This window comes from Cyclopterus lumpus, chromosome 9, assembly GCF_009769545.1.
Source record: "Cyclopterus lumpus isolate fCycLum1 chromosome 9, fCycLum1.pri, whole genome shotgun sequence".
In the NCBI taxonomy this organism is placed as follows: Eukaryota; Metazoa; Chordata; class Actinopteri; order Perciformes; family Cyclopteridae; genus Cyclopterus; species Cyclopterus lumpus.
The window spans coordinates 21,142,305-21,205,096 of record NC_046974.1 but is presented as its reverse complement, the minus strand read 5'-3'; the positions used below and the strand labels follow the sequence as shown (position 1 = coordinate 21,205,096).

At 42.7% G+C, this 62,792-nt stretch overlaps 3 protein-coding genes across 3 annotated transcripts; all 3 read left to right on the top strand.

The window, feature by feature from the left end:
* Positions 1 to 13,340: 13,340 nt before the first annotated feature.
* Positions 13,341 to 18,385, top strand: LOC117736442 (coiled-coil domain-containing protein 112). Its single transcript, XM_034541791.1, has 14 exons — positions 13,341 to 13,509; positions 13,908 to 14,002; positions 14,416 to 14,531; positions 14,681 to 14,770; positions 15,045 to 15,120; positions 15,417 to 15,543; positions 15,747 to 15,863; positions 16,021 to 16,158; positions 16,751 to 16,869; positions 17,051 to 17,177; positions 17,355 to 17,522; positions 17,761 to 17,859; positions 17,959 to 18,077; positions 18,164 to 18,385. Exons 1-14 carry the CDS (start codon positions 13,465 to 13,467, stop codon positions 18,192 to 18,194), a joined length of 1,467 nt encoding a protein of 488 aa, XP_034397682.1. The 5' UTR covers positions 13,341 to 13,464; the 3' UTR covers positions 18,195 to 18,385.
* A 213-nt stretch (positions 18,386 to 18,598) lies between these two features.
* pggt1b (protein geranylgeranyltransferase type I, beta subunit) lies at positions 18,599 to 31,551 on the top strand. The gene is given in 10 exon segments (XM_034541265.1): positions 18,599 to 18,750; positions 19,245 to 19,363; positions 20,532 to 20,596; positions 21,598 to 21,749; positions 22,101 to 22,233; positions 23,542 to 23,587; positions 25,073 to 25,257; positions 25,958 to 26,066; positions 28,930 to 28,973; positions 28,975 to 31,551. Coding segments are annotated over 10 exon segments (1,104 nt in total). The 5' UTR covers positions 18,599 to 18,622; the 3' UTR covers positions 29,098 to 31,551.
* A 6,777-nt stretch (positions 31,552 to 38,328) lies between these two features.
* On the top strand, positions 38,329 to 61,459 carry trim36 (tripartite motif containing 36). The gene is given in 15 exon segments (XM_034541433.1): positions 38,329 to 38,529; positions 39,476 to 39,722; positions 46,330 to 46,676; positions 47,336 to 47,482; positions 48,546 to 48,641; positions 49,446 to 49,583; positions 49,854 to 49,969; positions 50,776 to 50,897; positions 55,456 to 55,466; positions 55,468 to 55,532; positions 55,534 to 55,572; positions 55,694 to 55,899; positions 57,914 to 58,097; positions 58,537 to 58,650; positions 59,268 to 61,459. Coding segments are annotated over 15 exon segments (2,238 nt in total). The 5' UTR covers positions 38,329 to 38,493; the 3' UTR covers positions 59,638 to 61,459.
* The last annotated feature ends 1,333 nt before the right edge of the window (positions 61,460 to 62,792 follow it).

The following is a 62,792-nucleotide window of genomic DNA, read 5'->3' as shown; positions in this document are numbered from 1 at the left end:
GACGGACGGGATACGGTGGCTATGATAGAGGCAGGATGTATAAACCCCAAGTGGAGCCAACGCAAAGATAAATGCTTTAATAACCCCTATTGCTTGGTTTATAATCCTCTAACGACTCCAAAAACTGCACTCGTAAGTTAGATTTAGTTTACAACGACCAATAACATGTTCATAACGGCATGTATCGTTTTAAGAAAAACTCCCCTGATTTTCACGAGAATTGCTCACAAACAGGATTTTGAAGTCATGTTCCAGAAGTCCGCTACAGAGAATAATGCAGTATTTTTTTCAGACTCATGGCTGCAACACGTTTGTCACATTTCCGTGTGTGTGTTTTGTCACCTTCATCTTCACTCGCACACACACTCGGCTCAAAGGGAAGGCTCTCCACTTTCTTGGTTTGAACACTTTTAATAAAGAGCAATTTAAGTTAACGACATACCTGAATCATAGACGTGCACAGCGCAGAGGCCTCCCTCGCCGTGCGCGGGGTTTCACATTATGGCTTATTATTTTGGTGGCCTTTTGGCAGCGCTCTCGGCTCAGCCTACTTCTGTCCCGTCTATATTTAGGGCCCAAGAATGCCCTGTTGGAAAGCTGTCCTACATCGAGCGTGCTCCTCCATCTCTGAATCCCTGCAGGTGAACTCGCCTCAGTCACCAGACGCAGTACAAATGTTCAACTTTTGAGTTTGTTTAATTTATTTCCTCTATAATGTTTCAACCTTTGAGACCAAGTTTGATATTTCGTAAGAGATATGCTATATTTATAATCATTTTCACATGACCCACAAAAGGGAATAGCAGAACTGTAACTGTTATTCAATGCATACTGGGAGGTATCTGCTCTAAGTAGCATGGTTTTATAAGTTAAGCAAATTATCAATTGGACATTTTGTTACAAGCCTGAACAACATGTTCATATGTTCTAAAAGTGATGAACTTGAGACTGACAAACATGTTTAATTATGCTGAGTTGAGAATAGAAGAAGAGTTTGTTACTGATCTATTTTACAGTGCAGATTAGTCTCTTTCCCTTTTGTTGAAACAACAGACAAGCTTAATTTGAAAGTAGGCCTATGGTCTCTTTTAATGTTTTATTTCTCCATCCTCCAGCTTTAACTTCTTTGTCTCTCTCTCTCTATCCTTTCTCCTTTTCTCTGTCTCCGTGTCCTTGGTCGCCACGGCAGCAGGAGAGACTGCTGTCTGCCCTGACATTTTTGCTTATTTTTATGGATGAATTCATTGGCTTATGACTTAAGAACTCCCACAAAAAAATGTAATTTGTCAATGGGATCTTTTTAACAAGGACATGATAAAGTGGAGAGACAATTTTCTATATTTAAGTTTATATACGTCCAAATACCTGTACAAGGTGCATTCTATGTAAACCTAGTGTGTATCTAGTTCATCAGAATACTTTTCTGTCTTTGATTCAGTTATCTGTTTCACCATAACTGTGGTTGTAAAAGTACAAGATAAGATATTACTTTATTCATCCCCAGGGGGAAATAGAAAACATGTTTACATATATACAATAAAATAAAATAGCAGGGCAGGACATTTACGAATTTAAATAATAAAGGAAATGAAAATGTAAAAATGAAAGTGTATACAGAGTATCTAAAGTATAAAGCGACAGGGGTTTAGTTGTATTGATGTTCAATTTGAGGAGCATCTGGCCAGAGGTGATTTATTATAAAGTCTAATAGCAGTGGACAGGAATGTTCTCCCGAATCTGGAATGTTCTCCTGTATCTGGAATGTTCTCCTGCATCTGGAATGTTCTACTGTATCAGGAATGTTCTACTGTATCAGGAATGTTCTCCTGCATCAGGAATGTTCTACTGTATCAGGAATGTTCTCCTGCATCTGGAATGTTCTACTGTATCAAGAATGTTCTACTGTATCAGGAATGTTCTCCTGCATCTGGAATGTTCTCCTGTATCAGGAATGTTCTCATGTATCTGTCCTTGTGAAGCGGAGCTGAAGCAGTCTGTTGGAGAACGTGCTCCGCTGTCCCTGCAGTAGGTGGAGAGGGTGGTCCAGGTTCTCCAATATGGACAATCATTTCTTCAGTGTCCTCCTCTCCACCACCTGTTCCTGATAGTCCTGTTTGAAGCCAATGATGGAGCCGGCCTTCCTCACCAGCTTAGTGAGTTGGTTGGTGTCTCCGCCTCCAATGCTGCTCCCCCAGCAGACTACAGAGAAGTACAGAGCACTGGTCCAACAGACTGGGAGAACATCTCCAACATCTCAGAGCACTGGTCCAACAGACTGGGAGAACATCTCCAACATCTCAGAGCACTGGTCCAACAGACTAGGAGAACATCTCCAACATCTCAGAGCACTGGTCAAACAGACTGGGAGAACATCTCCAACATCTTGCTGCAAGTTTCCTCAAGAAAAAGAGTAGACTCCTCCCCTTTTTGTACACAGTGTTGATGTTCCAGTTCAGTCTGTTGTCGATGGAGACACCAGGAACCTTTACTCCTCCACCATGTCCACATCCTCCTCCAGCATGTCCACATCCTCCTCCACCATGTCCACATCCTCCTCCACCATGTCCACATCCTCCTCCACCATGTCTCCTCCACCATGTCCACATCCTCCTCCACCATGTCTCCTTCTCCATGTCCACATCCTCCTCCAGCATGTCCACATCCTCTCCCAGAACTCTCAGTGGTTGTGGAGCCGTCATCTTCCTCCTGAAGTCCACCACCATCTCTCTGGTCTTGGCCATGTTCAGAAGCAGGTGATTTCTACCGGCTGATCCACAAAGTCATCCACTACTGCCCTGTACTCCTCCTCCTGTCCATCCTTAATACACCCGACCACTGCAGAGTCATCAGAGAACTTCTGCAGATGGCATGACCCCGAGTTGTACTGGAAGTCACTGGTGTACAGGGTGAACAGGAAGGGAGACAGAACAGTTCCCTGTGGGGCTCCAACATCACTGAGTACACGGCCCAGTCGGACATACTGTGGTCTGCCTGTGAGGTAGTCAGGGATCCAGGAGACGGTGGACGCGTTGACCCCCACCACCCGCAGCTTCTCACTCAGCACCAGTGGTTGGATGGTGTTGAATGCACTGCAGAAGTCAAATAAAGTGATTCTCACAGAGCCACCGGTTCCATCCAGGTGCGACTGAGCTCACTGCAGCAGGTAGATGATGGCGTCGTCCACTCCCACAGGTGAATAGCAACACAAAAAACACTGTTAAATGGTTTAAAAACGAGGCATTTGATATTACCAGGGGCTCACATAAGTTGTGACGGGCATGTGTGTGTCAATATTTGACCTTGACTTTCCAAGAATTAGCAGCAGCTGTCCGTCAGATGTCAACATCTGCCTCCTTCCCCCCTTAAAACCAGATGTTTCTGTGCCGTGTACTATTCTGTTTACTTCCCATTGCCTTCCTATTCCTGAACCACATGGCCTCTTCCCTTTTGGCTCGAGAGAGGACCCACTCCCAAATGTTGAGGCACCTCAGTGCAGCTTTTCAGCACCAAACCAATTGGTGTCCGCCGGCCCACGGCAAAGTTCAAATGCATCTCCACGAGTTCCTTGGTGTGAACGCATGCTGAACTCCTCGTAGCTCGTGCTTTGTGCTTCTCAAACCGAGATGGAGATGGACTGATTCACCAGAGCACCACTTTGCTTTCTGCTTTACTTTGATGCAGCACCTGCTGAATGTTAAAAAAAAAGGAAGGTGGCGACTGAGAAAGTGATTACATAAGAGCCCCTGCAGCTAAAATAGATACAGCAAGGTATTAACATGGGGATCAGCGTGGTCCGAATCTGATACTGGACTGGATACCTCGGTCTCTGCCTAGCTCCTTCTCTTTCTGTCTCACTAACACACCCATATCCTCGCTGATTGGACCGGGCTAAGTGTGTTCGTCAGAGAGAGAGTGTGTGAGTGTCTGTGTGTGTGTGAGTGTCTGTGTGTGTGTGTGAGTGAGAGAGAGAGAGAGAGAGAGAAAGAGGGATTGTTGCTCTTCAAGCACTCTGGCACTGAGACTTTCCACTTTGAGTCAGCTGTCAAAACAAGGCTCGGATAAATAGAGGGAGAATTAGCTGGCATGGTAATGATTATAACAACAAGTAAACAAATGATTCTCCTCTGACTTCGGGTGAGACACTAAGTCACTGAAGCTAGTAAATGTACAACGTTGAAAAAGACACCTGAGGAATAATTTGAAGAAAGGATACACGTACACACACACACACACACACACACACACACACATACACACACACACACACACACACACACACACCTGCACTCGAATGCAGGGCGACCTATTTTCATATATGTTGTCGTATATTAAAGGCCCTGAAAACTTGACTTAACATCCATTTGAAATGAAATAGCTTTTTTGAAATGTTTTTTATCTGCAATCACAAACATTCCAAAAACTGAAATGGACAAATGTGTATGTATTACACAGACGCCGACACGCACCCCCGCCAGCATGCTGTGACAAAAAGAAGCATTTCACATATTTCCCTGACTTCCTTTCCGTCATCAATAACAAACTATTAACAATACATGGATACACGCCTGTCAGCGCTTCTCTGCTCCAGTCAGGACCCGGGCTCCATGCCCTGCAGCTTTCAGTCAGGACCCGGGCTCCATGTCCTGCAGCTCCAGTCAGGACCCGGGCTCCATGCTCTGCAGCTCCAGTCAGGACCCGGGCTCCATGCCCTGCAGCTCCAGTCAGGACCCGGGCTCCATGTCCTGCAGCTCCAGTCAGGACCCGGGCTCCATGCCCTGCAGCTCCAGTCCGTGGGCCGTTTGGGGGTGACCTGGCCAGCTGCTGTTGGAGCCGCTCCAGACACCAACACACACGGGGAAACTCAAGTCTGTGACAGTTGGCAGCACTGACAATCCCGGTGGCCGTTTTACTCCGTTTACCTACGTGTGAAGCTCAGGACTTTCACTTTGATATCGAGAGCCAGCGTTCATGGGAGCGCCCGATGTACTTCATGGTGTCTCTGGCTTTGTAACATCCTTTTTACATTCACACAAACGGAATGCTCATCGCTATCATGGCTGTGGAAGACGGGGCTTTATGTGATCCATAAAACAGATACGATTAGACCACTGATCTTTAGAGGAATACCACCACGTTGTTTTTGTAATCAATCATGCCAACAATCATCTGAATTGGCCCACAGGCCTTTTCTTTTTATGAATATTGGTCCGCTTGTGTTGGGCCTGTGCGTGTTATTTCACACAGATTGCTGCCAGGGCAATAATTAAGCTTCCTCAGTAACTGAACTCCACCCCTAACTGCAGACATACAGTAATGGAACACTTAATATGAAGTTGCAATACTTTAAATATAAGAGGCATGTTTTATTTCCATCTACTGTACACATGTACTGTACATGACTGGCAAGGTAAGAAGCATGTAGCATGAAAAGATAAACATCCACATTCTGTCACCATACAAGTTCATATTTGGATTCATCTCCAAACAATATGCAGGTTGGGCTAAAAAAGAAAAAAAAAAGGAATCCTTTCATGTTGAGTATTTGTTTGTCTCTGTTAATTCCTTCTTTTTATACGAGACCAAGATACAAAACAGCGCTTTCATTTCCCTCATTTAGCACTCACCCGGTCCAACAATTCTTCTTGACCAGCCTCAATGTTTGTCTGTGCTCACATTGGTTGCCAAAGCCCAAACCATCTGTCACACTGACTCATCAGGCCGGCCCACGCTCTTTTCACAATCTACCATTTCCACGAGGTGCCTCCTTCCTGTCGACTCACCATGCGCATACCTTCCCCGGCAGTTCACTGGGGCTCTGCAATCAAACACATACCTGAGGATGTGGGTTCTATTCTATTCCTTTTCCATTCCATTCTATTCTATTCCTTTCCATTCCATTCCATTCTATTCTATTCCTTTCCATTCCTTTCCATTCCATTCTATTCTGTTCTATTATATTCCTTTCTATTTCATTCCATTCCATTCTGTTTGGTTCTGTTCTATTTTATTTTATTAATTTCCATTCTACTCCTATTCCATTCCACAATGATGTCATTCCTCCAGTGCCCAGGCATATAATGACTTGCATGTGAGAAAGTGCACACACCTCTCTCTCTCTCTCTCTCTCTCTCTCTCTCTCTCTCTCTCTCTCTCTCTCTGGTCCTGAGCGTCAAGGGGCAGACGTGGACATATCCATTGTCCAGATGATGAACTAGATGCTCCAACCTGCTGGTGTCCATTACTCATGATCACACTGATACACTCCCTTCGTTCTCTCTCGTCTCTAAATGTATCTCTCTCTCCCTCTCTCCCTCTCTCTCTCTCCCTTACCTCCATATCTTTACCCGCATGCAGACACAGATAGACACATGTTGTGCTTTAAGGGGATACCCTTACTCCACTCATTTTATTCATCACAGATTGTTGACATGTTTTGGGAGGTGTTACTATGTGAAGAAAAGGCCTCTCTGGGGATTTAGAGTGATAAAGAAGCTACATTATTGGCACAGCAGGCGTAACACACCTGGTTCTCCGACTGAGCTGTCGCATTATGGTCTGCATGGGCGTCGGATTTTGACAAGGAAGAGCAATGTGTGGAATAAAAAGGATGATATCTCTGGTTTTGCTGCATTGTCTTGCATGTCTTTTGTGTATCCGACAGTGTTATAGGAGTGCAATGCGAAATCAATGGGGTCTTTGTTTTGTTTGTTTTTAATGACAAAGGGACTTTTAAAGAATTGTGGGCCACAGAAAGTCATGGGTGTGACAAAGGGAGGGAATAAACAAGCATAAAATAAATTCCCCTTTTGCCCATCAAAGCACAGTCAGTCAGAGCACTTTTCTCTCTGTGGCTGATGTGTCGGTACCTCAGAAGCCCTGGAGGCATGACACTCCTTTAGGCATGAAAAGGCTTCTCAAAACCAGTAGTCGGGTCCAAACTCCTGCCAGAGTTCTATAACAAGTACCTAAAACTGAGGATGATTTCATTCTCAAAACCCTCCTTCTTTCCTGCTGTGTATTGTCATCTTTTAAGAGGCTAACCTTTCTCTGGCAGAGGCATTTGCTGTGACTGGAGCTTCACCCCTCCTATTAAAACATGGGTAGGGTGACACTAGCAGCCATGGGCCGCCTTCATTACACCCTGTGAACCCCCGAGTGGCACGTTAGTAATCAACTCCTCTCTTAGGCCCCACAGGTCATCTCTGTAACTGTAGCAATTATATCTCTCTCTCTCTGACACACACACACACACAGGGTCAGTGACAGAGCTGCGTGGTAACACCCCCCTGGTAACAACCCGCCAGGCTCCACGTGAGCTCGTCGTTCCTTTTATTCTAACGCTTAATCAACTTGAAGAGAACGGGGACCCGGCCACAGCTGCTGCTCGTTATTCAACACACGCTGTGGCGATTTGCAGTTATGTGATTTTTTTAATTTTTTTTACGAACTCCGAGTCAATGAAGTCGAGGCACTGAGCAGATGGATGTTGCTTCATCGTGGGAACGCGTTCATGGATAACTACGGTTGAGATCCTGGGAGGAGAGGAGCGTGATCAACTGTTTTTACATTACATGTCATTTAACTGACGCTTTTATCCAAAGCAACAATCATATTACATTCATATACTGTAGACACAGCTACAGGGAAGAATGCAGGGTTAAGTGTCTTGCTCAAGGAGACATCGACTAGGGCGGGGATTGAACCACCAACCCCCTGATTGAAAGACAGACCTGCTAACCACTGACCCACAGTCGCCCCCATTTCATTTATCCAGGTTCACAATCCCGCAACTTTTCCCCCTGAGATGTTGAACTATTCCTTTTAAAGTCGTAACATATTCAAAAGGTTGCATCATGCGTCTTGAAACTGATTTTGCTGTTGTCTGCTCGCAACCTCCGTAAACTCGGCTTCGTTAGCGGAGGCCTCGTATTTGAAAAGGATTCAATGCTCCAACAGTGTGTGACGCATGATTTGTGAGTCTAAACTCTGACTGTGTGTATCCCATGACAGTAATAATGATTATCTCTGACACGAGGGCTGACCCACTTTCAAAGACTTTATTATTGTCTTCTTAAATTAGATGTAGGCCATAAAAGGAGTATTGTCACAGTGTTGCCAACATTCAAACCACGTGAGTTCCGATGTAATGCATAAAGTTAACGTGTCTCATGAGGCAAAATATAGACGTTTATCTCAATGTTATTATAGCTTCTTTTTTTTTTTATGTAGATGAAGAAAGAAAGAAGAAACACTTCACTTTTACATAAACAATCTCACCACAAGGTCCATTTGATATACATTTAATAAATGGGCATCTTCGTGCATCTAACCAGCTGTTTCCAAGGTAACAAAATGTTCCAGTTGTATACATATATTTGTATTATGTGAGCGAGGCACCTCTTGCCACATTTAAAGCGGTAGATTAAGAACATATCTCTCTCTCAGCGGGTGGTATGCGGACAGCAGTGAAAGGTTCATAAGGTTTCTCACATAGACACAATGCATTTTTGTAGACTTCCGGATCAAATCAACCAAATCAATGTCATGACTTTATATCGGGCTGCAACTTAATAACACGTAAATGATACAAAATTGTCATTTTCGGAAAAAAAGATTTCATATATACGTCATTAATACAACAACTGGTGGACGCGTTGAGAAGCTGCGGGTGGTGGTTGTCAACGCGTCCATAAAAGTAATATCTTATCCTATCTTATCTTGTAAAGATATCCCGAGCTAAAGTGCTGAACAAGTGGCAACTTTGAGCTGCCGGTGGTGTTAGATGAAAGGTCAGAGGATCACTGAGGTAATACGGATTCCAACTCTGGGCACCATGAGGGTCTCACTTTGTCACACAGTATATATCAGAGTTTTGATATTCATACATATATATATATGTATATACAAATATGTATATACAAATTACAAATTTGCCTCAGAGGGCTTTACAATCTGTACACATCCCTGTCCCAGGACCTCACATCGAATCAGGAACAACTCCCCAAAAATAACCTTTCACAGGGAAAAAAGGGAAGAAACCTTCAGGAGAGCAACAGAGGAGGATCCCTCTCCCCGGATGGACAGATGCAATAGATGTCATGTGTTCAGAATGAACAGCATTTACAAAGTTACATAAACACATTACATGAATATGACAATGTATGAATGGAACTCCAGTCCATGAAACAGAAGGAGGTAGAGAGGAGGGGGGGCGGGGCGCATCAGCAGGGCCAACGCGGGAGGCCGGCTCACCAGGCATCAGACACCTCCAGGTCCAATGGACCCTATGAGAGGTGAAGTCACAAAGACTCCGGGGAGGAAGCAGAGTTAATAAGGTGCAATGGAGAGATGTAAATGTATCCATAAGGAGAGAGAGAAGAGGAGAGAGGAGCTCAGTGTATCCTAAAACATCCCCCAGCAGCCTATAAGCCTATAGCAGCATATCAAGGGGCTGGACCAGGGCAAACCTGATTCAGCCCTAACTATAAGCACTATCAAACAGGAAAGTCTTAAGTCTATTCTTGAATGAGGTGACTGTGTCTGCCTCCCGGACTGAAAGTGAAAGCTGGTTCTATAAAAGAGGAGCTTGATAACTGAAGGCTCTTGCTCCCATCCAATTTTAAATGCGATGCTTGATTTTACAGGGAGCCAGTGCAGCGCAGCTAATACAGGAGTAATGTGATCTCTTTTCTTAGTTTTTGTGAGTACACGAGCTGCAGCATTCTGGATCAACTGGAGGGACTTAAGAGACTTATTAGAGCAGCCTGATAATAAGGAGTTGCAGTAATCTAGTCTGGAAGTAACAAACGCGTGAAGCCTGATTTTTGAAATGTTACGTAGATGAAGAAATGCAGTCCTTGAGATTTGCTTAACGTGGGAGTTAAAGGACAAGTCCCGGTCAAAGATAACGCCGAGATTCTTTACAGTGGTGTTGGATGCCAGGGCAATGCCATCTACAGAAACCACATCACCAGATAATTGATCTCTGAGGTGTTCAGGGCCCAGTAAAATAACTTCAGTTTTGTCTGAGTTTAACATCAGGAAGTTGCAAGTCATCCATGTTTTTATGTCTTTAAGACATTCTTGAATTTTAGCGAGCTGGTTGGTCTCCTCTGGTTTGATCGATAGATATAATTGAGTATCATCTGCATAGCAATGAAAGTTTATAGAGTGTTTCCTGATAATGTTGCCCAAAGGAAGCATGTATAAGGTAAATAACACACATATGTGTGTGTGTGTGTGTGTATGTATGTATATATATAATTATGTTTGTATATATATATGTGTATATATACACAGCATTAGAGTAAATTTAACGTGTTCTGTGAAGCATAGAATGTAGTCGGGGCCGGCGATGTCAGAGGGAATGCGGGTTGCTGATGGAGGTGGGCCGGTATTGGATATGTACTGTATGTGTAATACATATTTATATACGTATGTATGTATATGTCTATGTACGTATGTGTATGTATATGTCAAAAACCCCTGATGAATAGCCACCAACGGAATGAAGCTACCTCGCCCGGACCAGAGAAACCTGGTGAGACGAGCTCTAGGGACGTGGACGTCACCTCGCTAGCAGGGAAAGAACCAGAGCTGGTGCGGGAGGTGGAGCGGTATAGTTGGGCTTTATTTTAGATCTTTGGGGCGTATATTTGGGGTACTTGTCATACTCCAAAACTCACCAAATGTTGCACAGGCTTGGTGAACATAGCCATCTGATATAGATGTTATATGTGTCAATGTTTCCATAGAAACAGTTATTTGAGTCTTTACTTGATCAGTTGATTCTGCGACAAAAAAAGAAAATGAGCTCCTCCCTCACACCTCAGAACAGGTGACGTCACAAATATACTGTATATATTCATTATTTTATAGACAGAGAAGAGAAAAGAAGAAATATAAAATGATACATATAATTAATTTGTTCTTCTTTTGATTATGTTAATTGTCTTGTGTCCCTTCATATTTCTGATATGGGAAGAAACTAACTACAGGGAATCCATATGTAAGGCACTTAAATATATACACACACACATTAAGTTGGAAGCCATTCTGAGTTCCAGGAGAAATGTTGGTGTGTTGACGTCACCAGAGAGAAACAGAAAGAGAAGCACAGCAGGAAAAACACTTTGACTGATCGCTTTCCCTCTGCCTTCCCAAGCTCCTTAGCACACACATATAGTGATATACACGCACACATGCACGCGCACACACGCACACACACACACACACACACACACACACACACACACACACACACACACACACACACACACACACATACACAAAGGCATATGCAGTTGCCTGCCTGTGTCGAACATGCCCAATGTGTGCAGGACGGAGCAAGATCATGTTTCTTTTTAACACCATATACAATTACAGCACTCAGATGTCAGAACGAATGCACGTTTGTGTGTGTGTGTGTGTGTGTGTGTGTGTGTGTGTGTGTGTGTGTGTGTGTGTGCGTGCATGTGCGTGTGCGTGTGCGTGCAGGATTCTGTGCAGGTATGTATTTTTGTCCGAGCATGTTGTTTATGTGTGTTGTGTTTATCCACATAGTTAACCCTTATTAAAACAGGCATGCTGACTGAACACTCTTCCATTCAGTAACAGGAAACACGCTCACCTGTGTCGATACAAATCAACAGAGTCGCAGATGTCATAAATAAGCCTAATTCAAAGAAGCGACAGAAGGGAAGTTCAGAGTTCCACCGTCTCAGTTTACAGAGATCAGGTCTCATAACATTTCCAAACGGCCTATCAAGCTCCTCAGAAGAGGTCAAAGGTCATGTCTTTCTTTCTGTCTCACTTTCCCTTGTTGTTGTCTTTCGTGAGGGCAAGCACTTTGGCACTTGGGAAAGAAATTGTCAAAAAAATGTATTCATTAATTATGAGTTTGACAATAGAAATAGATGAATCCAAACTCAAGTTCCCATCATACTGCATCTTGTGATCTTCCTCTGGGGTTAGAGTTTGCTCACTGGACATCGTGTGACCTACATGATGTGCAGTGGTTGAACAACAGTTTTGTACTTTACTTTGTATTTATAGATTTATGCCTCTCCATAATTCTTTATTGCTACATTTATTTAAAAGCCTTAGTTATATTGTAGATTCTTATTGCTAATACAAAATACAATCAACAACTAAATGATGATGTATTATTAAGCTACCCAACAGGACATAAAGAAGTAAAACAACATGAACGACATTACATTAAAGCATTATGACTATATGTTACTTTTACTGAAGTCAAAGTTTGGATGAAGGTTTTTACTTTGGTATTTTTATTTGAGTAAAAGAGCCAAGTCCTTCTTCCACCACGACTGTCTTACAGCCACCTGTTAACTCAGGTCATGTGATGACAACTGAACCACCTTTATCCGGTAAGGAAGACACTGAGTGTGCAGTTGAAAGGTCGGAAAAGAAACTATATGTGGACCTTGAGTTGAGATGGCCTATTTTTGTCAAACTTAGTTATCAAGAATAAAAAATAAGGAAGTGTTTCCCTCAGTTTATTTCTAGAGCTGACCTCAACTTTACCCCTCTTTGACATTTAAAATGTTGTGTTCCCAATTGGAAATCCCCTGCTTTAAGGTGTTTGGTTTGATTTGTTTACCAACCCTTTGAAGGTCCATCTGATTGTCTCATTTATCAAATTAAATGAGTCTCTCGGCTCGGGATGAAGACAGTAAAATGTAACACTCTTCATTTAGGAGAGCGGTTGCTATTTATGTTGCGATGACAACTGTGCACCCACGGGAGAGACCGTGCCCAATATCTGCACTCAATAATGGGTTCAGAGTTATTTATACTCCCCCTCTTTTTTTTTCTCTGATTGTCACTCGGTGCCACTTCATGTAATAATTATAGCTGTTGGCCATCATGAAATGGCTGTTATTTTAGACATTGCCAGTTATTTTAGAGTGTGACGTGCAGGTAACTCTCACCATGTTGCAGCAGTTAGATGTTTCTGCGCCTTCGGAAGCGGGACAACGAAAAGAGTATTACATGTGGATTTCAAGAACACACACAAGTCACAATTAAGTGAAAGTGCTTCTTATTTTTAACCTAGCCATAGTAATATATATATATATATATATATATATATATATATATATATATATATATATATATATATATATATATATATATATATACATTGTGGTAGCCTGAATGCCCCCTATCATTTCAACTATTCAAAAGGCAAGTCAGTCAACAATTTCACATCGCGGTTATTTGTATATGCTGCAATATTTTTAGACCCATTCATTCATCCCTCATAGAACGACGAGTCGTCATGGTTACGGTCTCCTGGTTACATTAGCTCTGTCTCCCGTCGCGGAGCTCCGAGCTGAACCGATTAATGAGGAGCAGCGCCATCTGCCGGTAGGAGCCGGAAACTATAGGAGCGGCACTTCTTTTCAACAACGTTTGTTTAGTTTGTCGATTCACTGGAACATGGCCACCCTGGCAACGCCGCGATGCGCCGACACACACTGCTCGGTAGCTATCACAGAAACATGCAACGCATTTGGTATCAAGTGGGAATGTAGTCGGTGTTTTACTGATCCAGATGTGTGACACGTTCACTGACAGCAGGAGATATATTATGTTGCTGTTGGACAACTGACCAAAGCGAGCTGACGTTAAGCTAGCTAGTTAGCTGCTTGCTCTCTAACCTGCCGTGTCTTTATTGCGTTCCGTGTGTGTGGTGTTGTGTGAGAGGACGTGTTGGCGACAACGGAACCCTTGTGTGTGACTTCCTTGTCCGTCTCTCGCGGTGCTTTTGCCCCGCTGATGTCAAACTAGTTGCGAGCGTCCATTATCGGACGATCCCGTCGTGTCGGTGCACTCCGATCAGCTGTTGTGTGTTGTGCTTTCCCGTCGATGCACGCGAGCAGGGAGAGGGGGACTCCTGCAGCCACAGCGTGGATCGGAGGCTCGTCACCCAGAGAGCCGCTCAGTTTCTCCGGGAGGCCGAGAAGAACCGGAGGCAGTGAGTGAAGCAAGCCGCTCGGGTTTTTATTTATTTATTTTTCACATTTAATTATAAATCCTCAAACACCTAACTTTCACTGTACAGATGGACACATTGATAATAACGCCCTCCAAAAAAAAAAAGAAATCTAACATATATGTACTCTATATGTACTAAGCTCCAAAAGGGTATTGTATGGAAAGTAAAATAACACTCAAGCAAAACCCATGTTCTATCAAAGTATAGGCACATTCCTTATTCGTGCTGGAGTTATAGAACCAATCACTAAACCAACTGTAACACGTTGAATCACTGCGGGGACTTTGACATCTGGGACTTTGTGAAGAGGTTAGTTAGGCCTCGATGTCGATGTGTCGTCACGGGTCAACGATGGGATCTACCCGTTTAATGTTTCTGCTCTCGCTTCACAGGATTGAGAAGTTGGAGAAAGAGTTGGGCGTTCAGTGCAGAAAGAATGGCTGGACAGATGTGCATGGAGAACTGGGAGAGTACGAAAAAGGGCTGCAAGGAGAAAGAAATGCAGAGAGTGGGTCTTTAGTTGTATTACAGTATCCAAACATTAGTAATGTGGCATGGCATGGCATTAACGGAAACATCCACCCTCATCACTTGTACCACTCTGATTTAAAAAAACAAACAAAAAACACCCTTTTTTTGCATTTCTTTTTTCTGTAGAGATGAATCTTCAAAGGCAGCTAGTGAAGATTCATAATGGTGTGAGGAAGTTTCAGAGGCAGCTAATAGATGTGAAGCCAACTCCTGAGTGTAAGTTTGATAGTTATAGTGTTTTTGTTTTAATAGTGCCTTTATAAACAATCATTTATTCATCCATCTTGCGAGACATTCAGTACCGGTACTTTTTTTCTCATAATTTATCTCAATATTTGTGCCATTCTGCTATATCGACGTACAAGATACCACTGTAAAGTAGTGCACTGCTCAATAAAAACATGGGGATTGTAGTGTCATAATCATGTGCTATGAAAATCTGATTTTTTAAAATGTATTAATGTTTCTGCATTTCTACTTGGGTTTTCAGTGATTGAAAGACTGAAGGAAATAATGTCAGAGGTGGAAATCTCAATTAACTCCCTAAAAGAGGAACAGCGTTCATGGTAACCGGACGCACTAAACACCTTTAGACTGCAATGCAATCTCCTTTTTTAAGACATACCACTTTTAACTTAATGTTCAATTACATACATATAGCACACAACATATGAAATATTAGAAAACACTATTAAATATAACTTGATCCAATACACATTTAATCCCACAAATAAAATACAGAAATATTAATATAGATGAATAAAACACGCCAGCGTAGGGTTGGGATCCACACTGGGTATGAATATGTGCACACTAATGACAGTAGGAATAATTGTCTTCTGTGTTTCTCTGCTCCGCTCAGCTTTGAGGAACTTTTGAAGGAGGAGAGGACATGCAGACAGGAGATTGCTGCTTACGAGAAGAGGATTGAAACCTTGAGTGTTTCGGTCAAAGCCGACCCCAAAGCACACACAGCTCCCACGATCCAGGTCCGCCTCCCCTTTTCCTTGTCCTCCTTTTTCCTGTATTTCCTCTGTTGTCATCATTTATGCAATGAAAAGAGGAAAGGAGAGCCGGGTTTGTGTGTTGAATGTTGACAATGTGGTGAAATAAACATCACACAACGTTATTGCTTTTAAGCTCTTCAGAATTTCATTCAAATGCATGATTTTATTAATTGTTTCCCTACTAGACCAAACCTCCAGCCAGAGACCTCCCTGCAGAGGTTAGAGCACTGGAGTCTTTCCTGCTGAAGACCGGAGGCGCTTGTGGTGGCTGGGACCAATATGACCACCAAGCCTTCCTAAAAGTACGACGTTATTGTGATTCTGTTGGCGCTGGGATGAAAAGTCTCCGCTCCTACTTGCGGATGATCGCACACGCCGAACACCACGACTTAAACTAACTTGCGAGGTGGATCACCTCAAGATCCCGGTCTGTCCGACTCTAATCTGTTTGATTTACAGGTTTGGACAAAGCACAGTGGGCAACCGGCCTACAGGAAAGAGGCCAAGCTGTACTTGCCCGGTAAAACACTGGAGGAGATGGAGCGGCACGAGGACTGGCATCAAGAGCTGATCTACCTCCAGGGCAAAAAGAGAGAGGTAGACCATGGCTGGAAGTCCACTTTAACTCACCTCAGTGTCCAGTGACTGTCTCCAATTCTTCTTGCAACTGTCCCAGACTTCACTACCAACGTCTCTTTTTTTTCTTTCATAAAGTTCTGTGAGGTGTTCTCAACACATAACATAGCTGACTAAAAACATTTAAATCGCCCAATAGGTGTTTGTCCACAATCAGTTTTCAGTATTCTTTTCGAGTTACTGTCTCTTGTTTGATCAATAAATACATTGCTGCAAAAATGCACTCCTGTTTCTGACACCTGAAACAGCTGTGGAAACTTTAAACCTATCTCATAGTCAAAAACCTTTCCATTTTATTCTAAATTGTGGTGTCATTTGTAAAGTCTGTCTAAATATGGGCGCTGTTAATAAATAATTGATTATCCTTCTGACATTGAATAATGAAGAATGAGATGGGGGAGACTAAACTTGTATGAACTCAAAAGGAAAGCAAACCTCGACTGGATAAAAACATGGTAAACACGTATATGTATACAGCCGCAGCTCAGACAGAGCGGTTTGGTAGCTGTGGTACTGTCTTTTAAATATGTTGTACTTGTACTTCATAACCAAGGCTATACAGCGGTGGAAAGCCAGCAAGCATCGGGAACGGCAGACCAGAATACTGAGTCAGGAGGAGGGGGCGGAGGAGGCAGGAAGGAGGGCGAAGGAGGCTAAGAGCCACCAACACAGGTGAGTAAGGAGTAGAATAGAATTTAAAAAAAAAACATAAAGGGGAGGTGGAGCAGACTTCGATTACCTGGCTAAAGCTATGAAATGCACCCCCAGGTCAAACCCAAGGGGTCACCTTACTGTAAATAATGGTCTTTTCTTTTGTGTCTGTTCTATTATGTTTTATCCTCTTCTTTTCAAGGACTGAGGAGGAGAGGAGGGAGGCAGTGCAACAACTGGAAGAATGGAAGGAAGAGAAGAGGAGGAATAAGGAGCAGGAGGAGGAGCAGAAGCTGGCTGAGGAGATACAACAAAGGAGACGGGCAATGGTGCTTTTTTTGTGTGTGTGTGAAAATGTATTTTACTGTGGATGTGCTTCATCAAAGATAGTGATTCCGTATTTATAGGTACTCATCTGTGTGTCTCTGAATGTATTTAGCGTTGAAAAACGATTCAAACACATTGATGTAAATATGGTCTGTGCCCTTTTTTTGGGGGGTTTTCAGGAAGAGCGTCGCCGGCAGCTGGAAGTGAAGCTGACAATTGAGGAGCAGCTACGTCTGAGGAGAGCGGAGGAGGAAGAACAGCAGAGGGGGGAGAAAGAGGAGGAGCAGCGGGAGCTGGACGAGAGGAGAAGGGAGGGAGCAAAGGTCATCAAACGCTTTAATGAAAGAGTGAGTCTGAGAATCACAGAGACACCAAGACAAGTTGCTTGTCTGTTTTGCCTGTCGTTACCACTTTGAAGGGGCAGGCCTCCTCATTGGTTGAGGTTGTAAAGTATTTAAGGGATGAGAGCTATTTTTTTCTCTCCAGTTTTTTTTTTTCAAATGTGGGAATAAATACCAGGACTAGTGTTAGAAGAGAAGTCACGTCACTGTGTAAAATACAACGCTTGTGTCGGCCTTTCTGTAGGATCTTCACAAGGTGGAGGCAAAGCTTCAGGAGAAACAGCTGAGGGTGAAAGAGGAACAGGAAAGACGGAGGAGGATCACTGCTAAGTTGAAAGAGAAGGTAAGGGTTATGCAGTGAACAAGTTACGGACATTTTAAAATGTTAAATAAACAGTGGGTTGTGAATTTAGGTCAAGGTTAATGATTGTTTCTCATTCAGGTGGATGCTCACGTCAGCAGAGATCCCTCCAGGCTTACCCGTCCCACGAAGGGATGGGAGGAGCGAATGAAACACATTGGATCTTCAGGAGGAGGGCCTGTGCTGCAGATGTTTCACAGGTCGGATTGCCCCAGCTGTTGTGTGATGCTTTGGGTAATAATAGGCGGCCGTTAAATCACTGAAATGTTCTGTCATTTTGTTGCAGAGCTGTTCCAACTTGGAGACAAGGCCTGTGATGAGCAACAATGGGAGTCAACCAAAAACATTCCTGAAATGCAGAAATCAGTTTCCTGTTGTTGTTTTTTAAGAACATTTACACAACGAGACTACAAACCCAGATTGTGCCTTTCTTTGAATCTACTGTGCGCTGCTTTGATTTATATTAACTTACATTTTACTGTTGTTTTAAATAAAACATTTGACATCACTTATCTCTGGTGGTCTATTCTTCCTCTGTGATTAATAGTTACTGATGCTTATAGTTGACTGGTATTAGTGTTTATTCATGAGCAAAAACAATCAATGTACTTGTGTCTTCAATATAGATAACACATTTTTAAAAAAACCTGTGAACTTCCCTTTCTGTACATTGCTTTGTAGTATTCCCTTTTATTTTGAAAGACAAACGTACCGGAAAAGATTCCTCATAGGTGCGGATGCAAAGATGGCGGAAGAGGAGAGCCAGTTTGAAGAATTTGAGCAAATAGACTTTTTAGGAGATAGACATGTCCGGTTCTTCCAGAGAACACTCCAGGTGTTACCTGAGAGATACGCCTCGCTGGAAACAACCAGGTACAGTCACCGGGAATGAAACGCGTTGCTTTAGTTGATGTGTGTTGCTCAAGAACTTCACTAGCATGCAAGCTAGCTGTGGCTCAGCCGTTTTGAATGGAGGCTAGTGCTGTTTAGCTCAGCGGGCTTGCTAACGTCAGCAATGGCATGGAAGTTATGACAGATCGGCTGTAACGTTCGTGAAAGAGGGAACTAACGGTGCGGCGGGCCTCGGCGCCCTGTACACCTGCTTAGGACGCGTCACGGGGGGTGTTTTTAGTCGGAATTAGGCTAATTTGAAAGTGAACGTCAGGCTAAATGTAGCTAATGTGTAAGTTGATCAGGTTCTTCCTTTCTGAACTTAACAACTATCTCCAGTGAAAGCGTACGTTGCTTATTGGGCTATTTATCTGTTTTCAAGATACCTGTATATTGTACATGTGGCTCCTTCTGTCCATCGATATTAAATGAGCCAAGTGAATAGCATTGCTGTCTGCTTTCTGCTTTCTGCCCAGGTTAACCATCATATTCTTCGCCCTGTCGGGTCTCGATGTGCTGGACGCTCTGGATGTGATCGACAGGAACACCATGATCGAGTGGATCTACTCTCTACAGGTTCTTCCCACAGAGGACCGTAAGTCTCACCCCTGACTGTTAATACGCTGAGTTTTAAAAGTTAATTATTATTATTGTTTCAGCTTTTGAGAAACGCAACATAAAAGCATTCTAGGAGCAGATTCCTTGAGGAATGGATACCAGGAGTGTAAGGCTATCTTAGAAAAGGTACGGGACTGATGCTCTTTATCGTTGAGGGGACACTCCTGCACACGTGGTTTGTAAATTCCCTTTAGTTGTGGTGGTGTGTGAATGTGCACATCAAGAAAAAACAAGGTTCATGTCATGCTTTCCTAAAATATTTGAAGAAAATTGTTCTATCAATGTCACGTAATGTGTGTATCGCGGGGTCTGTGGTTTCATTCGGGACTAAGGACAACGTCGGAGTAGTCAAACCTCCTAATTCTGTAACATATTTAGTTGTAGTTTGAAACTAATATCGTCCTCTCCAGGTCTTCCTCACCAACCATACCTCTGTTCATCAGGGAAAGTTGGTCTTATAAATATTTAATGAATAGTTTTTTTTGCTTCTCTAACAAGCAACCCTGCCATCTGTTTTATTGCCCAGTTAGTTTATTATTCAAGAAGGCAACAGAAAGCATGCCGTGTTTGATTGGTCTAATCTTTGCTGCTGCCATATGTTTGGTGTCTGGCTGTTTTTCTGTCATTAGGTGAAAATACAACTTTGTGGGTACTTGAGACTTCCTAATGTGTCATTTCTGTCCCTGATGTTGTTGTAGGTACAATTTTCCAAATTTGGTTCACAGTTTTGTTTTCAATAAGAATAAGTGACCGTGGTACTTATCATGTAGTGCAACATGATCCATGCATTGTAAACCGTCTGTCAGAAATAGTAATTATGACATGTGACACATTTTAATATATTATTCTCTTGGGTATGTTGAAACACACTAGAATTTTGTAGTATGATGATATTTTATTATATATTAGGTTCTGCTGTATTCAATATTTCTGCCTCTGGCCTCTAGATGGCAGAAGTACACTTTTATTTTTTATTTTTTTAGCTAGCTGAGCATCATTGCAGCACCTTCTGGAAGGTTTAATATGGATCGATTTGAGATGTGGTTTGTGAGACGGTAAAACAGAGTACGGCTTTGGTGTTTGTTTCTTTCAATGTCCACCAGCATGTAATCATCTCCCCCTTCTCTTCTCCTGTTCTCTTCCAGAAGCTAACCTTAGTCGTTGTGGTTTTCGCGGATCGTCACATATTGGAATTCCTTATAGCACTAAGGTACTGCCTTACCCCACACTGTTTGTTACATTGTATCTTATGTGCTCCCTCCTTCTATAATACTATAAAGATATATTTTGGATGAACATATTCACCATATTCACTTTCTCATTGACTGTTTATATAGACACTAATATTCCACTATTAATCCAAAGATGATAGTATTCTGAATGTGATGCAGGTTATGTAAGTGACAGATTTGGTATTCCTTATTAGGCCGTATTCTAAGTGAAGCTTTAAGACATGTATGATGTTCCAATACATTCCTATTTTAGGAGCATTCCTTGCATACATGTATGCAGTGTTCAGAATATGTGTCTCAATTGGGGGCATTGCCACATATTGTGACCCACGGCCTCTTGCCTGTTTGTGTGTTGTACAAAAACCAACTGTCCATCCATCTACACATTATGAAAGACTTGAACGTAAACAAGGTATTTGCAGATATCACAACACCAACCTTTTTAAAGAAGGTAGTTTAAAAGGAATGTAAGAGGAGGCCTGTGTCCGCATGGTGGTCGAACGAGTCCACCACTGGTGTACAACTTTGGAATAATGTTATTTTGAGAGCTGCATGTAAACGGGGACATTAATGGAGTGTTTAGTCATGTAAACTAAATCAATAAAAGCCTTTTTCTAAATAAGAGCAAACAATATACAATCTTGGGCATTGAAGGCAGTGTCGTCATTGTACCAATCTGCCATTTCCAGTATTATTAGCATCATTTCAGCAGCTGTATTATTACCAGTCGTTGTGTTAAATGTGTTTGTCACATTTGGCATTACTAATCTGTCACCATGCAGACATGGTTATGGATGTTATGGCATCGACAACCAGAGTTATTTCCCTAAAAAGGTCTATTTCAGCTGCCAGTAGATGGACAAAAAAGAACTTCTAGTCTTTTCATTGTTTTTTTTAAACCGCTTCTTTTCCTCTTATTATAATATTTTTATTTTTAGTCAGTTGTATGAATAATATCAAATTGTTATATCTTCTTCAGGGCCCAGGTGTGCTCCATCCATACGACAGTGGCCATGTAGCCATGACCTACACTGGGCTGTGTTCGCTGCTAATACTCGGAGACGACCTGAGCCGTGTTAACAAACAGGCCTGTCTGGCTGGTCTCAGAGCTCTGCAGCTGGAGGACGGCAGGTCAGTGTCGACACACACACACTCGCTTACCGACACAAGTTTGCACATTTAACACTCTGATTGTTGCTGGCACTTTGGCTCTGACTCAAACATACCGCAGGCCATTTGAACATTAGCAGTCCTAATGTGGACTGACATAAACTCCCGTTTGGTCCTACAACAGAAGGACCAAACTGTGTTTTGTTCACACGCATCTAGTATAACTTATCTGTCAGATAGCGCTACTGTATCTTCAGACGTAAGTATATCTGAGTTAACCCTTTAGCTGACAGGCTTATTGTTATGATGTAGCTTTAATGCTGCAAATTCTGAACATAGACATTCAGCTAATTTAAAACTTCTTGCTTCCAGTTTCTACGCAGTGCCAGAAGGAAGTGAAAATGACATACGGTTTATCTACTGCGCAGCCAGTATCTGTTACATCCTGGATGACTGGTCAGGCATGGACATCCAGAAGGCCATTGAGTACATCAGAGGAAGTTTGGTGAGTAGATATAAACACAGAACGAGGCATTAAACTGTGGGAAGAATGTGAGATTTGTTGGTGCAACCTCGGTTCTGCAGCATTCAAAGCAGTGCCTCTCCACTTGAATGGGGATAATTATGGTTTTAAAGCTGTGCCAGAAATCCTTCTTCTTTTTTTTCACCTTACAGGGAGCAACATTTTTAAATTGTATGATGCGTCTCTTGAGTGATAATGTTGTCAGATTGACTGATGTGTAACTGAACCTCTTTTTTAGTCTCGGTGTTAGTTTTTCTATCAGGCGTGGGTTCGATGCAGCGCAGTCTGTATTGTGTTCATGCCCGTCATCACAGAACAGACATGTTCCCATTCGCCTCTGAACTTCAGCCCGTTTTTTAGACATTCAACACAAGAGTGTGTTTTCTTTTGTGGGCAGGGTGTGTATGACTTTTATTTATTTATCACGTAGACTTGAGAGAGAGAGAGTGGGAGGGCATGCTCTGTTAATTAGTTAACAGATAACTGTGATTCATCTCTGAAAAGGTATATTTATCCGCTGCCTACATGCTAGTGGGTAAATTCCAAGATGTCTGTCAATGCAAGTTAGGTGTTGGTGACTAAGTATACAGAAGCCAGCAGATGATAGCTGGTGTTGTGTTGAAAATCCCTTAAACAGTAGATAAGTTAAGCCACTCTGAAGTTTCACTTCCATCTCTATGGCGCCAGCTGTCCGTTTACCGACCTCTGTGTTCAGACAAGGACTCGACCTCGCTGCCATCTGTTGTTGACCTTGTGTATTTTCGTGGGAACTAACGCTTAAAAAAAAGCAAGGGTTCAACTTTTGCAGGAGTATTATTTTTTTTAAGGTAATCACCACGTCCCAAAACAAGTTCATGGAGCATGCTCGTTATTAGCGGCTCTGTTGCATTAAAAAAAGGTTGTTTTGGACTGAAATGCAAGTAAAACCCCATCTGAGACTATAACCCCTTCTTGCGCAGCCTTTTAAACATTTTGAGTCGAATGAAAAACTGAAGAACTACGTGTGAGTAATTCTCTTGTTGAGAAGGACACGTGACATTTGAGCTGCTCTGCAGTCTACAACGCCGGTTCACGCAGCAGGGAAGGCATGTCGGCTTTTGTTCGTGGGGACATCTTTTGAATTCTGTTTTTAAATAAAATAATTGTATCTATATTTTGAAAGAGTCATTATGAATAAACACATGGACTAAATCTAAGCAGTTCAGCGTCTCCTACCAGGCTCTCGTGAGCTTTTCGTGACTAATGAAATATTGCTTGTAATTGAATGGCTCTTCATTTTCCTCTACACAGTCATACGACAGTGGGTTTGGCCAGGGAGCTGGGCGAGAGTCGCATGGTGAGTACGATCATCACGTAACGGCTTCTACTTAATCACAGACATTTCAGTTTGAAAGCACATCCGTGGGTGAACTAGTAGGTCGGACAGGAGGGTTCCCGTGTATTTGGATGCCCAGGTTTAAACGGACCGCATCAAGGTTAATTTCAGAGCAAAAGGTCTGTGGGTGCGTTGGCGGCGTAGCAGTAGAGGGCATGAAAGTGGCTGATGGCAGTAACTGGTTTAAAGGATTAGCCATTAAAATCCATCTCTGTAGAAAACATTGTCCTCATTAATCTCCTCACCCCCACAGACTCAAATTAAACCTTATTATTTTGACACAAAAGCCTTCATTCTGTACACACACACACACTTAAGAGCACTGCTTGGAGCATATCCATCCAGATTTCGTCAATTAAATCTTCATCTAAATTAAACGGGCTGTTCCTGGTGCATCGGGGTCATTTCCCTCCGTGAGATAAATGAAACTTCTATGATTACAGTCTTCATTGAGACTCGCTCTCTTCTGCAAACCAGCCAACTCTGTCGGAGGGCTGATTACACATCAGTTTGGATATACAGTAGAAGCCTATTACCCATCCATCCTTGAAGTGTGTGTTTGTTCAGACCTCCCTAGCCACTGTGTGCTTTAACTTTTCAGACTTTTTTGTAGATGATTGTGTTTCAGGCTACCATGTAGTTCAATATGTGAGACATGGCATTACAGGAGCTATGTGTCAGGGTAATAAATTAACTTTGGTTGGCTTTTACCTCGGCTCTTTTTGTTGTATCCGCTTCCTCTCCATTTCCAGCATTTTCTTCATCGTTAGCTATGGCACTCTTGTCTCGGTGAGAGCGGTTCTTTATTTACGCCGCCGGCTCGAACACTTCAACTCGCCTTTCCTGTGTTTCTCTCCCATCACACATGAGCACACACACAGAAAGTCAGCCTGGGATGGTGGTGACGTTAAAGGCTTGATGATGATAATGAAAGACAGTTGGGTTGTGGAAGGTGATGGATAGCTGCTGCTGCTGCTGCTGCTGCTGCTGCTGCTGCTTGTGGCTGATGTGTGTACTGATACCAGCCTGGCATCAATCTATGAACACACTCGTGTTCGTATGACTCTTAGCTGTAATCGCACTCTTCGGTCACAAGTGTTCCATTATTGTGCAGAAAAGTATAAACGCATTTCTTTATATTCACACGAAAGACAAGTTGGCTCCACATTGTGATGACTTCCACTTCCAGGGAAAGGTGTTAGTGAGAGTAGCTGCATGCTAAGCAATCTTTTGCAGTAAAATAGCCCACACACAGTGTTTTTACTGCGGTGCCCTGTAATCACCCAGTTGTCTGTCATCAAAAACATGCTGGAGGGAACCACGGGAACTGCTTTTCAATTTCAATAGATTGTCAGTCGTCTCAATGAATGGGATTCATGTGCGTAATGAATTGTCCTTGTCCACTGTATGCGTGTCATGCACCTGTCTGTCTGCCTGCGTGTCCAGGTGGCTGGACGTATTGCGCCATAGCCTCCCTGTGTCTCATGGGTCGACTGGAGGAGGCGCTGAGTCAGCGGGAGCTGGACAGGATCCGGCGCTGGTGTATCATGAGGCAGCAGAGCGGCTTCCACGGTCGCCCCAACAAACCTGTAGACACATGCTACTCCTTTTGGGTGGGAGCCACGCTAGAGGTACACAGACTGATGGAACAGACACCTATTTTCATACACACTCCAGCCTGCATTAACATGTTTAGTGTATTTAAGTGTTTTACCTCAGATCTTTTGCACCATTTCCTCATGAGAGAGAAGTCGTATAAAGTGTTCTGACATGCAGTGAATAACGCAAGACCTTTTTAAAAAGCACTGTGTATAGTCACACTGTCGAAACAACTGGGTTAATTACACACACACAACCCAAAAAGAAATTGTGAGCAAACCGGTCAGCGTTTGAGTCATAACTATGCCAGAGGTGCATGGTCAAGAAAACTGAGCCTAACTGCAACTAGCTATGAGTAAGCCAGAGACGCACACACACACACACACACACACACACACACACACACAAGCACATAGGCAAACACGTTGCAGGAAAAATGTGAATTTCTGGGTCAAAACTGTGCCAGAGGGAACAAATCCGCCAACCAAATATTAGTATGTGGCAAAAATGCTGTATGATCAACATTGAGGCTCGATTTTGTCTTCACTAGTATCTGTGTAGAATAGATGGAGATTGCAGTGAAGACGAGCATTATCTCGCTCTCTAAACACAACATGCTCTGCATCTTTGGAATTGAAAATGTATTTTAAATATATTTTTTTATCCCCAATTTCATGGTAAAACTTCTCTCTTTTTCTCTCACGGTTTCCCCGTCCCTCCCTCCTTCCCCAGCTCTTAGATGTGTTCCAGTATACAAACTTTGACAAGAACAGGCGCTTCATTCTGTCCACGCAAGATCGGTTGGTGGGAGGATTTGCCAAGTGGCCCGACAGCCATCCAGGTACATGCTCCGACTCGCTCCGGCTGCTTGTACAGTGACACCTTGCAGTCAGCAGATGGAGAGTAGAGGAACGCTGACGACAGAATACTGCCATGAATGTTTAGGTCCTTTTGTCACTGTTGCCGTTTTTATTTTATTTTTTTGCATCTGAGGATCTCGGTCAAAGTCAGTGACACAAATCCAACGTACCTTTTTTTTATACTTCTGTAAAGGCAAAAGGAGTCGACATTTAATGTCCATGTAGTGGAAACACAAATGGACTATAAAGAGGTTGCTGTCCAACATATTGTTGCTGTTCTCAGTCGCTTCAAGGATCTTTCGTCAAGAACAATATGATAATGGCACTAAGCGGTTCCAATTTATTTTCTCTTTTTCCTATGTGGGCTGAACAGTTTATACCCTCCACAGGTGCATATAGGTCAGGGTGGAGTTGTGGTTAGCAGTTTTACTGCTCTCGTAATCCTAAACTTCAATGGTGCACATGCTTGTGTGTGTGTGTGTGTGTGTCCGTATGTTCTTTTGTTCCTCCTCGGCCTTGTGATGTGTAATTGATGAGGCGATTGTTCATAGGTAGCCCGAGGACATAGGAGATCGAGCTCCTCGCGTTACAGGAACAAGGCAGGAAAGAAACAATGAGGCAAAACACGCTGTATTGACAACGCCTCGTAAATATTACTGAACAAAAGATCATTTTAGGGAACAGCATGGGTACAGATAGGATTGGAACAGTGCGGTTATCACTCACAGCTACTGATCCGCTGTGGAAGGTAACGACAACGGAGAACCAACGAGGGTTCTGTGTGTTCGCCAAGCCGGTCCAGGACCGGATGAAGCAAACTGTGCTTTGAACATTTGAGGCGACGTGGTTCAGGGCACAGTTGCTCTTCAAGAAGACGTCAGGTCGTCGTCGTCGTTGGTTTCCCGTGAGGAACAGTTGGTATCATGTAGTGACACAGATCCACAGATATTTCCATTTCCCAAGAGGCATCAAAATACAATACAAATTTGCTGCTGCCATTGCGCTTAAAAAAAGAGTCATGAATTGATTGCTTTGACAGGCTGCCGTGTGGGAAATCCATTATCTGATTGGGCAATGGGATTAACAGTATTAGATGCAGCAGCACAACCTGCTCCTGTTTAGTTGAAGCAACCCCTTGCCCTCTGAAAAGCACAGTATTGTTAGACAGAACTGCAAAGAAACGTCATGTAGGAAAGCCATGCTGCGTCCTATATGTCTGCCTTCATCACCTCAACAGCAGACCGTTTGTCTTGATCAAAATGCAGTGGATTTTGGGAAAATATGCTCTATAAACCCACCTTGTCACCAAACCGCAGACCAGGAGTGACAAGTTGATGAACCATAGTGGCGCAATTAAACAAACCCAACTCCAAATGAGTGAATTCTGTAATTGCTCGATGTGAAAATAAGCTAACAAGTTGACCATACCACCTTTTTTAAAGCTGACGATATGTCAACATTGTGTTCCCTGCTGCCTCCCGAGTGGCTAAAAAGGGGTAATTATAAGTTTGAGGAAGAAATGGCATGTTGCATACAGTATGTCTGAAAGTGTGGAAAGATCCAGGTAACCGTTATCTCAAGTCCAGCGGTCACTACCCCATTGATCATCACACGCCCTCCTCCTTTGTAATGGTTGACTTTGTTAGATTAGATTAGAAAACCGTTATTAATCCCCAGTGGGGAAACATCATTTGCCACCAAACATTCATACAGACAACAATAGACACAGTCCACAGAGCACAACAGACAAGTAACACACTACAAACAAACAAAACCAGAAGATACCCCATAAAACATGACCATCAGAAAGATGCTAAGTCTAAATTTAAAAACACCTAAAGGTGCCGGAACAAAGGACCTTCTGAGTGGTTCAGTAGAACACTGAGGCATCCTGAGTCGCTCACTGAATGAACTTCTGAGAAATGATTGTGAAAACACAGACGTGACGGAGTCGCCAGCGAAGGGGCGGCGCCTCAATTAGGGACATCAGAGTGTCCGATTAATGCAGCGATGAAGTTCTGCTTGAGGTTTGTGTACTCTGAAGTTCTGCTGGCAATAATTCAATTATTACCCACTTCAGTGGAAATGATATGGTGGTTTTACTTTGTTATTATTCGGCAATTTTCTGTTATCTAAATTACTTATTTTGCACCGTGTGTAATGAAAACATGAATCTGATTATTTCACATGTCATTTTCTTTTCTTTATAATGTTGCCCGATATCACAATTTGGTGTTTACATCAATCTAAATTGAAAAAAAACCCTCTTATTTCAACCTTTTAAAATGATTTAAACCGTATAGGAATCCAGACGTTCTTCTTCCGTACCACCTTGAGTTTGGAGGCCATGTGAATCCTGGTTGATGCTGCTAATGTTGCTTTGATTGATTCTGATGTCTGTGTCCAATCATCTGTCACTTAATTATAATTCAATTACCGGTCCATTATCTGGCTGTGCAGCTTTTACTTCTGGTCCCAGAGGAGGTAAAGGGCCATGGGGCCAACCTTTATGCATGATTTTATGTCTTCTTAAAGGAGCAGTACAAACGACAAACAAAGCTTCTGCAGAATGTCATTTTTCATGGGATATCTGTTTTTTTTTAAATTATTGATTCAGTATCGGTAATGAGGAGCGACGTGACCGACGCATGCGACCGTCTTCTCGGCGCCGATCACGTCGTCGGCCCTGTCCACATGCAGGTGCTTCTGCCGTGGTGCATGTAAACCATCTCTGACCTAGTTTCCCTCTGTTCCCCTCCTTTCTCTCAATCTCTCATCCCTCGCTATGCTCCCTGTTTCTTTCCTTCCCCCCCCCCCCCCTTTCTCTGTTCTCCTTTCCACCAGACCCCCTCCATGCCTACTTAGGGCTGTGTGGTTTGTCTCTGATCGGAGGAGCCCGGTTTGAGGAAGGTCCACCCAGCTCTTAACATCACCCAGAGGGCCTTTCAGCACGTCCAGCAGCTGCAGCAGACATGGAGGGGCAGCACTGGCAGCTGTAGCAGACAGCACTGACAGCAGGAAGGTCCACAGCTCTGCTTCTGAACAGGTTGAGTAATCGGGAGTCGGTCAAAGGCAACTGGACTTTTGCTGTGCGTCTTGAAGCCGTTCGGCCACCCATCTAAGAGGCCTCCTAATTACAGACATTGGGAAGGTTTCTCAGTCCCCAGTTACACGGTAACTTTTGGGGAGCTCATTTTAAGTCCATCTACAGTGACTTTTGTGTTAAGCAATACACGCCACACTTTTCTTTTGCTGCCTTTTTTATTATTAGACTGTAGTTGATAACATTGTGCATTGTGTTTTGTGGCTGATGAAAATATGTGCCAGAAAAGTCAAATTTGAGTCACTGGAGATGCCTCAGGTGCCTCAATTTTGCATACTTATTAGATGCAGTTTCAGAGGCTTCCTGCTCCTCATCGTAGTAAACGAAACAATCTGCTGTCAATCTTCCAAGCCAAGGAGGAGCTGACTGCTTCACACGGACACAAGAAAGCGTCCACAAATTAAACATTGTTCACTGAGAGCCCGAGGAAGGCTGAAGGGGCGTCCAGATTGTGTCTTTAAATGGTTCTGCAGTAACTGGTGGCTTCAGTAGCTAGACGTTTTGAGTGGGCTGGTGCAATTTTTACGTGAATCAAGTCTATGTACATTTGCCATCTCTAAATAGTGTCTGTGTGTATTGCGAAGATATGGTGTTTGAGTTCTTAATTTTTGTTTACAAACCACTATGAGCCCAATGGTAATTTTGGGGGTGAAATTTGAGTCTTTCTTTTCGATTCAACATCCCTACATCTTCAGACGGAAAAAAACACCCCAAAGCCCGACTCGCCCAATGCTGTATGTATTTGCCTCTCTGCCCCTCGACATCTCCATCCTCACGTTGCTCTTGAACCTCTGGGAAGCCTCGAGCTCTCTAGTCCCGAAGGTGATAGCAGCCTGGCAGGGAAACACTTCAGGTCCCTGCAGTTTCACCACTACAGGCTCTGTTTAGTGATCCCAAGAGATGTACATGATAATGGATCTGCTTCATAGAAAAGGCAGCCAACAACCAGCCCAACAGGCAAATGATGAAAGAGAAACAGAATTAGATTGGGCATAAAGAAAGGGCGTAATCCCGTCTTTCCCACAAGGTAGGAGCTTTCAATTTTAGCATCCCCTGACTCCTGAACCCTGAATCTGAGCTGCCCTCCTTCACCAGCTTCCATACTCCCTGTAAGGCGCTAGCCAGCCTGAAATCAATGGGAGAAAGATGAGACGGTGGCATCGTAACTTGGGGGAAATCTATTCTTTTGAACAGCGCTCGGAATCGACATCTTATTTTCAGAAGCAGAAAGGACGCGGGGCAAAAAAACAAAGAACGATGCACATGAGCAGAATGTGCCTCAGAGAGCCGGGTTACAGAAACAACCGTTCTCCATTCCTTTTGAGTCCTAAAACGCCACCTGCATCTCGCAATGGACCGTCCAGCCTTCTTGCTCTTGAGCTCTGCTACATATTGGAGATTTATTGTTTGTTTTTTTAAATCCCTCAGATCAGATTCCCAGTAGGGGACATTCCCAGTTCCACAGGTTCCTCCAGCCACCCTGCTGAAGCCACGCCCATCCATTATAGGACGCAGCCAGCACCTGCTACCTGAGATGACGTCGGAGGGGAGGGGGCGGTGTCGTCCGGCTCGTCTGCAACGCGTTACCTGCTGAGGTCGGCTGCGTTTCGCACCAGTTCTGACTGGATGTGAAAATATATCGCCTCTTTTGGTTTTCCTTCTGGTATCTAAAAGGAAGTTGTACTTGGCCTCGTCTCCTTTCCTGCCAAGTTGCCTTTTTTTTAAAATTTATTCAGACTTAGAAACCGAGCAGACAGACGGAGGAAAGGAGATAGCAGGAGAGGTGAATGAATAAATAATTTGACCCATCTATTATTAAAAGTGAACTGTCGGAGTCTGCCCCCCCCCCCCCCCCCCCGGTGTTGTAAAGCCTTATTTTGGTGCAAAGTCTTTTGCTTTATAGCCAACTGCATATTTTATTGCTGTATTGTTTGATGTTACTGTTTTTGCCTAAGTCAATGAGCTTTGCCGCAGTCACACTCGCCGACTTTTCTCCTGCCATTTTTTGTTTTACAAACATTTTGGTAGTTACCATAACATATATATATATATTTAATAAATTCTTTTTGGAGAAAAGGCAAGCTATGACTTCCATTGCACCTGCTAAATTGAGCCTCGGATACACACATAATGTTATAATACAAGCTCAATAAATATAGCGTCTGAATTGTTCACCATATAATGTTCTGGCATCCATCTTTTTTGTGTAACTTTAGCTATGATGTGTCATGAATCCGTTTGGTCCTTCTCGCGTACAGCTTGCTTAGCTCGGCTGTTATTATAGAAGACAAGTCTCTACTGGAGGGGGCGGAGGAACGCTGCGTCTCCAATCCTAGTCACGACTAATGTTCCTCCTCCCATCTTTGTAGAGTCCACTTATTCCATCGGACACAAGCTGCGCTGCAGAGGTCGTCCCACCACAATCTGCCGTTGTCCCTGCGTGTCTGATCGATACATGTATTTCCAGAAGGAGACAGAACCCATACATGCTTACCCGACTCAAAAACAACAACAAATGGACTGATGATTTGAAACTTGCTGCATCTGAGCAAGTTGTTCTATTGCGTCTGTTTTCTTGCTGCGTCACAGTGCACTCGATGCCCTCGGGCCCACCGCCTGTAAAGAGTTGCTCTTTCGAAAACGTCTGCAGTCCAAGCTGCATGTGGAGGATCGTGAAAAGGCTTTTGGGATGCAGCCAAAAGTGGCCACACACACACGCACACACACACACACACACAAGTCAACCGTGAATACTTGCTCCGTCAACTAATATACATAATGTAATAATGAATAATGTAACAATAAATGGAATGGGATTTATTTTTTCTATGCTTTGTAGACCGATTTTGGTGTAGATAAATATGTAAATGTCTATAAATATGTGGACTTCTTTTTTGCAAGTGCTCGGGATGAAACGATGTTTACAGCTACAGCAGTGAGGCGAGTCGAGGGGTCGGATCCGCACATGTTTATGTATTCTACTACTTCGGCTTTGAATTTGAGGACAATAATTTGGATCTGGCTTGGCGTTGCATACTGTATTTATGATGAATAAAACACGTACTAACTTTTACAACTGTCCTGGTTTCAGTGTGAGATCTCAGGCTTGCTTTCGGGATCGACTAGTCTGTGATGTCATGTGCAAAATTGGCATTTTGTCCTGAAGGGGGTGTGAATATGCCCATTATTCAGATGACCCATAAGCTCTTGATCTTTTGGCCCCCAACCATCTAGAATAACTTTGACATTGTTCCTTTTACTAGTAAGAAATGACAAATGACATCCGTCTCTAACGTGTGTCCTGTGTCCAACGTGGCGTTCCTCTCTGGCTTTTCCTCTGCAAGTTATTTTTCTTTCCTTCAGGAAAAAGAAAATAAGGGGTTCTGTATGATTACCTATGACAGTTTAGTTTATGTATAACAGACGTAGTCTATATATATATTTCCCTTCGCAGTAGACTCTGTGGCTCGATGACTCCAAACTGTTGTCGCTCTATTTTTAACTTCAGAGGTGACAACTGGCCAGTTTTTCAGGATTTGCCTCAATTGCTTTTTGTTTTTTCTTCCTACGCGGATGAGTTTAGGAGGAGCGCAGTCTGATGATTTGTTTTTCATTGCTTTGCTAGGTCACTGACTAAGACATAATTAACGGCATTGGGGGAAGGGGAGTTTTGCTGGATACAGGACACACACACACACACACACACACACACACACACACACACACACAGAGTCCCACTTGGGAGATGCATAAGTCACAGACTTCACTGTTGGCACTGATGAGGTCATTTGATCTAACCAAATGTGGCCTTGTGGTGCTTGTACCTAATCTGGATGTTAAAGGTTGATACATAATTTAAACGGTACTCGATCACACATTTTATGACTTTTAAGTATAGGAAACGAATCAAAACAAAAAGAGAATCAAACAGTTTGAAATGTCTCTTCTTCCACTGTGAATGCCAGATCTCAACCCTCAGGAGATGCTCCCATGACAGCCAGCTGTTTGGGCGTGGTTGTAGTCCCCTGTTCAACGGACAGCTTACACCTGGGTGGCACCAGACCTCCCTACACATGTAACCTTATATTGCCACCAAGCAGGTGAGGCTGAGTGGAAGGAAACTCAAGTTAGTGTACAAACACTCTGCCTTTACCCTTTGCGTCACGTGATATAAATGAATGATCCACAAGCCCCCGGGTGAATGCGTGTTGCTTATGCAACAGCTTGCCTTCTCTGTAGTTATTTAACTTAAATCAATTCGGCCTCGTAAAACACACCAATCAATACATTTGACTGATTATTCATTTCCGCAGAGGGCACTCGGCCGCAGTTATGTGGCTTTTAATGGGGCAGTCCATTGTCATCTCCACACACGGGACTCATGAGCGCCGCTCTCCTGTTTTGACCCACGAGGCCGTAAGAGACGTGGCTGGAGCCTCTGTAGACGCTGCACTTTGACCTGTGTGCCGTATGATGCAGCGCGATAGTGACATTCAACCAAAGACATTCAGGGTGATCTCCTGACCTTTCCCCCTGGTGCCGCCATGAGGATCTCATCGTAAAAATCAGCATGTTGTCATTGTGAGCGAAGCACTGCTAAAAGTGGAGAGCCTGGAAGAGCTGCGAGCATGTAGACACAACCTGGCAACCCACGTCTTAAGGATGACTCATTAGTAAATGCACTGCTCCACTGCAATGAACCGTGATTTATCTCCGGGCTTTTGGAAACAGTGGCCAGATAGTAGAGATGAGTTATTAGTATTAGTTTGCTCCGTCAGGGCAGTCTGCCCCCCCCACACACACACATGCTTAATGGGGCGGAATGCGTCTGCGTGAAGCCATGCGGCCATCTGGTGACGCGGAACAAGTGGCATTGCCCTGAAAACAACTGAAACACGGACTTAATCCGGCCTCGCACAGCAGTCGCCTCGCATCCCAGTTCACGCGGAAGTAAATAGGCCTCTATTTGAGTCTCTGGTGATGGGATCAATCCGCCCGACGACAGGAAACCGACCGCTGGGAGACTCGAGAGCTGCAGTCACACATTTGGGTTCGCAATGGGCAGAAAATCGGCCCATATAAAGCAACATATGCACAGTGGAGCGCGCTGCCAGCCATGCGTACATGCCCAACTTGACAGAATGCAGCAGCACTAACGGATTTAAGACCCCCCCCCCTCCCCCCCTCCCCCCCTCACTCCGCCTGTTTAATCTTAAATCTGAGATTATCATGATTATTTACAAGTGATGAAAACGGATTGATATATGACAAGCGCACGCGGACACAAAGGGATCTGTGAGCGGAGACATCGCCGCGGAGGGATGATGTAGAGAGAGGAGGGAGATGGCACAGTGTGGAGGAGGAGGAGGGGGGCGGGGTTCTCCCTCCAAGATGAGGCAAACTCAAATAAAATTGGCTTCTTGCAGAAGGCGAGAGAGAGAGAGAGAGAGAGAGAGAGGTGTGTGATGGGGATGTGGTCTGAGGAGCGGCTCTCTTCCCTCTTGGTCTTATCTCAGCTCCCCTGTGAAGCGGAGCTTTTGATCGTGTTTGTTTAAGCCGCCACTGTTGCGCGCGTGTGCGTGTGCGTGCGCGGGTTGTTCTACGTGTCCGACCCCCTTGTTTGCTGACCGGTCTTTGTGCTGCTGCACCATCCGCCGTCATCTGTAGCCATGTCGGACTCTGAGGACATGACGGAGTTCGCCAGCATCGTGGAGCGGATCGAGCGGGGCGAGGTGAGTCTCCTCCCGGTGCTTTGCGTCCTCCTGGCGGCTGCAGGATGGCTGTCATCACCGGGCCCGCCTGCGGAGCTGTCAGGGGAGGGACCGCTGCCTTTTCTCTTCCACACAATCGACATCACAGCTTATATTTTACAATTCTCAATGCGGATATTGTAACATTATGTGAGGTATTAATGTGCTAAAAAAATAAATAAAGGTATTGATTGAATATCTATTATATTCTATTTCTGCGGAACAAAATTTCCGATGTGGGTGTCTATAGAAATCATATTGATCCCGATTTAGTTCATCTATATTCTATTCACCATTGATATGTTAATATTACAATATGCATTTATGTTATACCCCAATAATGATTTTCTAGTAATATTCCTAGTAGTAATAGTCCATAATATGTTCTATTAATTAAATAGTCTGTGAATGTAGATCTATCTATCTATCTATCTATCTATCTATCTATCTATCTATCTATCTATCTATCTATCTATCTATCTATCTATCTATATATATATATATATATATATATATATATATATATATCATATTATTGTAAAATATGTCAGCTGTGTGCAAGCACATATTAATGGCAACACTATGAAGTTCAAAAGTCTTTATATAATTATCTTGTCATATATTATTAGGTTGTGATAAACCTCCATAACTCTATTCTGACATCGTAAGAAGATCTGACCCTTTTATGTTAACAAAGAATTGCATAGCCTATTAATAGACTTGCATATTCTATTCTTTTATATATGTCAAGGCCCGGTGGCTTGAAGGCATCGGCTGCTATTCTTAGAGGAGAGAAAAGGGAACGTAAAGAGCTTAATTAGAGGCTTCAGTCGCTGAGTGTGTTGGTAGTTAGCTCGGGCTGCAGGCAGATCGCAGGCTCCTGTCAATATGTGGGACACTTGGCAGCAGCTGTGTGGTGAGACGGGGCACTGGGTTACTGAGGTGTGTGTGTGTGTGTGTGTGTGTGCACAGGGAGGGGGTCTTCACCCATTTCAGACTGACACAATGTGTTGAAATGCATCTCTCCTGCTCACACACTCTGTGACATGCATCCATGCATGAGTTGTGTGTGTGTGTGTGTGTGTTTCATGTGAAATGAGGAAAACAAAGAGCAGACAGCACGCGATTGACTGGCCGGATACAGTTACTGAATTTAGTGATTGTTTAAAATGTAATCAGGCCTGTCTCGCACTATAAGGACAACAAGGTTTACACTTGGGTGCCAAATAATCAGAGCTAATAAGCCAAACTTAAGAATATGAGCGAACATAAACACAATAGACAGTATAACAGTGGTTGTGAAAGATTATTTGATGGGTCTCTTTTCAGCTCCATCAAAATATACAACAAGAGCGTCCACAGATATTATATTCCCTTAAGCATCCTTTTTAATTGTACCTCTTTGCTGATTGTGAGTCACTCAATTTCTGTGTGGAAATAATGAACATATATATATAGATCTCCAGAGGATTTGAGCCAGAGATACAGAATCTGTGGAAATCCAATTTTCAAATAAAATGTACATAAAGTTCTCCTTTATATATTTTGTTGCATCCCCAGGAAAATGCAAATGTCGCCAATAGTACAAATGTAATCTTTTGGCCTGAGAATTAAAATAAATCACATACTTTATAAAACGATGCAGAATGTAATAGAGCCATTAGGATGCATTAGCATCCTCTCTCCAGTGAATTATATATACTGTGAGGCTGCCAACAAATGCTGTTAGAAAAGTGAATGACTCAACAGTCCTGCAGTGCCTTCAGTGACTGTGCACTTTTTGGCCGGTATTAATCCAAACATCACATCCACATCAATCGGCCGTGTCTATTTCTTCCTAAAGACATCACAGCTCCCGGCTCCAAAAAAAGTTGTTACATGGTCCATTTAGTTCTTAAACCAAAACATTGTTGACCTGCTAGGGGCCCCTTTACGTACCATATAATGAACTGCAGACCTCATCAACAGCCACTGCAGCAAGCGCTTAGTGGACCATAAGTCTCCTGAAACCATGAAAGGGAGCCTGACAATAGTAGCGATCGTGAAGTGAGGAGAAGTCATTGATGGGACCCCTTTCAGAAACCTATGACGGCGGAATACAGGGGCCTATATTGTCAGACCGGAGACTCTGAAAACCAGTGTGTCTTTTATACAAACATTAAGCAGGATGTTGACATTGAGAGCTTTTGTTATACGGACTGATATATAGACTATAGTCTCAGCTAAAGGAGTAAAAGTCAATCGCACCGCAACCCTGCTGCACCGCTTTGTTTGCATAGTAAAAACACACACACACACACACACACACACACACACACACACACACACAAACACTGTCTTTTCATTGCAACAAGTGCAATAATGATATGTATTGTGCTGCGAACATCTGCAGACACGAAAAAACAACCCCCACCTCCCAATTCCATTTCCTCGTGTAAATCTTTGTCTTTTTTACAGTACACTCATGGTTTGTTTTGTATACAAGCGATATAGTAGGTCTCTTCAGGTCAGTACTTCACTTTGGTCCAGAGACTGAAATATCTCAACAGCTGTTTGATCTATTGCCATCGAACTTTGACATTCATGTTCTCCAGAGGACACATTGCTAAGTTTGCTGATCCCCTGAATATTCCTCTATGGTGCCACAAGCAGGTCATGCTTTTCACCCAGTACCTGGATGACTAAATCATTTGGTACGGATGTTATTGTTGCCCTCAGAGCGATATATAAAAAACTTCCCTTAATGTTCCCGGTAGCACCTCAGACAGGTCAAATTTGTTCATAACCACAGACCTGCTATAAGAATGTATTTTCTGTTTAGTGCAAACCAGCCAAGACTGAACTGAGTGTATACCATTATAGCCTACCTGTTGAACATCTGCACGATGGCTTAAACCCGTAGCTCATGGGGAGAGTGGTCGTCCTGAAACCGCAAGGTAGCCGGTTCGACCTCCTCTCTCCCCGTAGTTTGCATGTCGAAGTGTCCTTGAGCAAGACACTGCAGCCCACTGCTCCTTAATTACCACGGATGGGCTAAATGTTAAAGTTAATCAAATGTGTTATTATTCTTATTATTAAAACTGAAATCACACCGTGCCATTTCCTATGTTGTCTCATCGTAATCACTCTGATTCAAAACGAGGAAGATAATGCAAAGTAAACATGCAAAAAAAACAACCAGTCGCAGACTCTTCTCCTGAATGGGAAAATCACCTGAATGGGACACGTTGGATAGATGAGTCGGGAAAGTTTACGAGCAGCACGTGAAGGCAGCATTCGTTCCTACGGAGATCCAGCCCCCTCCTATCTCTCTCTCTCTCTCTCTCTCTCTCTCTCTCTCTCTCTCTCTCTCTCTCTCTCTCTCTCCACCCCCCAGCAGTGGCTGCTGATTCACCACGGCGTCACTGTATTTAAATTCACTCAGACCGGGTCGCTGTCGGCATCTTCTCCTGCAGTCCGAGAAGTTTTGCTTTTAGCCCGAACGATACAAAACCCCTCGTCGCATAAGGTGCTCTTTTTTTTTTACTCCCACGGGCTTCTATTTCCTCCCTCACCATGTCTGCAGAGATGCGGCGCAGCAGCACAACTCCGGTGAGTGTTAGAAGAGAGAGAGAGAGAGACGGTTTGGTTTGGTTTGTGTTTGGTCTTCTTCTTCCATTTCGTCCCGTCATTGTCTAACAGGCACGAGCGTTTCTGCTCTGCATACAAAGTGACCCCGGCATTGTGGAGCCGTAAACTGGCACCAGCGCGTGTTCATTCATTACTGACTCAAACACTATTGTTTATACTTTTTGTTAATTATTTTGTTTGTTTGTTGTGAAACAAGTCGCTTTTCGCAGGAGTAGGAACCGAAGTGTTGTGTTTTTGTCCGTTTAAACTTCCTCTATCCCTCTGGGTATTGTCTTTTAGCACGTGGGGAGGCGGTTTCCCCTAAATCATTGTTTGGTACAGACTTTATTGAGGCTTCTCGTCACGCCACCTGCGGACAGTTTCGCTCCTATAAACCTTCTTTTAATCGTCTCTTCTGCTGCTGGAATCATGCGTTTTTACTGTTTGTCTATATTTAGAGAGCCGGGCTTAATCCTCTCTTATGTAACGTGTCAAACAAGTTAACAACACCGTTGGCTGGCCGTAATTGTATGTGTATATATCTATATCTATCTATCTATCTCATTCTGACTTGAGTAAATCCCTGGATACACACACCTTTTTGAAGACTACATTTTTCCCACCTCACCAACACAACAAATTGTAGTTTTCCCAGCTTAAATCGCAGACAATGGGCCAATTTTAGCTGCATCTAAAATGTCCTAATAATAGTTTGTTCCCAGAGTCAAAGGCAGCTGTATCCTTTCCTCTTGGTGAAGTTGCCAAAGCTTATTTCAGACTGATGCCTTCTGTTCTTCTTCTCAGTCTCTCATTTGAGTATCTTTTAAAACAATAATAATTGTTTTAAAGATGACAGCAGCTGTGGTTGGTGCGAAGCTCCTGGTGCCTTTTTTCTTAATTTTTATTGATTCATTGACTCCATTACCAGGTCCCGATCAAAAACATCGAGAGGGAGCTGATCTGCCCGATCTGCAAGGAGCTCTTCACCCACCCGCTGATCCTGCCCTGCCAGCACAGCGTCTGCCACAAGTGTATCAGGGAGCTGCTGATGCTGAACCACGAGGACTCTTTTGATGCCGGCTCCGAGTGCTCCCTGCCGGGCAGCCCCAGGTCCAGGGTGCCCTCCCCGTCCATGGAGAGGCTGGACCGGCTTGTGAGATCAGGTGGGTCTCGGGGTAAGGAGTCAAAGATGAGTTTTTCATTTCAGCCATGATGTGTTCTTTACAGGAAGGATTTTCATTACGTTGAGATTAGCGCAGGGTAGTGGATCTCTCATTACTCCCGAGGTTAAAAGGATGTTGAGGCTTTAGTAGGAGCGGCGTTCGTGCTGTGGTGTTGGGCAGACTGATTTTATGTGAGCCGATGGAAGCTAATAATCATTAAATGGGAAGCGCATGTATTGCATTGTATCTCAGGCCATTTATGATGGCTTTCAAGTTAGACAAGAGTTTTTGCATCAGTCATGCCAACTTCCTGTTTCATTGTCTCTCCAATTCCCACAGGTTTTTAGTTCTGCTGTCATCTCAGTGGCTGCATTCAACAGGTTTCAATGGCTTGAGCCACCACCCATAGAAAAGAACAGAAGCTTTAAAACTTATTTCTCCAATAAGGAAATATGTGATCACAAATAACCACAGGGTAGTGCCACGGTGAATAGCAAGTCTTTACCAATGCAAAATAAAGGTCGAGTGCAAATAAGATAATGGAAACTCTGAGCAAGACAAAAGAAATGGGCAAAGCATTATTGTCTGCTATCTGGTTTTATAGTGTGGCACAGACGCTGCCCTCCTCCCTCCTCGTGTCCTAGATAAGCAAGAACAAACATAAAAAATGATTTGATAATTTTACCACTCAGCCGTAGCATTTTCTGTCATCACCTCTTCCTCTAATCCTGTCTGCTCGTACATGCTTCATTAAAGAGACAGCAGGGGAACCTGACAAAGCTGCAGGTTTTTCTACCACAAGGAAAGACATGTTGACAAGCCCGTTCAAGCCCTAATTGTCTCCACTGTCTGCCTCTAATGGCCCACGGGCATCAAATATCCCCTTCAATCATGCAAGGGCTCATGCCGTCATTTGAAAATGTTTTAGGAACAGAGATTTAACTCTATTTATAATCAGATATACAGGCATATATGTGTGTGTGTATTTGTGTTGTGTACACATGAGTGAACAAAGCACACCTGTAAGCTCCCTTAAGATATTTTAAACCGAGCTGGAGGGAGAGAAGGCTGTTGGTGGCCGTGGGTGGGGGGTATAGCTGAATTAACTTGTCACAATTTTTTTTTTAAAGTTCTCTGCTGAACACATGCACTGCTGCAGCCAAGCTTGAGCAGGTCAATGTCCAAGCCTTGAAAACAGTGCGGTGGGACACAAGGCTGCCTTTCCTCCCTCCGAGAGCTCCGGGCGACGCGCCATTTCGTTAAAGATGCCGTCTCATTTGTACTCCTCTTCCATACTCTGTTATAATTCTAAGCAGGTTTTGAGTATGAAGTGTGTTTTTTTTAATTTTTATATATACTCAAAAGAGTAAGTGTGCACACTAAGTCTCGCTTAATGTTGGAAGGAAATGTAGCAGCTACATTTTGTTAACTAATCGTGGATGTCGGGGAAACGGCTCCAAGAATACCACAGAAAGCAAAATAAGTCTTTTGAAGTTTAGTCGTCTTCAAGCTGCAGCTTGATGTCTCATTGTGCAAGTATTGTTACATTTTGGTGTAAATTATTTCACTGAAAGAATCTGTATAATACAGACTAGCATCTAGTTTACACACTGGTTTGGGACCTATCCAGGGATTTACTCAAGTCAGACTGGTTGACGCCAAATATGTCTAATCAGTGGCCCACACTATGTAACATTTACTATATAAACTGACTGAGTGACAGTTGGTGTAACCTGGAAACCATTTAAATAAGATTCCAAAAAGCCTCGACGCCACACTGAGGTACAGAGCTAAAGAGATGTGAACTACTTTTTTGGGCGCTATTCAGCCATTCATGGTTCAAAACCGCGAAGAGCGGGCCCTCATCCACAGCCTGCCTCATTCAGACTCCCCCCTTCAACCTTGAAAGGGTTCATTCTTCACTGGCAGGACTGCATCTGTCGACGCAGGAAATATTCAAATCCTGCTTTTTGGGTAAACCAATCTGGTGCCTTGCTGAAAGCCAGTTTGTGCACAATGATACGTCCGTCATTTCTACACTCTGTCATATTTGGGAAACATGAGGTTGTTTCTGTGTTAAATGCATTTAATCAGCAGATTACAAAACAAAAATACTTTTTGTTAAGATGATTTAGGAGACCTCAAAGTACTTTATGAGCACATTACCTCCCAAACGGCACAACCAAGTAATTCTGCAAACCGCCTCCAACGATGGGAGAGCAGATCATTGGTAGCCATGGTGACGCAACCTGCCTGTATGGAATGAATGAGGGATTAGGTGAAGAGAGCGAAAGAAAAGACTTACGGCTATATTTATCAGGGCAGCTTGGACAAGCCCTGCTGTGCACGGACGGAGGGAAGGCGGTCACTAAAACTTAATCTGCATTGTTTCTCAACTTCATCTTACTTTGTGTTGCCGGGCTCAAAACTGAGCGTGACGCATTCATGTTCAACAGCTGACTCTTGACTTGACGTGCTCTTGAAGGAATACTTTAAAATGTTGGGAGATATGCTTATACAGTTGGAGCACAATATACCAGTGTGTACCCTAAATATGAAGCTACAGCCCGGACAACGTTAGCTTTGCATAAAGATGCTTTTTAGTTTCTAAATTTTGAATGAAGGCGGATAAAAGCTTATTTCTAACTTATTTTCTAACAAGTCTTATTTCTAACTGACGACCAGTGATGGTTTTACTTTCACAGGCAGCTTAATTTGCTTGCTTGCTATCGTTGATCAAATGTATCAGTAGCTACTAAAAACCACTGATATTTACTAAAATACCAAACTATTCTCTTTTTTTTTTTTTTTTAATTGCATGGATTTGTGATCAAATCTAGACTGTAAATAAGTGCACGGATCAAGAGTTAATTGTATTTGTATATTTTAAACACTGTTTTGTATTTCACTCTAACCTGGATTACCACACTTTTCTTTCCGTTTACTTAAGTTCTCTTTTGTTTCTCGAATGTCATGATGTTTAAGACAAACTGGTTTCTCACGTCACTTCACATTTTGCTTTGTTTTTTTTCTTTTCTTGTTGGTCTCACCTCACTTCTCTGTTCATTGCTTGCAGCCACAGTGCGAAGGTCGTTTGGAAGTCGAGGTAGATGGGGGCTCCGTGTTTTGAGTAGCTGTAGTAGTGAGTACAGTTACTAGAAACCCTAGTTTGGTTCTACCTTTTCTCCACTAGTCTACTTCTGCCCTGTCAACACGACCATACAACTTCCATACGACCAGCGGTTGGGTATGAAATCGATTTTTCAGGAGTCGCTTTAGTTACTGCGTTTAATGTTGTCAAACGTGTTATTCTTTCTTTGTTAGACACTTAATGCCAGGTAGTAATAGTTGACTCGAAGAAAAGGAACCCCCTTTTTAAAAATGTCCACTGAGCTTTTAAAAGGATCTGACATTTAAACAATAAATTAAAAAAAATCCATATCAACAAGGAATTTAAAGATGGTGGTAAAAGAAACTGCCTTCTTTTACAGCAATGTTGAGTCGGCATACAAAGAGATGGACTAAAAGAGGACTGGTGAGGAGTAAAGTAGGAGAGATGAGAATCTGAGGGAGGTAGAGTCCTTGCTGGGAGTTTTTGCAAGAGACAAAAAGGAATTTGAAGGAGCCAAGACTAAAATGAGTGAGAGGGGGGGGTGAGGATGTTTTGTAGGAGTTAAAGTGTGACAGGAATATGTGTGTCTGTGCACTAACTTAGTATTTACAGTATCGCCAAGTAAAGCTACTTGATTGAGAACTGTTAGTCTCTGATTCTAAATTACACACACACACACACACGTGTACTGACGTAACCTACAATCTGTTTGGGTTTGCTAAGATTCTTAACGCTGACTGTCTGTGTGCCTTTTTTAGGATACTGTTTACACTTCACTTGACAATCATTAGTGTTTGCGTAATGGTTTATAAGAATGCAGTCCTGTTTCAGTCTACCTCTAATCGTTTTGGGCGTGACTAATTGAGTGTGCCAAATGAAACTAGCCTGAATACTAGTTTTGTTGGTCAGATTTAAGCAAGCCAATGCCACAATTTGACATGCTCAGTGGATGTTTTTAAGACTTTTCTTTCAAGAAATAGCCTGTCTATATTAATCCCCTCCAAAAAATGTATGGTTATAGGAGCTACTTTAAAAAGAATTAACTAAAAGGACAGCAAACTATGAAGATGAGGCGCCAAGAATAAATTAATTTTCATACAGATCAGTCTTGGTATCCCTCTCGGGCGCCACTGAATGAACAACATGCCAATACATGTTTTGGATAGCAAAAGCACATTCAACAAACCAATGGGACCTCACAGATTTATATGTACACTAGAAATTAAAGAATTACTGTACCTGGATACTACACAAGATTCCCTGAACTTTGACCATATTAAGTAAAAAAAATAGATTTGATTGATTGCGTTTAACGTATCATTTTCTGAAACATAAAAATGCTTCATCAGTTCAAGCAACTGTCTGAAGATCTGTGCAGGGGAAAGAGACCCCTTGGCTCTGCAGTGACACATCAGTTTCTACCTTCAACTCTGCGTCCCTATGCGCGCGCACACACACACACACACACACACACACACACACACACACACACACTGCTGCAGGCCTCTCCTGTTTGCTTCCTGTCCTGTCCACAGAACCCGAGTTTCCCAACATGACACATGAATAAAGACATGCATGCATACGTGATGTTGTGAGAGGAAGTGTCATCAATGGGAGACGCATCCCCTCCCAGTGGTCGCAGCAGAGACTACAACCCATCATGGCAGCTGGGTAATGAACTCCAATTCCCATAGTCGGCAGGGCAGCCGGGAGCCGAGGCTGCTGCCCAGCTGAAAGGGGCGGATTACCCTGGAGGAGCTGGCATGAGGGAGAACAGGAACAGACGAGAAGAAAGTGTTTGTTACGTTGAAGACAAAGAACCAGAAGAGAACTGAGAATACTTGTGTTTGTTTTGTGTAGCGGCTTTTCTGCCGGTTAAGTTTATCTTTAGCTAAATACAGAATTTTGAGTTAGAAACCACTGCTTGTCGTCCTGATTTGTGCACCCACGCCTCGCAAGCCGATCCCGTCCTCAAGACATCACAATGCATACGTGCACTCACCGCCCCCCCATTCTGTGACAGTCTTCTCCTTTTCCTCCAATGATTTTACATAACAAGACCATGTTGCCTTCATCATCATCATCATCATCGTCAGACTAAGTTTTTCATCCTAACGTCACCCGCATTCAGGTCTGAAGGATAATCTCTGCGTGTCAATCGAAGCTCAGGAGTTCAGTTTATCAGATTTTGCCTCCTCTGTAGCAAACTGTCCTAACTGCACTCTCAGTCCTCCGTTCTGCTCACGCCACACTTCATGCACATTGCTAAACTCATCACTTAGTTCATGTTTGCTGTTCTGCCACTGCTTTTCCCTCAGCGGCACTTTCATATGTGTGCAAAAGTGTTATTTTGATGTAGTGTTCTTGGTATTTGGCTTACCTGAGGAGTGTTTGATTTAATTTTCAGGTCCTCGGAAACGAAGTGGAAATACTGGCTTGCATACTGAGATAAATCCAGCACTCCTCGCTTCCCCTGTCCCCCAGAAACGTGAAGCAATCCTTTTTTTTGTGTCATTTATTTTGCCGTGCAGTGACCTTTAGTTTGCTGGCTTTGCGTTTTGCATTCCCCATTGCTTGCTTCTGTGACGTGACCGTCTGTAACTATTCCTGTGTTTCCACCTGTTGCTGCTTTGTTGCGACGCTGGCCGCATCGGTAACAAGCAGTGTTGTGAGAAACTCCTGGAAGCAGTGGTGCTTTCAAGAGTTTTGTTGTCGTGTGAAAAATAAGTGTTGCTGCATTGACCTGGACATGTGATATGAAAAGTTCACAAACAGGTCTTTTTAAAAAAAAAAAAAAATTATTAAAACATTTCAGTTGAATTGCTTGATTTTAAAAAAAGAGAGAAAATATTTTTATTTTCTTAATCACTCATTTTAGGAAAATATAATTTCTATTGTCCAGCTCATTGTGTGCACTTGCATACTATTCACTCCTGTGGTAATGTTAATTGACTTGCAGTCTGAAATTGACTACTCATACAGTGTATTCCCTAAAATATCCAAGGATGCCGTCCTCCCAATAACTATCCTGTACTCCTTCACTCTGCCCCAGTGCTCTTGGAAAGTCTCTCTTCCTGGACTTATTTCCCTGTAATGACAACTAGCCAATGAGTTGCCTGTACGGATGTTTTGCTCCATACATCTATGTCCTCATGGAGTAGTGGTCATTGTGGAAATAAAGCTCAAAGGGAGACTGAGTGAGGCCCTATTTGTGAAAGCTTATACGTGTTATCAAAGGCATTTTTTTTTTTTCCCCTTGGGATCATACTTGGCAAGTCATGCAGATGATGTAATGCTGCGTTTGTGAATCTCAGCCCAGAGTGTTCACATTTTTTTTTCCGAAGCCCCCATTTGACTCTGGGAAACTATGCCTGCAGTGTAATTTGAAGTCAAAGGACATTGTTGTTCACACGTCAAAATATGGCCTCAGACAAGATTTGAAACTGGGTGACTCAAATGAATCCACATTGCACACAATCTTTCCTCACAGTCTTCGCTCTCCTCCAGGCTCCATCTCGTCCCCCGGGTGGCGCCGAGGCTCCGTGACTCCCCGGGTCACCACCATCCCATGCCCGGGCTGCCAGCACGACATCGACCTCGGTGAGCGCGGCATCAGCATGTTGTTCCGTAACTTCACCCTGGAGAACATCGTCGAGCGCTACCGCCAGGCCGCCCGCGCAGCCATCGCCATCATGTGTAACATCTGTAAGCCTCCGCTGCAGCAGGAGGCTACAAAGAGCTGCATGGACTGCAAGGCTAGCTACTGCAACGAGTGCTTCAAGTTGCACCATCCCTGGGGCACGCCCAAAGCTCAGCACGAGTATGTTGGTCCCACCACAAATTTTAGGCCCAAGGCAAGTACCGTCCGTCACTGCTGCACGAAGGCTCTATTTGTCTTTCTTTTCTTCTTCTCTGTTTATCTGTTATTTCCTAAAGATGACCACACGTGATTTTTAACTCTGGACTATGACCATCTCTCAGGAGCCGAGTTGTCACATGAGTCCAAAGTAAACTTTAGCATGTAGAGATTTATTTTACTGTTTTGAAATTTTCAGCAAAGATTTTCAGCTGAATTCTTCTCAATCAGAATATTTGGAGAGTTTTATTTCATTATGTATTAGATTTGTCTTCCCCTGTGAGTAGCAAACTGATTGGAAACTCAAAACAACCTGAATCATTGGTCTTAGAATACTTTAAAGTATTTGAAGCATTGTTGGAAACTTGAGCTACTGTCACTATATTGCTCTGTCCAATCCCTTTGTTAATCAAACGGCTAAACGCTGTCGATGAGTTCAAATGGGGATTTCGGCAGTAAAAAAAGTGCTGATTTAGATTCTATTTTAAGACCCTTCAGGAAATGGCTCACCGAGAGATGTCTAGATGGTTCTAAAGTTTAGGCCATGTTCCTGTTTCACTTCAGCTAGCTTTTGATCACTGGAGAAGTGAAATGCATACTATGTACATTCATATATTGTCTGGAATTTTAACGCCATCATTCTGTTAAATATCTCAGGTGCTCATGTGCCCAGAGCACGAGATGGAGAAGGTTAACATGTACTGTGAGGTCTGCAGACGACCCGTGTGTCACCTCTGCAAGCTGGGAGGATCCCACGCCAACCACAAGGTCACCTCCATGAGCAGCGCCTATAAGATCCTCAAGGTACCACATTCAGGCACTAACTCTGTCAGAAAAGAGTCTGCTGCTTGTGGGTGTTAATTAAATACGCTGGAACTTGTTTGGTTGCTCTCTGTGATATGTAATGAGTCATTTTGTAGCGTAACACAATACTGTCTTATGATGGAAAAGATAAAGCTGAGCTTGAACACTGAGAGGCTTTTAATGGAGTGGTGGCGAAGCAAAGCTGCTCTACAACTTGGAAAGGTTTTTACACAAACTGCCAAGAACCACCATTTTGTGATGCTATTCAGAACAGATGGATTAGTGTTGTGCTGTACTGCCCACTGACTGATTCCTGAATCTCATCTCCCGCTGTAATATTAATGTCTGACCCGTACCTGTGTTGGCACCGGCTCTTAGAGATCGGTCTCATTTGGAAACTGAAACCCAGTCTGGCTAACTGGGTTACAACTTAATTGGTCTCGCGTGTGGCCGTCAGATTTGTGCCACTCGGTAGGCAGAAGTTCAATCGGTTTGAGTGAGTTGTGTGACGATAAAGTGGTTCAGCAAGTCGAGGCCCAATCTGTGTCGACAGACGAGCAGATTGAATTTCACACTAACACTATGGTGCTTAATATTTAATGACACCATTTGTTCCCCATGATTTTTGTGTGCATTGTCTCTACACATTGTTGGAAGATGTATCTGATGTCCAGGAAGTAGTTTGGGTTACATTAGCTTTTTAACAGCAATGCGCACTCATAGTCGTATCATTGTGATGCTGAAGGTGGTTTGACACACAGCGCCCACTGGAACCGGCTCTCGCATACATGGTCATATGGGACACTGCGCACGTGACCAGAGCAGCTGCAGCTGCAGCTGTGAATATGATATAAGATGAGAGGAAAAGGCTGTGGCCCATGTCAGAGTTTAGGAATGTGAGCACAAAGTGTAAATTGATAAATCCCACCATGTTCCTTTTTTAAACAAAAATTACACATTGATATTTTATTTGTCATCAGAGTGCCTTGTCAGTATGTCTGTGCTTCAGAGTTTCAAGACTTTATGAAACTGACTTTGTGCTGCTGATCTCTTATTTCACCAGGAGAAGCTGGCCAAGAGTATCCATTACCTCATCAGCAAAGAGGACCAGGTCCGGACTCAGATTACTGATCTTGAGTTGCTCGTCAATCAGACCGAGGTGAGAGCTGACTCATGCTGCTAGAATTCCTTTTCTATCCACTTCTCTCTCAAAATCACATACTTGTACTTCCTTCAAATCTAGTTCAGTTGGTGGTTCTAGAAAGCAGAATGATCACGTTTCTTCTTAAACAATACAAATGTATTGTGTATTGTATTATACAAATGCAAATGTTTGATATAGCTTTCACAAAACCAGTCTGTTAAGTTGAGGACCAATTCCTGCGTACGAATAAGGTCTCTGAACAAACAATATGCAAACCACACAAACAAGGAAGGGTAGGATTTGCCTACCAGTTTCCCTCTTGCATGTCCTTCCCTTTTTCCTTTGATGCTGGTCCTAAATGGGTAGTGTTCAGTGCACCTACGCTTCCGGTGTTTTGTTAGTGTTTGGGACGCTCTCTTGGTTTTAGCACTTAAAAAAAAAAATTGTAATCCTTGTCTTTATGTCTATGTATGTAGTTGTGTAATGTGAATTTTTTTAAGCTTCTTCCTTAAATATTACCCAAGAATGGGGCTGACGGACAGTATATTCCTCAACTCGTAACTGTTTATAACCACCTTCTGTCAAAGCAGTTTAATTCAATAAAAAAACAAGATGTTTAATACCTTAACTGTACTGCCACTGTTGCCTCGATACCTTTTTTTAATATTGGTTGGGAAACGAGGTGAATAATCACTTAGTTACAGGCTCACTAAATACTCTGACCCCTCTGCTTCTAGTGCACGTCTGTGTTTTGGGAGGCACATATAAAAAGGTTTTATTTGCTTTGTTCAAGTTGATAACGAAATGATCATCTTAAAGGAAAATGGACAGCTGGCAGAGCGTCAAGCCAATGAGCACTTTGAGCGTCTGTTCGAGACTCTGCAGGAGAGGAAGTCTGAGATGCTGAAGTCCATCGAACAGTCTAGAAACCGACGCATGGACCAACTCAAGACTCAGGTATGAAATGCCAGCACTGAGTTTCATTTCTATAGTGGATCCTCTCCATTCATGCATGCTTCCTCAACTCATTATATTCTTAAGTGGAGACAAATAAAGCATGCTTTCATCAAATGCATAACAAGTATCCTTCCTTGAAAGTTCTTATTTGGGGTGAAACAGAGGCTTTTAAAAAAAAATTTTTTTTAAATGAGATTTGTTTTTCTAAAGATGCCAGTTATTTTAATAACAATTTTTAAATGCAATTCTCTTTTTGAACAAATGTCCCAGATGGAGGAGTACCAGGGCATGCTGGAGAACAGTGGTCTCGTGGGCTACGCTCAGGAGGTGCTGAAGGAGACGGATCAGTCCTGCTTTGTACAGACTGCAAAGCAGCTGCACCTCAGGTAACGCCCACGCCATCTCAACTGAACGAGTGTTAATGATGCATGTATATCAACCTGTTCGTGTGATTGAGGTTATTCATTATTGTGGGCAGATTTAGTAACATACCAGGATATATGTAGATTAATTGTACTCCTGTAAACCATCACTTTAAAGTATTTGTCCGTTGTGATTGGAATCAAAGTAGAAGGACGTAAAGGACTAACATTACCTCTAAAAGCTCATTTTAAAACTGACAGCGCACTTAAGAACCACTCTAGTGTCTTAAAGTTGAACCAGATGGCTTCATAGCTCCTCCACCACTTTAAACTGTCAAATTAATAATTAAGCAGCTTCATAATGATTATCAGATATAAATTTGATACAAATCCCAAAAGCTAAACTTGATGATTGAACAAACTTTAACAATTTTGAGTGAAATGCCACTTATTTTTGTGTGTAAACATCAACCATCATCAGCAATACCTTCCAGTTTGCCAGTGGATTTCACTCGTGGGATTGGTCTGTTGACGTTAGTGTTGAGAGCATCAATCACATTATGTGACTGGAACGCATGAAGCCACGTGCACAGAGGTTACCAAACTCGAGGGCAGTAAAGGAAAGACCCGTCAGCGCCGTGTCTTCTGCTCTAAGCTGACTAATGATCTTCATTAGCAAGCTTTGGATAATTGAGGAAACCTTTTCACTCAAGAGCATGATACTGTGGCCTGTACATTTTCTTCCTGTCGACCAAGGACCTTTTATATTTAATCCCTTTTCAGTTATGTACAAGATTGATTTTAAATGTGTCTACCGTGTGTGTTTTCAGGATCCAGAAGGCCACGGAGTCTCTGAGGACCTTCCATCCTGCGTCTGACCCCTGCTTTGATGAGTTTCTGCTGGACACATCCAGAGAAGAAACTCTGCTCAAAGAGATGTGCTTTGGTGGAGGTACTTTATTTCAATTAAATGGTGTGAGGTGAAAGTGAGCAAAGGCCTCATTACGATATTTACAGTGTGATGCGAAACAAGCAAACTCAATTTTCAAACTTGTTTTCTTCACCAACACTGAATGGAGGCCCTGTCCCAATCTGAATCACGAAGTGTTTCCATGTTTTCAGGCAGTTCGTGACCCCCCCGTTTAGTTCTCACACTGGCCCACTGTAGTGTCTGCACACATGACGTCTCACAGAAACCTTTTTGTTAAAGGACAAGCTGCAACCAGAGTTTGACCATAAGTGGCTGGAAAAAGGGATCATTGGTTCATGTCACGAAAATATGGCAACAATCTCTGCTTCTATTCAGCTCTAAAAATGAAAAGAGTTATTGTTCGTGTGTCCTCTAGACCACATTAAAAAAATACTTGCTTTGTAATGCAGAGTTTAGCAACTTTAACATTTCCTAATTAAATCGGCTTGTCCTTTAATAAGACCGGCAAATGGTCAGAATAAGGTGATTGTCATCACCTTTCCATCACATGCACAGCCCTCTGAACTGAGGTCAGAGGTCATCTGTAGGATCAACAGGTACAACTCCGATTGCAGTGTTACTGCTCTGTGAAGCTGGTCTGCTGATTGCAGAAGTTTGTTCTATAAAAGACTGATCAGGTTGGGAGATGCATGCTACTTTCATTGAACTGGCACTTCCTTTTTTAAAGTGTATTAGAAGGATTATTGCACTATTTTAGTAATGTACGCTGTCGCTCAGCCAACAGGAATATGCAGATGATATTACAGCGTAGCACTCAACTGTCAAATCGCAGGTGAAATACTTTTTCCAATACAAAGTAAAGAGCTCTACCTTCCCAGGATGTTCTGAGAAATGGCTCGTCAGAGTATGGACAACAATTTCTGCTGAATCTCAAAGAGCTCTAAAGGACTGAACAGCTTGGTAGGTAAAGGAATGTTATCATGCTAACGGCAAATTATCAATAAAGGTTTCCAGGAGCAAAGATCAAAGGTCAGCAGATAATTGATTAGGTTGCAAAAAAAAAGGTCTAAAATAAGGAGGTGTTAATCACAGGGGTCACTAAAAGATGAGTCATTGTCCACGTTGGTGCCTGACGAGGTGAGTCTGACACGAATCATGAAGCAGCTGGACTGATGTGCATGTTGCATTTGTTCAACTTGTCAGATTAAGCCGTTTGTCGGAAGGAAGGAAGGAAGGAAGGGTAGCCAGACTGGTGTTTGGGGCGTCCTAAAGCCCTGTGTAAGCGATAAGATGGTCCGTTTCAATATAAATATAAACGGTCAGATTTGAGTGACGGCTGTGCTTCTAGACAATAGGACTCACAAACATGTTAATAATTATGGAGAAATTAACTGCTACTGACAATGTAGACCAATCGGAGGTCTCTTGGGCGTTGAGCCATTGTCCCTCAAGTGGACGCAGCCAAACCACTGACGGTTGTCTCCGACTGTTGGCGAGTTTGTGGCTGTGTGGCTTTTGTTGCTGCTCTGGAGGGCAGCCATGTTGGCTTGTTTAAAATCAGTGATGTGAGATTTATGTCTGAGGCTACTGTTGATTCTGTCTAGACTCACGGACCAGTGGACGAGAAATGGACCACTTTCTGTACAACTCATTAAAAGAAAAGAAAAAAACAGTTGATTACACCGATTTTATAGTAGAGTTTGATAAAAGAAATGCTTTAAACGTGTTTTCAAAAACGTTGGCGACTTTCGAATGGATAAAATGTGTTTATGTTGCAAGCCCACACTTGAAGTGACGAGAGATTACGAGAAGTCAAGTTTTACAGAAGGATTTCTACACTAGTCTTTGAACAACCTGGGCAACTTCAGTTGTTGAAGCGGCAACTATTCATGGGACACACAAGTAGGATATAATAAAAGACATTGGTGACATTGCACAAAATACAGCAACCAATTGCATCACCAGAATGTACACTGCAAAGATGACAAGATGTAAGATTGGGCAACCATTTTGAAAGCTGTGGAAGAACACGTGATAAGCGTCTGTAATGTTTTGTTTATTTATTTAAAATATATATATTTTTAAAAATATTTTCAATAACATTTAAACAGATTTTCCAACAATCTAATATGCAATTGGACACATTTTTTAAACTCTAATATATAAAATCTTCATCACTGTGTTGCCGTCATATTTTTTTGTAGTTTGAAACGTCTACGTTATTCTTGTCATGTGCACACCAAACACCCTTACTATGTAAAGGATATACAGTACATCCTCTTGTTCAATCCCCAAATTATGTGTTAGTCTCATTGTCTATTCTGCTGTTTTCTTTTTAGCCAAACATTACCTCATATTAGGCTTGTTTTAACATGACTGAATGTTCAGCTGTTGGAATAAAATAATAATAACCCAACACTGGAGAAAATGGGCTTTTCATATCACAGTGTACCCTACATGAATCCCTGTAGGAGTTACTGATGCTCTTATTCAGAGCTCAGAGTGCGAAAAGAAGCTGTAGGGGCATTAATACCCTGCAGTCATGTAATTGAAGTCTTGGCAGACAATGCGGCAGTAAAGAAAACACTATTGTATCACTGGATAGTGCCCAAAGCTCTTATGCATCCTTTTGGAAGGAAACTGAAAACTCATCTATGTTTATGGAAAACCTGAACTGACCACAAAAAAACATTGCTATTATGTTTTGTCAATGATGAGTTAATAGCGTCCTCGTAACAGTCATAGAAAAACACAACTTAATATGCTATTGTCATGTTTTTAATATGATTGGCAGCAGTCGTGTGTGTGTGTCTGATTTTGCTCAATGCCTGTAGCTTGTCCCAACGTCTTCTAGTCATATTTTCCCTCTTGGATAACGGCGTGTTTGTGCTTCCCGATATTAACCAGCTGCAGATTTTGACCCCATGCTCTGCTTCAATGCCCCGTTTGTGGTCCATTTCAAACAAGTTTCCTCAAACTGTCACTATTTCCACTTTGAGTCAAAGTGTTGATGTATAATAAATATCCTTTTTAAATATGTGACTAGTTGGGAGTCCTGTCCTCTCAGTTGGATTTAAGACAGTAATTCCCTGCTGTGTATTTTGGCCTGGCTGCTATCTGTCTGGCAGCAGCCGTTACTGTATGTGATCATCAATAGTGCTTTATATTTTCTTTCTTTGAGTCACTGAATATTTTGACTGCTAACTGCTCGATCACATTTTATTTTATTTTGTGACTGTTGGTCCATCGGTTGGAAATGGGTGGAAACATAAAATCGTATTGGTCATTGTTAGCAGCTGGTTAGTTTTTAATAAAGAATCCTTTATGTGATTTACTAATTGTTTTAAATGAAGGTATTATTATGTTACATGGGCCAAGTATGAAAGTATTGAGTCTCTTACAGGATGTGTTCCAACTTCCTCGTGGTGACCAGATGAACAACAAAAAAAAATGGAGAAATCAAGAATTTCTTATGAATCCATTTTCCATGTTTTTAAAAAGCACCTTCAAAATCAAGAAGGGTTTAGTCAAGGCACTGAAAACTTTTCTTTTTCTTGAAAAGCAGTCTTTTCTTCACGATGACCAGTATGTGTCTTCACATGCATGAAATTCATTGGTCTGTAAGACGAGCGCATAAAGAGTTGAGCCTGGGAGGAAAAAGACTTTGGAGACTGATGATTAGCCAACTGACTTTTGAGGCACAGAAAGCGCCGTGTTAGTGGCTAAACTGGTCAGCGAGGGGAATCTGTCTGCAGGGGGAAGGCGCTTTAGAAAAGGGAGATTGGGAATGTCAAAAGATGGAGAGACGTATTACAAAGGAGATGAGGAGGGACATTCCCAAAGGGAGAATGACTGACTCGGTTTTGAAAATGACTTCATCTCGGAGAAAAGACGGTGACCTACACGGTTACAGTAAAGTAATTCTGCTCCCGGAGAAAATTGAGTGGGTTTGTTGACTTAAATTAGAGGATGGACGGGAAGCGGGTTGTGAAGGTTGGGCTGATTCACGGGGAATCTTTACAACCACCAAGATGGGGGGGGAAAAAAGACAGATGGGGAGTGGGAAAGATCAAAGGGGTCAGAAGCGTCCATGGTGAAGAGATGAAAGAAGAGAAATTGAAAGTGAGAGAGGAAGAGAGATGCTGCTGTCGGTGGTGGGGGTTTTACAAAGTGCATTTCCTGGCAGTCTATTTGAAAACCTTAACAGGCTCCATTATGTAAGACGGTCTTGTCCATTGTGCCGAGTGGATAATCCTGACAAATCTAATCTCTGCCATACTTTCACTGCGGCATTTGCTTAAAGCTAAGATATTGAGCTGAAGCACTATATAAGCATGATTAAGGCACGGGAGCTTTTACTGGAATTTCCTTCTGTCAAAGTAGTACTGTAGTTTTTATTTATGCATATGATCTGTTACCTCTTGCTAATCCATGAAACTCATTTCTCAGCGTTACCTCATTTTGTTGGCGGCATTTCACACACAATATTTTAGATCGTACTCCATGAGAGGACGACGCATGTAGACATGTCTGGTTTACATTTTACTAACTGGTTATTTATTTTCTTACTCCTCTCCAGTCCCTGACCCTCCCCTTGATTGACCTGTCCAATAGCAGAGTCTATAATGAGGCCTCGATCTGCTGGAGGCTGCCGATGACACCTACCTACAGATCACCACATGCTTGAATACCGCAGGTTGGTCCACACATGCAAAGAAATAACAGAGTATTTAACCACAAGCATTACGCTAGTCTGTGGATCTCTACAATCCTCCAAAACGACTTGATATATTTACTGTAAACTTGTTTTTCTCCAGACTCGGAGGCCCGAACAAGTCCCCGTCCCAGGAGGACAGTGAGGACAGTGGGGGCTGGAGGGCTACCGAGAGGGTGTACGGGCCTAGCACTGTGGTGTGTGACCTAGACGCTGACAGCCTGTACTCCTTCAGGGTCCGAAGCTGCAGGAACTCCATGTTCAGCCCCCACAGCCCTGAGGTCACCTTCCACACACCACCTGCACCTGGTAAGCCTGAGGGGCGGGGTCAAGTTTTCCAGAAAATATGGCCAAATACCTTTTTTTTTTTCTTCCTACGATAAGTGTGTGCGTGTTTGTCTTTTCTTTGAGTCTTGATGTACCTATGGGAATAGAAGGAAAAAGAGGTGTTGAGGCAACGTGAAGGTGTTAAGGATTTTAAAATGATGGCATAACCCTAAACTGCATTTGTTTTTCTTAGCTTCAACAAACCAGATTGAAGTAATTTTTTTTAAATTTTAATTTGAGAACGATTTTTTAGATGGCAGATGCGTCAGTATTTTTGAATTCTCGCGCAGCATTCAGTAGAAGTAAGGATGTTCATCACCATGGTAATGGCTTTTGTGTTTGTGTTGGCTGAAACCGATATAGCTTTAGTGTGGGCGTTGTACAGCGCCACGGCTTGGGAAAGAGACCTGTAGTTGCATCTGTTGCAAGCATTTTTAGGCTTGCCTGAGGGGCGCATGGTGGAATTAACGCAATCATCCCCAACCATCTGCTGAACTTGACTTCAAATTATTTCCTCCCACTGTCAATTGATTTATATTCTGCTGGGCAATCATTTCATTGTCCTCCCTTTTGGAAAGCTTGCACAGATCATTCATACTTTGGGATTTGCAGATGCGTTTGCTGTGGTATTGCCACTCAGTTTGGACACACTTCAGATGCCACAGTTTCCCCTCCCAATAACTGAAGGCCGCATCACAATGAGTCTGTTGCACACATGACGCGTCACTTCCTGATCTAATATGATATGGCTGTGCTTTGATGTGTCCTGCACAAGCCTTGTCATCTGTGTTGAGATTGGAGCGTCCACATTCCTGTGCGCTCTGGTTCGTGGAAGACTGAGTGGATGGATTCACTGTCCGTCAGTAATGAGGTGAAATTTCAGGCTAGGGTGAGAGGCAGAACAATGGAACACACACACACACACACACACACACACACACACACCTACTCATGACAAAGCATGAGTGGACACGGTTGCAACAAACCATTTTCTTCAGCCACACCCCTTTTTATTTTTAACAAAGCACTTGTATCTTTGCTTGTTAATGTCTTGGTAATGATTTATTTGGTGAGCAGGATATCTTTGAAAAATACTACGAATATCAAGGTCTACTTAACTGGATGCCACGGGACTCATTTCATGCTCAATTACGTTTGCCCCCATTTTTCGTTTATTTATTAAATTAAGTTACAGTAGCAAGCAGATGTCACAGGTTCTGCTGCATATTAAAAAAAAAAATAAGAACCCAAAGATGAGACTTTAATCTGACGATACAAGGTTATATACATCCGTTGGCATACGTCTCTGACGTGGCACTTTAAGATGGCTGTCGGTGTGAGTGCATCCCAACTAACTTCACATAAAGCTGCAGCATTGTCTGGTCAAGCAGGGTTACATTACTATTACCATTATCATGATGGCCTAGTTGTTAGGACCCCAGACACATGCAAATGAGCTGGTTCCTCCCCAGTGTAGACCTCTGATTGAATGGGATGGTTGAGTGAACACGCATAATCATGTCAGCCTATATGTATCCTGGATTGTTGTAATCGTGGCCTTTGGCCCATAAACTATTTATAGAATGCAGTTAATTGAACCCAGATGATGAATATAAATGGAAGCTGCACATGAGAAATGAGGACTGGGTTTAATGGCTGTTCTTCATGGTGTGGTGATGATGATGATGATGATGATGCAAGTAGGGCTTTGTGCTTTAACAATGTGCTATATCGCCCTCATGTGGCAGCTTTTGCCACCTACACAGCTCTAAACCATGTATTCTCCAACAGAGTAAACTCCTGCCTTTTGCACAAAGGATTTCTATTCTTTCTGACAACATAATAATTTTGTTCCCCTCTTTTTCCCCTTTCTGATTCCTTCTCATCGTTCTCTTCCCCCGCCTTCCTCTTCCTGTGTTTTGTCCACCTTTCTGCCTCATTGCCTTCTCTTCCATTTGTCCCTCCTCTCATTCACTCCCTACCTCTTCACATACAGCTTTTGGTTTCCTGTTCAGTGACAAGTGTGGCTTCAGTACGGATCGCCTCATTCTAAACAAGCGGCGGGACACTGTGGAGAGCGTCGCCAGCATGGCCTTCCTCCTAGCAGCAGAACGTGTGCAGACGGGCAGCTACATTGGCCTAGACTACATCATTGGGGACACGGGCATCACTCAGGGAAGGTATGCCAAAAACTGACAACGGAGACCTTGCACAAAGAAGTTGTGTAGTTAAAAGTTACTGTTGCGAAGGAAGTCATTGTAAGATGTTGTGTAAAGGACAGAGCTGTACAAACATTAGCCATTAGAGCTACATTTGGGCAAAAAGGTCAAAACGCCGGCACAGTAGCACTCAACGTGGAAGCCCTCTGGCATCTTGCACATTAGACTGTCAATATGTCATGCTGTCGGGATATAAAATATTCAAGAGCCAAGAAGCAGAGATGAAACCTTATTTTTGTGGTGGGATTATTAAACTCATCTCTTAACCTTCTTTATCAGCCTCACCCAGATTTTTGGTACTAGAGGTGTCGGCAGGACAAATATAAACACGAGGGTTCACGGGTCATCGCACATGTCCAGTCCTGCTGTCATAGTCGTGATTGCTCCGTTTGTTTTGCAGACACTACTGGGCCTTCAAGGTGGAGCCGTACTCCTACATGGTTAAAGTTGGAGTGGCCTCCGATTCAAAGCTGCTCGAATGGTTTCACAACCCCAGAGACACCAGCAGCCCGAGGTAAGATTGAGCATGTGACGTCTACGCACACGGCTATCCTCTACCATTAACTATTAACGTGGTGAAACTACATTTTCCAAATTCTGTTTATCTTTACCTTTGCACATCTGATTGCAGCACACACAGACAATAGCAGCACAGATACGTGTGTTTGAGTCGTATCTAATCCAGTGACGTAAGAGAACCAGTATAAACTCGTAAAGAGCTTAGTCTCACACAAAGCCTGCCTTTCTCACTGGATCGGCTCATGTAAAAGCATGTAAAGAAACACATTTATTTACGCAAATGCATTTGAATTCTATGGTAATTACATAATGCATGCAAGGTGATAAACACCGGGCAGCATTCAACTAGTGATGAGTGAGTATTTTCTTTCTTTTTTTTTTTAAAGGAATAGAATCGTATAAATACTTATTAAAAAAACACGAAGGGTTAAACATGACCTCAAAATTCATTAATTGACAGAAAAAATGAATCTGTAAAAATGTTTTAAATAGATGTGATTATCAATATTTGTCAGTTTGTTTTGTTTGTCTTCCTTGACTGTAAATTGAACCATTTGAAGATGTCAGTTTGTTTCGTATGTGGAGGTTGATGTACGGTCTTCCTTCCACCAGGTACGACCATGACAGTGGGCATGACAGCGGCAGTGAAGACACATGCTATGAGCTCTCGCAGCCCTTCACCCTCCTCACCTTGGGGATGGGCAAACTCTTCATCCCCAAGACTTCTTCATCCTCTACTGCCTCCACAGCGAACGCAGCGTCTGTTGACCCCGGCAACCGCGTGCTCCCCTTGCCACAGCGCTTGGGCGTATGCCTAGATTACGATGCGTGCCGGGTGTTTTTTTACGACGCCGACACCATGAGGTGCCTTTATGAGAGGCAGGTGGATTGTTCGGGAACAATGTATCCCGCTTTCGGGCTCATGGGCAGCGGAAAGGTCCAACTGCAAGAGTTCACCACCGCTAAGAGACTGACCTTCTGAGGAAGGATGGAGCATGTGGATGCTTTGGGAGCTGCGTCTTTGGCATGTTCTGGGAAGAGCAGATTTTAATGACAGGGTCATGGAGTAAAATCCAAATAGTTGTTGTTTTTTGAGGGTCAGATAAATCGGATGTGATCAGGGTCTTCAGTCCTAAATGTGAAAGTGGGATCTCTGCCAGAGACTGACCTATTTACAGTCGGCATGTATAATGTATGATCCAGACTCAAAAGTAGAACGCTGAATATGAGTGTCCACACACTAAGGTCTTCAGAGGCTGGTATGTGAAAGATCTTCTCGACACACCAAAGTCTCTATCTGTTAATTGTATTGGACCTGGTTTTAATTGACGGCTATGATCAGCTGTTAATAAAGTGGAATTAGTCTGCAGCTACTTTACATCTTAATTGTTTAAACGTAAACCGCCTTTGAGCTTCCACTTCCACTTCCTCTTTTGCCAGGTATATGTTCATAGAATATTTGAGTATTAATTATTGGGTGATCTTTATTTGATGTGCTCTTCTCTGTCACTATTTGTCTAAAAGTAGCAGCATAGGTTTAGATGTAATCTTGGTGGACCTAAGAGCCTTGTAGCTACTATAAAGCTAGCGCCTTTGTGCCTTTTTTCTTTCTTTTTTTTAAAGGAAATGGGTCCTTTAGTTGGCTCTAGCAAGCAAATGTTGGTGTCATTGCACAAGCATTATGAAAATACTTAGCATAACTACTGTACGTGAGTTTTTATTGTCGGTGGGTTTATCACAGGTGTCAAAGTTAATAGTCGTCACTATACTCCCCTTTTTTTTTTTTTTCTTCTTGACTTCATCACAGAAAACACTACCGTTCTGTTCAGCTGTTTTTGCACAATATTATGAATGAAGCCTCACGCATGATAATCTTAACAATCATCACGTTTTGATCACTACCTAGTTCACTTCTTCACTTTAAACGTCGTAGACACAATCGGCACGTTAGTGTCTCGGTCACACACTCAAACGCGTTCACCTTTTTTTTACAACCATCAACCTACATCCTGGACTAGTTACTTGGATTTTAAAGCCTCTCACTGTTTGCACAGCGCTGAATGTGACTCGTGCACCATATTAAAATCAGCCGGGTACCAGAACACTGTACTTGTAGTCCACGTCAGCTGCAAAGTCACTAATAGCCAAAGCGCATGGAAAGTCGAGGTGCTGACACACCACTCTGTGGCCTAGCAGCCTTTTGACAGTTTTAGAACACACGCAAACACGGTTCTTCAGGTTCTTACAAAAAGTGCTATCACAAAACACCGTTCAGTACCTTTTTTCTTTTTCTTTTTCTTACCATCAATACCACCGTTTACTTGCAGAAGCATAAAGTGTAGCATATTAGTGTCACTGGTGAGAGCCGCTATCAGACGGATCATATAAGTAGTTGATTGGCTTAGCTCTAAATGAGCTTAGATATTCCAGTCTAAGAGCCGGGGCAGCCACACTTTGTATCAACAGACTGCATCTTTAACCTGCACGTGGATTTGTTGATGCATTCATTTTTTTAACATTTTTATTTCTGGAGGGTTGAGGTAATCGCTGTGTTTCTCAGGTTTCGGCCCCCGGTTGGGGCCTCGTGCTACCTACCTCTGTCCATCAGGCCTGGGAAACCTTAACTGCTGTACCTTTCCTCACAGAAACACCTCTTTGATTTGCAGCTTTGTCCCGAACAGTCAGTTCGATATCGCCGTCTTCTCTTTAAATGTCAGATTTTTCTAAAATTTTTATTTTTAACTTCCATGTATATGTTAATCCAGAGTATTATTGTTGGTGAAATAAAGTACATCTTAAATGTTTATTAGTTGGTGTTTGCTTGTGGACTTGAAAGATGTCACTATTGGTGGAAATTATTGTAAGCCGATGTTTTCCTGTTCAGCTGCCTTTTGTCAAGGGGGTGCTTTTCATATGGTACTAACAAGCTTTTCTTCTTTTGTGGTGGTTTTAAAAAGTCGGTTTAAATGTTTTGAATATAGTGTGGATACATTGCTGGTTTTGGGTTTAAACATTTCATGAATTCAAGCTTTACATCTGGACTGAAACATTCTCCAGTTTAAAAAAAAAAAAAAGTAGGATTTCTGTGCATTTAGTCTCAGGTGTTTCTGTCAATCACTTTCACAGACCTGATCCTTGATTCCTGTAATTTTAAAATGGACAGTTTCAACATCTTTTTAAAACATGTCTATGCATTTTATGAATTTGCAGGTTCGCGGTTTTACTTTCATCACAGAATGTATTCCCGTCATTTACGGAACAAACGAGTGAATGTTTGTTTCCGCTCTGGGTCTCGGCACAGTTTTTATATATAGAAATCTGATTTAATTGTAATTACGACATCTCATCTGATTTTTAAAAAGAAAATAACACAAATTAATCCTAGCCTGCTTTTCATTAAATAATGTACAACCAAATATTAAGCGGGCTGGCTCTCAATCTAATTCCAAGCTAGCACTTTAAAAATCTGTAGCATGTCAGCCGCTGTTTGGCTCTGCAGGTGTGTATATTGTGTGTGTGTGTGTGTGCGCGCAATAATATTAAACGGGCTGTAGAAAACAGTTTAGACAGACATAAGCCTATCAAGACAATTTGCACTCTTAATTAGTTTACGTTATGGTTTTAAATGGGCTTTTCCTTGATGCAAAGTTCAACGCCTTCTGAACTCTAAATTAGTGACGGTGCATTTGTCCCTTTTTGTGTTTCCTCTGGAGCTTTTGGATGTGGTGGGTTTCTGTATGTAAAGATGTGGACATGTTTGCTATGATTCCTGGAAATGTTACACTTTATAATTTGCTGTGGGGATTTCTTCAAATAAAACTAGTGTGGTTTTTAAATAATTGTTTGTCTCTTTAATGTTCACGTATTTGTGTAGTTTCACTTTGATTAATCTAACGGCTGTATAGCATATGGACATGGTAAGGCAGAACTCATAACAACTTGGTGCCGTTTAACGTCCCTTCTATTCCTGCCTTTTTGCTTTTTAATTTTTAATTTAGTATGAATATTTCATATGGTATTCTATATATATTTTTTAATTTGTTATCTCTGCAATGATCTATTTCTATGCGTCGGATGAATGCAGTTTGCCTTAGAAATATGACTTAACATACCACGTGGCTGTTTTAGAGATTCAAA

Coding starts and splice junctions, on each gene's coding strand:
- LOC117736442 (XM_034541791.1), top strand. CDS start 13,465: ATGGCCACCCTGGCAACGCCGCGATGCGCCGACACACACTGCTCG. Junction 14,771..15,044: donor TGTGAAGCCAACTCCTGAGT/GTAAGTTTGATA, acceptor TTGGGTTTTCAG/TGATTGAAAGACTGAAGGAA. Junction 18,078..18,163: donor GTGCTGCAGATGTTTCACAG/GTCGGATTGCCC, acceptor ATTTTGTTGCAG/AGCTGTTCCAACTTGGAGAC.